Source organism: Dendropsophus ebraccatus, chromosome 9, assembly GCF_027789765.1.
Source record: "Dendropsophus ebraccatus isolate aDenEbr1 chromosome 9, aDenEbr1.pat, whole genome shotgun sequence".
Taxonomy (NCBI): Eukaryota; Metazoa; Chordata; class Amphibia; order Anura; family Hylidae; genus Dendropsophus; species Dendropsophus ebraccatus.
In genome coordinates, this window is record NC_091462.1 from 45,428,200 (window position 1) to 45,483,299 (window position 55,100).

A 55,100-nucleotide genomic window follows, 5' to 3' on the forward strand; every position below is an offset into this window, starting at 1 on the left:
CCCCTCCACACACACACACACACACCCCGGCGTACTTGGTGGAAAGTGCCAATATGCGAATATTTTATTCGCAAATCGGCCATTTGCGAATAAAATAATACGCAAATCGTCACTTTCCGCCGATACGCACCTTAATACATGTCTCCCCAAGTTTTACTAGTTGAAGTAATAAAAGTCTATGGGGGAAAATGTATCATCTGCACAATTTTTTTCAGCAGGAGGAGCTTTTTATGGGCTGCTCATAATTATATGTTTGTTGCACAAAGATAAACATTAGAAGCAAGTGCCTTGATAAATCTTGCACAATTTATTGTACAATTTATGCCTAAAACAGCTTGGCTAAAAAACTATGCTAGGGTAGGATTTTGTGCAAAGACTGAAAATTCGCACATAATAAATCTAATTTAAAAAAGTAGCTAATAGAAAACCATGCTCTCTCCCAGCGCAAAAATTTAAAAAAGGCGCAGGCAGTTGAAATTGAGGGAAAATAGTGCAAAACCCTTAATAAATCTTGCTCAGATTTTTATGAAGTGCAAAAAATCTCCTTATTAACCAAAAAGAAAAAAAGTGCAAATGCAATGATAAATGTCTTCTATGTATTTAGACATTTAAGATTTATGTCAGTTAGGTTGCCTTTACACAGAGAGTTATCTGACAGATTTTGGAAGCCAAAGCTAGGAATGGATTTGAAAAGAGGATACATCTAAATCTTCCTTTATGACCTCTTCCCTGTTTATAGTCTGTTCCTGGCTTTGGCTTCAAAAATCTGCCAGATAAATCTCTCTGTGTAAATGCACCATTAGGATTGTCACTTAACTGAGCAGGCAGAGCTGAATCCCTAATAAAATGTTGAAAAATTAAGTAGTTTTTGTGTATGTGTCAGCAGTGGCGTAGCTATGGGGGTCGCAACAGTCGCCTTGGCGACCGCCCCCCCCCCCCAACGTGCCCCGCAGCGGTGTCCTAACCATGCACAGCCCCCTCCCCAGCTCCTCTTACCTACTGTTAGGGTACAAACACACACACCGTATATGCAGCGTATTTACTGCTGCGATAAGCAGCAGATACGCAGCAGATTAGATCTAAATAACTGAACACAGCATCAAATCTGCACCATCAGATCTGCTACAGATCTGCTGCGTTTCTGCTGCGTATACGGTGTGTGTGTTTGCACCCAAACTGTGCAGAGGGTAAGCACAGGCGTCCCCCTCCCCATCCCCAGCCTCGGACTGCTCCCCATGTGTTCCCTGCTCTGCTGGGATCAGCTCTCCCTCCCGCCCTGGTCCCTTGGCTGTTTGTAGTGTGCTCGGTGCTCTGCTGCTGTGCTTACAACATGCAGCCCGGTTCATTGATCACAGGTCAGGCTGCTGAGCTGTTAACTGTGCCTCTTCTTCCCTGCGGCCCTGATAGCGGTTACCAGGACTCAACAGGCAATCATTACACACTACCCAGCAAGAGACAGAGGAGGACTATGGAAGTGCCTCAGTGAACAGTATACAGCGTGTATGTGTGTGTATGTGTCTCTGCAGGGCCGGCCTTTGGGGTGTGCAACCTATGCGTTTGCACAGGGCGCCTCACTTCCATCCAGCTTGGGGAGCTCCGGCAGGCAGAGAGCTGCACTGCACATCTAACTACAAATAGAAGTAAGATGTGCAGTGTGTCTGTTGGAGCGCCCCCCCCCCCCCCTCCTCCCAGGCTCCGGCAGAAACACAGCACATCTAACTTCTATTTGTAGTTAGATGTGCAGTGCAGCTCATCACCCGGCCCGCACGTCCAGCCGATTAGAAAGGGGACGTTCGGTCTGAATGAAGTCATGCCACGCCGGCGCTAAGAGAACTCTCAGTGACGGTGATGGCTGTGTGGGGAGAGGGCTGGGGGTGATGGCTCTGTGGGGGGGGGGGGTTGGGGGTGATGGTTGTGTGTGGGGAGGGCTGGGCGTGATGGTTGTGTTGGGGGGGGTTGGGGGTGATAGTTGTGGGGGGGGGGGGGCTCGCCTGGGGATGGTTACTGTTTTGTGGTGGGCTGGGTGTGACAGTTGTGGGGGGGCTGGGGGTGATAATTGTGTGTGGGGGGCTGGGGGTGATAGTTGCGTGTGGGGGAAGGCTGGGGGTGATAGTTGTGTGTGCGGGGAGGGCTGTGGGTGGTAGTTGTGTGGGGGAGGGCTGGGGGTTGTAGTTGTGTGGGGGCTGAGGGTGGTAGTTGGGTGGGGGCTGTAGTTATGTGGGGGGCTGTAGTTGGTGGGGAGCTGGGGGTGGTAATTGTTTGGGGGGCTGGGGTGGTAGTTGGCTGGGGGCTGTAGTTGTGCGGGGAGCTGGGGATGGTAGTTGTGTGGGGGGCTGGGGGTGGTAGTTTGGGGAGCTGTAGTTGGGTGGGGGCTGTAGTTTGGTGGGGCTGGAAGTGGTAGTTGTGTGAGTGGCTGGGGGGTAGTTGTGTTTATGGCGGGGGGGGGTCTGGTGATCGGTGTTGTCTGGAGGCATGGGAGCCTGAAGGAGCTCTATGTTACCCGCCAAAAAAAGGTTTTGCACAGGGCGCCATTTACCCTAAGGCTGGCCCTGTGTCTCTGTATAAGTATATATGTGCCAGACTGTATGTAAGTGCCTCAGTGTACAGCATTGTGTGTGTGTGTGTGTGTGTGTGTGTGTATGTGTGTGTGTCCCTATATGAGTATATATGTGCCACACTGTATGTAAGTGCCTCAGTGTACAGCATTGTGTGTGTCCCTGTATGGCTATATATGTGCCTGACTATATGGGCCTGAAAGTTGTAGCCATAATAAATTCATAGTAGTCATATTAAATTCCCCCTATATTCTTCCTTTTATCAAAAGCTAGAAGCCCACATGTAAAAATAAGAGGTGACACTCTATTCTAAATTGCATTAGTTCCGTTTTAATATTATAGCTAATAGACATGTTCAGTACAATAAGAAAAAAAGAAGATTTAATAGTTCAGTGTTTACAAGCAAAGACACAATAGTAGTTCATGCGGACGTTCAGCCGGACGGAATCAGCCTTTTCTCCAAGGATCATTCGTAATCTGCAACAATAAGGTTAATGCTTTAAAATCACTCAAATAAAGTTGAATACAAGACAGGAAGACATTTTTTTAAACTGTTTACACTCTTTCAGGGCAGAATACAGATGTTCATAATCCATGGTGGACTCAGATGATGACAAGTTGATACCTTGCATTCTAAAGTAGTTTATTGGTTAATGGCAATTTTTTTTTACATGTAATCTGTAGTGGCATTTTGTTTGGACATATATAGGACAATTTATCAAGCATGGTGTAAAGTGAAACTGGTTCAGTTGCCCCTAGCAACCAGTCAGATTCCACTTTTCCTTTCTCACAGACTCTTTAGAAAATGAAAGGTGGAATCTGATTGGTTGCTAGGGGCAACTGAGCCAGTTTCACTTTACACCATGTTTGATAAGGCTAGGTCTGGGTGCTGAGACCTCCAGTGACTGCTAAAACTAGTGCAGGAGGAAGGCCCTATTGACATGTCACACTGACAGCTGCTGTATGTTTCTACGGTCAGAGCACAGGAGACCAATGTTGGGCAGCTAAGCTGCCACTATAGAAAGACAGGGGCCTATCCCAATGCCCCTTATTGCTTTACAAAAAAAAACTCGTAAGGATGGTCACTAAAGAGCCAAAATTTCTAGACCCTGAGAAATATCATGTGTATTTATATATAATAAATATGTGTGCCAGCAAATTAAAGGACAACTCCAGCCAAAACATATTTTTTAAGTTAGACAAATTCCTAATGTACATTAATTATGGGAAATGCACATATAATGCTATTTGTCTAAATTTATTAGATCAGGGAGGCTTCAAATTCTCTCAAAAACTGTGACGTCACAAATCGGGTGTCCAGCAGTACTATATGTAGAAGTCTATGGCACTGTATTGAAGTCTATGTAATGTAATTTGGTGTAATGCTTTATTGATGCAGTACGTTTATGGTATAATTTGGGGAGCAAGGACACTTGCTCCCCAAATGGAGGGCACCGAGCAGGGAGGGAGAGAGGTGCCAATGCATCTACCTCCCCCCTCTCTCTCTGCTTGGTGCAGTGGGAGAGATACACACTACTACTTCTCTGAGAGGATTTGAAGCCTCCCTGATCTACTAAATTAAGGGAATTGGCCCTATATGTGCATTTCCCATAATTAATGTACATTAGGGATTTATCTAATGAGTAATAACATAAAAAAATATTTTTGTCCAGGCTTCTCCTTTAATGTTTAATGAAAATGAAAGTATATATATATATATATATATATATATATATATATATATATATATATATATATATATATATATATACTGCACCTTTTTTCAGCCTGCATAAGAAGTTGTTCTGCTTTGTTTGCATCCCTCTCTTTCATTAACTGAAATGGATAAGCTATCCGGTGCCATTCAATAAGTTCACGAATAGACTTCTTAATTGTTATCGGTATATCTGGGATCCTGTAAGAGAAGCTCATGTGCTTGTTATCTGATCTAATGAAGTGTCCAAAATAGGATATTTATTCAACAAGTAATAGGGATGAGTGAATAGCTCATGGTCACAGTTTTTCTCTTTGTGTTCCAAAAGATGGAGTATGGAGATGTTGGAGAGAAGTGATGATGCTGTTAACATCTCCAGTTACGCTTCTTGTAATCTCTGTACTGGACACATACTCTAACTGCCCCATGCAGTCCGCCAGATTTACTAATAGAAACATGCCTGCCGCACAATGGTCTCAGAAATCTATACCTGTCTCTGGTGCAGGTGTAGTTTTCTGCCATGGTTTACACCTGTTTGCTTTTTCCAAGGCGTATGCATATGAAAAATGTGCCCCAATGTGTTTTTCTCCTGCTTAGTACTTAGCTTTCATGGCACCCTTTCTCCAAGTAAGTAACACCACAGGAGTCACAGTTCCTGTACGGTAAAAGTAAATGCAGCTATGTATCACTGCTTACCGTGTGGACAAGACAATAAGTGGAGATGCTTTGCACCACTACTTAACTCTAAACTTTCAAGGGCCAAGGGCTCTGCACCTATCCCAGCAGACATTGGGCCAAATGTGAAACTGCCATAGAATTAGAATTTTATTTAATGGCCAATTTAAGTGAAACCTACCAAAAACTAATTTTAGTGACAAGCATCATACTGAGGCCTTCTTATGATGGTATTCTTCTTAATGTTCTCCATGTTTTGATACCCTTTATCTATAGCTATCTACTAAAATTTTTTACAGTCTTCATCTACCTCTAAGCAAGTGTTGACACATTTCATTGATGTTAAAAGGGTATTCTGCTCAAACATAACTTTTCATATGTTGCTGACCATGATGAGACTTATAAGTCATTCCATACTTATTATCTTCCCCTAGTTATGAGCTGCTTTATGCTGAGAACACACAAAAAAAAATATGTGTGAGCTTTTCTCTCCGTCTCCCCCTTCTCCTCCCTCCCTTCTGAGAGGGCTGAAGTAAACAAGTCCCTGGTAGGCTTTATCTGCAACTTTGTAGCTTCTGTAATGCCTTGAGGTATAATTTGACGTAAAGTTGCTAATTAATTCACTTTAATTATCTCTCTGGTATTACAAAGTTGCAAATTGGGACTTGTTTACATCAGCAGTCTCAGAAGGGAGGGAGGAGGAGGAGATGGAGAGAAAAGCTCACATATTTTTCGTGTTCTTAGCAGAAAGCAGCAGCTCAAGACTGGGAGAAGGAAACTGAATAGATAATAACAAGAATGGAATGAATGGTTAGTTTCTAGTGATGAGCGAGTACTAAAATGCTCGAGTGCTCGTTACTCGAGACGAGTATTTCCCGATACTCGAGTGCTTGTTTCGAGTAACGAACCCCATTGAAGTCATTGGGAGACTCAAGCATTTTTGCAAGGGACTCAAGTTCGGTAGAGGAAAGGTCGTGTGAAAACCTGTCAACCTCAGAAAATGATGGAAACACCACGGAAATGGACAGGAAACAGCAGTAATACAGGGGAGGTTAGCGATCCTCTGCAATAATGCCGATTACTGTATTGGTTAATATATTTAATTAATAAAACACATTTTCGTTCTAATAAAGTTATTTCCCTTGTTCAATAATTTAATTCTAACGAATCCATACTTGTGCAATTAAATATACTGTTAAAATAAATATATATATAAATAAATGTATATATATATATATATATATATTTACAGTTAATTTAATTGCACAAGTATGGATTTGTTAGAATTAAATTATTGAACAAGGGAAATAACTTTATTAGAACGAAAATGTGTTTTATTAATTAAATATTAATTATTACAGGAAGCTCTATTAAAGTCGGCAAATTCCTATTGCCGACAATAGAGCTCATTGTAATAATTAATACTTAACTTTAATTAAAACATCAAATGTTTCTTCTAATTATGCTATCACAATAGCATTATTAGAAGAAACATTTTGCTTTATATGTGCGCTCAGCCGATTGGCTGAGCGCACATTTAAAGAGCCGGTCCGCAGCACAGTGACTTCATTGTTCCGCGGACCGGCGAAGAGGACGCATCGGGACATTGGAGGGTGAGTATAAAGCTCTCCTCAAAACCCCCTCCCCTGTACTGCACCTATCCCAGCAAGGAAGGGGGGTCACTTAACCCCTTCCTTGCTGGTATGGGTGCAGTCTGACATCAGACTGGCCCCCAAGGGGTTAAGGGGGATGCAAGGCATCCTCCCTTAACCCCTTGGGGGCCAGACTGTAAGCAGCGATCTGTAAAGATGCTGCATACTGTAAGGAGCACAACACCGCTCACAATGATGGGTGTTGTGCTCCTGTTTGTGTGTTTCTCCCTTTTTGTTTTTCAGATATCGGTATTCTGTGGATTACGTCAGATTCGATGGACTACGTCGATGACCAGCGGTTGTTTGGATTCTTTTTTAAAATAAAATGGTCAATGAGGGGTGGGGGGATGTTCTTATTTGAATAAAAAATGTTTTTCACTTGTGTCTTGTCTTTATTTCTTTACTTTATAGACTTAGTAGTGGAAGCCGTCTAATAGACGGAATTTATTACTAAGTCAGGGCCTAGTGTTAGCCGGTATAAAATGGCTAACACTAACCCCCCATTATTACCCCAGTACCCAATGCCACCAGGGGTACTGGGAAGAGCCGGGTGCCAGTGGTCCCGGAGCGTCAAAATTGGCGCTCCTGGACTGGGGCAGCAGCAGGCTGGTAATATTTAAGCTGGGGAGGGCCTAAACCAATAGCTCTTCCCACCCTGATGTTACTAGGCTGCTGTTGCTTGGTTTTTAACCTGGAGGGTATGAAAATAGGAGGAACCCTATGAGTTTTTTTTTTTCAAATAAATAAAAAAAAATGCATAGGGTTACCCCTATTTTCATAACCAGCTGGGTTAAAATCCAAGCAACAGCAGCCTAGTAACATCAGGGTGGGAAGAGCCATTGGTTTAGGCCCTCCCCAGCCTAAATATTACAAGCCTGCTGCCGCCCCAGTCCAGGAGCGCCAATTTTGACGCTCCGGGACCACTGGCACCCGACTTTTCCCAGTACCCCTGGTGGCATTGGGTACTGGGGTAATAATGGGGGGGAAGGTTAGCGTTAGCCTCTTTATACTGTCTATATCTCCTACAACAAAAATTATGCTAGACAGTACACCCAAATCAATAAATCAAATCCATACTTTATTGTCACATATAGAAAAAAGAATATATATTTAAAAACATATTAAAATCAAGGAGGCATGAAAATAATACAGTACATGCATCGGATGGCTTACAAGGCAGATGGGATAATATATACTCTGTATAGCAATTAAATTGATGATATGTCACTCAATCCCAGGGGGTACCAAGGCGCATGAATCCAGGAAAACAATATACTGCTAAAGTGCTTAAATCTTTAGTACATATGTATATGCACAAAGGAGTGAGCTGCAAGTGCAGCTAAAAAAAGTACAAAATAATAAATACCAGTGCAAAAATTTACAAAGGAATACGAACAAAAAGAGAAACAAGTATAAGAAAGTGATGCAAAAAAGTATACTTAGACCTCTGGTACCAAAAATATGTTCTGCCCAGTAAGACCACTCACCCAACGCTGCGTTTCACTAAACAAGCTTTGTCAAGGGTAGTAGTGGTCAGGTTGCTTGCCTATTTTATATGTCCACACACCAATCACATACATACTGCACAGCTGATGATCATCACTACGTTCAGTTCCACACCAATCCTATTCCCCTATTAGATTGTGTGCTCCGCCCCCATTAGACAGGTGTATCTATTCACACGAGTCCACCCACTTACCCCAATGACCGGCGCCATTACTCTATGTAATGGATGGTAGCAGGAAGTAAATAGCCGGTCATGTGACATTAAGCACATGACTAGTCCTTCTGACATCACTTCCGGACTGGGATCCGGGTCACGTGACTGTAAAACGGGCACATGACCGCAGCACCAGCACGTGATTGTATAGAGATGACGTATATGGGATCCCGGTCACATGACCGAGATCACATGATATATTGGAGGATTCGTATTACGGCGCATGCGCAGTAGGGACAAAACGGGACTTAGTGAAACTGGTGAATAGACAATTGTAGAAAATGACAAAACACATAGACACAGACATAGAACATAAGAACCATGAAAGGTAGTGCAGTGCATGCCACCAGGGGTACTGGGAAGAGCCGGGTGCCTGTGGTCCCGGAGCGTCAAAATTGGCGCTCCTGGACTGGGGCAGCAGCAGGCTGGTAATATTTAGGCTGGGGAGGGCCTAAACCAATAGCTCTTCCCACCCTGGTGTTACCAGGCTGCTGTCGTTTGGTTTTTAACCCGGCGGGTATGAAAATAGGGGGAACCCTATGAGGGTTTTTTTTTAAATAAATAAATAATAAAAAAAAAATGCATAGGGTTCCCCCTATTTTCATAACCAGCTGGGTTAAAAACCAAGCAACAGCAGCCTAGTAACATCAGGGTGGGAAGAGCCATTGCCTTAGGCCCTCCCCAGCCTAAATATTACAAGCCTACTGCCGCCCCAGTCCAGGAGCGCCAATTTTGACGCTCCGGGACCACTGGCACCCGACTTTTCCCAGTACCCCTGGTGGCATTGGGTACTGGGGTAATAATGGGGGGGGGGTTAGTGTTAGCCATTTTATACCGTCTATTAGACGGCTTCCACTACTAAGTCTATAAAGCAAAGAAATAAAGACAAGACACAAGTGAAAAACATTTTTTATTCAAATAAAAACATCCCCACACCCCTCATTGACCATTTTATTTAAAAAAAAAATCCAAACAACCGCTGGTCATCAACAAAGTCCATCGAATCTGACGTAATCCACAGGATACCGATATCTGAAAAACAAAAAGGGAGAAACACACAAAAAAAACAAATAGGAGCACAACACCCATCATTGTGAGCGGTATTGTGCTCCTTACAGTATGCAGCATCTTTACAGATCGCTGCTTACAGTCGAACATTGAGCATCTTTGTTGAACAGTCGAGCATCTTTGCGAGATACTTGTCCGAGTAACGAGTACCATTGAGTACTTAAATGCTCGAACGAGTACCAAGCTCGGACGAGCATGCTCGCTCATCACTATGTTTCACCATGGACATATGAAAAGTTATGTTTGAGTGGAATACCCCTTAAACCCTGTATACCAAAATTATGTTCAGTATGTTATCTTTGAGGGCATAGTTACAGCAGAATGCACACATCCACAGACATAGGAGTTCACTGACAGCTGAGTTTCTACTGTAAAAAAACAGAATTGCAGTGGGAGCTCAGTCGCAGCCAATTAGCCTCACAGGTGCCATAGTCAATAGTGATTGCAGTGGTTGAATAGACTGATGCTGCGTTTACACGTAACGATTTCTGGCCCGAACGTACGATTAGCGATGTCGGATTTACGATTTTTTTTTATAACGATCAGCGTTTAGACGGTACGATATATCGTACGAAAATTCGTACGAAAATTCGCACTGCGATCGTTTTGCGATCGTTTAAGCCTATCTCACACATTGGTTAAATCGGCGAACGACTGTTCATACGGAACGATTTGCTAATTTTTTGCGTACGATGAACGACGATTTGCTGACCTGATGAAAGATCACGATGTACGATTTATCGTGCGCCGTTCAATCGTTCGCTGCGTTTACACGTACGATTATCGTTCCAATTCGACCGTTATCGCGCAAATTCGCACGATAATCGTTACGTGTAAACGCAGCATGACTTCCATCAATTTGCCACAATTGTAGGCGCCCCATGGGTTCTAATACCCTGGCTGAATGAAGTGCTGCCATTTATCCTTCCCTTCTGCTCTGACACCTTGTATTAAATAATTACTCGGGAATCAGTGAGTGCTGCTACTATTTTTCTACTTAGGTAAAAAATTATTAGGTTAGGTTCACACTATGTAAAAATAAAGGACGTCTTTCATAACAAAGCTCATCATTGTGCAAGTAACGTCCATTATTTTAAAAAAATAATGACGAACGTTGTTATTTTAACATAGAGTGAACCTAGCTATAGACTGTACTCATTTGTCTACCATGGAAAGAAGTCAACTACTGATCCACATACATTCATAATGGAACTTTTCAATAACAATAATTACATGAAATACTTGGTCTCTTAAGAAATTTTTGGCTTAGCTTTTTGTTCCTTTGCTAAAACGAATTTTGTATTACATGATATTTTCTTTTCCATGTATGACTAAGGTTAATTTCAGAATTCTTCTGCTTTTCTCCTTCCAGAGAGCACTTGCTGAAGCTTGGATGGCATTTCCATGAAGAAGTGGATAAACAGGATAAACAGACAATAAAAAAAACTTACCACCTTTTGTCTTTTAGCGGAACAGCTTCATATATATTACGGTACTGACAGTGCATGGGCTCTATGCTGTAATCAAAATTATGGGAGAAAGCATCCCACACCTGCAAAAATATCATTAAAATTATCATTAATTTAATAAACATATATATGTATATTTTTATTATCTTTTCAACCTTACTAATACCATGTCTTGCCCATGTTAATTCAAAGTTGAAGTGCAAATGTTCTACATAAATGGAGGAAAGCGACCATGTCTCCACAGCTCTATTAAACTCTGTACACAAATTCATTAACTTTATGGCAATAGAATAGTTTAGTTGTCGAAATACAGTCATATTTTGGCACGTATTTTAGGATGTAAACAACCCAAAATAAATCAGAGGAAAATTGATGGTTTGGGAACTAAATGTACAGACCCAAAATGGCTACAAATACTGCATAAAAAAAGAAAGAAAGGAAAAAAAAGGCTTAAAAAAGTCATTGTGGGAACAAAAGATAAAAATAATAATAATGATGATAATGACATTTGGTATATATTTTCTATAGATTTTTTACTTTATCTTAAAATATTTTTAAAGATATTTTTATAATTTGTTTTATTTTCTGTTCTTTTTGAGATGGAGAAAACAAGCTAGAACATGCTAGAACAGTGATTTATAACAATTGTAGTATAATAGTATACAAACTTGATGAAGAACATTAAAATATAGTTTTCCCTCACTCCTAAATCAATAGCTCACACATGCGTGAAGAATTTTGGGCACCTGTATACAGTATAAGAAGGAGGTGTATGAGGGCAGGTTATCCAACTTGGGGTTATATACTGTATGTTGGAGTAAGTTGACTTTAGGAGGTGATGCAATAATAGTATGCAAATATATGAATGGACAGTACAGAGATCTTTCTAGTGATTTTTTTTTTTATACCTAGACCTGTACCCATGAAAAAGGGACATCCTCTACATCTAGAGGAAAGAAGGTGTTTTCTTCCTCACAGACAGGGATTTTTTTTTACTGTAACAGCAGTGATACTATGGAACTTTTATGGGACTCTGATGATACATCCAAAGGGCCTGGATGCATTCCTTAAAACATTTAATATTACAAACTATGGTTACTAGATTTCTGGAAGGATGTGATTTTATCTCCAGCCGGAGCTGGAGCTGCTCGCTTCACTGTGTGAACTGACAGGTCTTTCTGCGGCTGGAATTCACTGAATTCCGGCCGCAGAAAACTGACCTGTCATTTTTTTCCAGCGCTGCACAGATCCCGGCCGGAGCGTATACGATGTGTGTACGCTCCGGCAGGGATCCCATTGCACATAGGCTATGTCTCACCCTGGAAAACTACGACCGTAGTTCTGGGGCGAAAACTACGGCCGTAGTTTTATGCAGTGTGAACATAGCCTTAGACAGTAAGTAGCTACGTTACTAGATGTGAAAACATTTTCAGTCACTTCTACATATCACTCTCACAGAGCCTGTAAGGATCAGTTAAAATGTAACTTTTAACCATAACTTAGTTTAAAAATTTTTATATTATATATATATATCATGTTTCCACGAAAATAAGATTTATATAAATTTTTACTCAAAAACAGGCACTATGGAGGCAATTTGTCAAGGGCTTTGCGCCTATTTTTAGGTGAATACCGTATTTTTCGGACTATAAGGCGCACTTGAAATACTATGATTTTCTAAGAAATTGTAAGTGCGCCTTATAGTCCAGTGCGCCTTATATATGGGCCGGGATAGCCCCGGCCTCCATGGCGCAGATAGGCTGCCGAGCTCATATCTCCCCGCCACACAGCACAGCGCAGCGCTCCCTCACCTGGACTCCCGGCCCATGGCTCCGCAGGCCTGTCCTGCTGTCCCGCTCTGAAGGTGTCCCGCTCTCTCCAGCTGTAGTAAGCTGAGTGTCAGGGATGCACAGATTGTCAGGCAAGAACTTAACAGGAGCGGAGGCAGGCAGAAATGCTGGAGCAGATTCACTTAGGCACTGTTGTGATGGATGCAGAAGAGGGGCTGAGCGCTGCTGTGCTGAGGAGCTGTCTGCATTCCGAAGGGGAGGGGAGCCCGAGTGGAGGCAGAGGGGAACTGATGCTGCGGCTCTGCGGCTAAGCCCAGCAAGGGTCCGGGGGAGCCGGTATTTGCAGGCAGGCTGTTATGATTGTTACCTCTGTCAGATGAGGTAAGAGTACGGGCTGCCATGGGCTCCCTGTGTGTCCCCGCTGATGCTGTGTGTGACGGAGCAGTCTGCCACACCGCTCCGCCGCCGGCATATGAGCAGGAGGGAGGGGGAGCCGCAGGGACTCCGGCGCCATGTTGCTTTGACCGGGCAGAGGGGAGAGAGGCTTCCAGCTTCCTCCGTGCTTCCTTATACACTATAATGCGGTGCGCCTTATAGTCCGGTGCGCCTTATAATCCGGTGCGCCTTATATATGAACCTAGATGGCTTAGCAGGCCAAATTTGGAGGTGCGCCTTATAGTCCGGTGCGCCTTATAGTCCGAAAAATACGGTAATTGGATTTTTCACCCAGTTTTGGTCAAAGTTCGCATAATCTGGGATTAGTGCCCAAGTTATCATTTGCAACTTTTTACAAAGTCGCACAAACAGGTGCAGGCTTAGGTCTGGTCAGTACCAGGTGAATATAATTGTGCAATTTTAGCATTTTTTTTTTTTGCGACTTTTTACTTAGATACATTTACTATGGCAGTGCTACATGTTAACAAATCAGTCACTAGTTATTGGAACAAAATACACACCAATCCCCATAAAAATAGTTGCACACATTAGACTCCTTAGTAAATGCCCCTCTATGTCTCATTTTCGGGGTATATCTTAGAGAAGTAAGACATCCCCCCGAACCTCCCTGGAATACTCACAGCCTTGCAGGACAAGCAGCGGATGTGTGTCGGCTTTTTTTTTATGTGTGCGACAGTGTGGGCTTGTTCCATGGCAGGATGTGCAGAGGACATGGGCGCCATGGAACAAGATGCCTGCGGCGCTGGCAGTGAAGATCCACAAAGGGATTAGGTGAGTCCGGGTGTCCTTACTTTTTCGGGGTGCCCTAGTTTAGGGTAGGATTTGCCTTATTTTCGAGGAAACACAGTATATTATACACACATATACATAAACTAATCCTACTGTCAGGGGTGGAATTTATAATTAAAATAATGTAAAAAAATTACAATGTGCACAGGTCTGCCCGGTAGTCATAAATAATAAAACTACAGATACACGTCACTAAGTTCAGACATTCCCACAAGCAGATAAAACAAATGTTTTTTTTTATGCCTCTATGACATAACGTTTGTTTTATTCTAGTGTCCCAAATGATAAACTATTGCTGGAATCTGATTGGTTGCTAGGGGCAACTAAGACAATTCTACTTTACACCAGTTTGATAAATCTCCCCCTATGTTTTTAGCTTTTGCTACAGCCAATCCATATCAGCCAAAGGACAGACCCAAGCAAAAAAAAAATAAAAAAATAAAAATCTTAAGTGTTAAATGCTAGTTGAGCATTAAAGGGGTTGTTCGCCCATTTTTTTTTTCTTTAATATCAGCTTGTGCCAGAAAGTGCCAGAGTTTGTAATTTAGGATTACAAAATATTGACTGTTCCGGTACTCGTCAGCTGCTGTATGTCCTGCAGAAAGTGGTGTATTCTCTCCAGTCTGACATAGTACTCTCTGCTGCCTTCTCTGTCCATTTCAGGAACTGTCCAGAGCAGTAGCAAATCCCAATAGAAAACCTTTCCTGCTCTCCAGACTGGAAAGAATACACCACTTCCTACAGGACAAACTGCAGCTGATAACAGCTGATAAATACTGGAAGACAAGATTTTTTTTTTTTTAAATAAAAGTAAATTACAAATCTCTGGCACCAGCTGATTTGAAAGAAAACATTTTTGGTAAAAAAACGTTTTAACATATGTGGTGTTCACATAACTTAACCCCTTCCCACAGAAGGACACACAGGCACATCCTGGTTTGGGTGGAGAGGTTCAGAGAGGGGTCGTGACGCAACTCCAACCCTAAACCACTGCAATCCTAGCTGTTTTCTGCCGATCACCGCACCCACTAATTAGGAAAGTTAAATGCAGCTGTCAAACATGATAGCTGCATTTAAATATCCTGTATAGCCCCTATCCCTGGTGTCTAGTGGCTGGCTTAATCCCCCCCCCCCAGCAATGCAATTGCTGGCCGAGCCAGGACTCAGCGTCCGCATGAGGCTGATCCCGGATCAGCAATGTATGTATCTGGTCTGCAGAAGAACAGAGTAATAGACCACTGATCTAATGGATCAGTGCTCTATTAAGTATATTACACTGATCTCTAGTTCAGAAGGAATTCTAATGAATGTGTATGTAAAAAATATATATTATATATATTAATAAAAAATTTCCTCCCCTAATAAAAGTTTGAATCACCCTCCCCCGCTGCCCGTTTTATAAAGAAAAATAAATAAATAAACATGTTTGGTATTGCCTCATGCGTTATCGTCCAAACTATTAAATTATCACCTTCCTGATCAAGCACAGTAAATGGCGTAAGTGGGGAAAAAAATCCAAATTGATAATTTGTGGTCCCTTCAAATCCACAAAAATTTTATAAAAAGGGATCCAAAAGTCTCATAAACGCAAGTAAGGTACCGATAGAAAGTATAAAAAATTGCACCTCATACAGCCCCATAGACCAACAAATAGAAGCGTTGTACAGACTTGAGGAACATAGATAACATGTCTGTTTTACCATAGGGTGAATGTTGGAAGCACAAAACCACTCCAAATAAAAAAAAAACTGCATTTTTCCCAGTTTATTTCACTGCGCAAATAATTTTTCCATAAAATATGCTGCGAAACTGAAAAAAAAATAAGTCTGTAATTGCAAAGTAAAATTAGTGGCACAAAAATAAGGGCTCATGTGGGGCTGTAGGTAAAAAATACAAACGCTATAGTCTTTTAAAAACGAAAAGTGAAAATTGGCTCTGTTGTAAAAGGTATAACATATGTGGTCTGCACATAACTTACTATATAATTAAAAAAAAAAATCTCTTATATCCGCTTTGCATAATTATTTAAATTAGAGGTACACTTTAGAAATAATAGTTATAGAAATATTTTACTTACCAGTCTCACTACACTGAAACATAAACTACAAAGGTCACAAATGGAAAAGTTCACAATTGAAAGATCTAAGTATCTCTTACCTTGGAACCTGCCAGGAAGACTGTCGTGAACATCTCTGGCATCCTTATTCAACTGTTCTATATATACACTTTCACCCCTACAGTTTAGCATTTAAGGGACCAATCCTGAGAAATGTTGGTTGGTAAAACTTGTATAACAACATTCCTCAAGTCAATGAGATGCATTAGGGACCAGTTGCCATAGAATATTCAATCAGATAATTCTATGAGACATCTTTTGGTTTAAAAATGTGTTAAAGAAGTTCACAAAAAAAAATATTTCAAATGAACTAGTGCCAGAGATTTGTAATTTACTTCAGATGCTGCATGTACTGCAGAAAGTGATGTATTATTTCTAGAGATGAGCGAACCGAGTTCGGGTTCGAGTCCATCCGAACCCGAGCGTTCGGTATTAGATTAGCTGGGGCTGCTGAAGTTGGATAAACCTCTAAGGTTGTCTGGAAAACATGGATACAGCCAATGACTATATCCATGTTTTCCACATAGTCTTAGGGCTTTATCCAACTTCAGCAGCCACCGCTAATCAAATGCCGAAAGTTCGGGTTTGGATGGACTCGAGCATGGTCGAGGTTCGCTCATCTCTAATTATTTCCAGTCTCACAGACTAATGTGCCAAAAAAGGGAACCAGTCTAGGTGGAATTTAAACCATCAAAGGACAAAAGGGCCAGAAGCCGAAAAAATACCTAAGTGGATCCCATTAGATATATAAAATGTAACTTTTATTTGACTCTTGCAAATAAAAAATGACATGTATATGTTGCTGAACTTTAAACCGCGCACCACTACTGTTCATACTGTGTCACATGTTTGCCCTGTTTGGGTAAAGTATAGTCAAAGGTAGTTGGAGACTACTGACTAACTAAATAAATGACTCAACTAACTGTCTCAGGACAATAAAGTGGGGTGATATTTAAAATAGCTGCATAGCCCCTCAACTAGTTTCACCCAGTCATGGACACCATCAGGAGGAGGGCTTATCCCTCATGTTCTGTTTAAGAATTGGGGATAAAATAACAGTAAAATACATAAAAATAATATACAAAATAAACATCTCTCAAGACTTCTTCTATAGTAAATTACCAAATGTATTTGTAACAAAAGAATGTATAGATGTTAATCTTTGATATATGTTTGGTATAGAACCAGAAAGAACCAGTCTTCAGGTAAATAGACAATAAGCTGAATCTGCTCACAGTAACAGTAGGTCACAGGAACCTTGTGATGTAAACCTTATAAGCATAATTTTATATCTTTTTTTTTTTTTTTTAGCAAAAATGCTTTGGCCAGAAGAAAGGTAAGTACTGTATATGTATTTTTGTATTTTTTTCCCATCAGTGCAAGCATCTTTTTTACAACTTGGAATACTCCTTTAACTAGTGCAGGCTGGGGCCTTGTACACCCTTAATGGATTTTTTAACTGTTGCAGTGTTTGTCTGTGCATTTTTTTAACTGTTGCAAGATCTGTCGATTATAGAATTTGGGGTGTTAATATTATTATTTATTTATATTATAGTCCTCGTCTCTAAGAAGTCTTTTTTAATCTGGCATTCATCTGGCACAACTGGTATCCATCCAGCAGCACTATCTATTTAATGTTTGTTTCTGTATCTATTTAACCATTCTTTTTGTATAACATTATTTTAATTTTTGAAGAACGTGTTTTGCACAGGCTAAAAACACTGGAAATACTAGTAAAACTGAAAATTGCAATATAGCTGTAATTGTAATGGACTATTTTACTGTGTTTTTATTGTGTGCTATTGTGTAGATCCAGACCAGTGCATTTCATTGTTAAGATTTTTAAAGAAATTTACACAACTTATTAAAGGGGTATTCCCATCTGAACTAAAAATTACTTATACAATAGGACTCGTCAAGATAAATATTTTTGCAAATACAATCATATAGCAACTAAAGGCCCTATTCCACTGAACGATTATCGTCCGTATTCGGCCGATATCGGCCACTACGGACGATAATCGTCCCATGGAATAGAGTGCAACGATCAGCCGACATCGTTCAGACGCTGCTATATCCTATGGGCTGCCTGGACTATCAGCGATCACCTGGGCAGCCCCCCCGCAGCTCCCCGCCGCCCCCTCCCGCACTCACCCGCTCGCTGCAGCCGCGTTGAATAGTGGCGGCAGCGAGCGGGGAACAAGGAGCAAACGAGCGCTGAGAGCACTCGTTTGCTCCTCTAAACGACCCGTGTAATAGGCCCTTTACCACCTTCTCCTGATATGCTGTTCTTTCCCTTCCATTGTTGACAGCTTGTTGTCTAAGTTATCGGCCACCATTAACCCCCTATTAAAGTCTATAGTGGAAAAATGCCAATGTTTCTTGGGAAAAAACAAAACAAAACACCAAGCCTACTACTTTTCAACAAAACTACAAAAGAGCTGAAATACCAAAAAGCCCTATAAAAATACACCAAACACACAAACGTGGATTGCTTTTCATATATCCCCATTAACTCGTTAACATTTGGCTGCAGCATTTTTATGTCAAAAAGTATAATAACCATCTATTAACACTTCTAAAGTAAATCTCCATATTTGTTTGTATCAAAAGAATGTAAAGATGCTAATCTTTGTTGGTGCAAGAAAATATATTCTGAGATATCAACTACCAAAAGTTTAGACACGAAAACTAGTCTTCAAGTGAATAGACGGATCATGTAATGGCAAAAATCTGCCCTATAAGGGTATGTTCACACGTACAGGATCTGCAGCAGATTTAATGGCACAGATTTGAAGTTGCAGATTCAATGCAAAGGGCCTGCTTTATCCATCTAACCGAGGACTTTGAAGCTGCTTTCCCTCTGTTTTTCCCTGTGAGGTGGACTAAAAAGTTCTCTGAAGCACAAAAGTCTTTTAATAAGCAAGTTGGCCGCTAAGTTATTGTCCAAGAAGGAGCTGAGAGCCAAGATCTGCACCTTTTATGTGCTGGGTCTCAGCTGCTTATCCAAGCCGGCCTGAAGGAAGCTTAATATTAGGGGAATATTTTGGTTCATCTAATGCAAGGATGTCAAACTCAGGCCCTCAAGCTGTCGCAAAACTACAATTCCCATCATGCCTGGACAGCCAAAGCCAAAGCTTTCGCTGTCCAAGCATGATGGGAATTGTAGTTTTGTAACAGCTTGATGGCCTGAGTTTGACATCTGTGATCTAATGGGTCCTGTCTACCCCCAGCAAATCTTAGGAAAGCCTTCCAGGTCCGGGGGGTAAAAGAGACTCTGTATACACAATCTGAGCCCCCAAAACTGCTTGTACCTTCAGATAGCAGCTTTTAATCCAAGATCTGTCCTATGGTCCGTTCGGCAGGTGTTGCACTTATTGTGCTAAAAAACAACTTTTAAACTGGCAGCCCTGTGCCAAACGGCCATGGCCTAGATTGTGTATGCATTAGGCTGGCACAACCCCTCCATCTCTCCTCCCCACCCTCCTCATCATTAGGAATGCTCCAGGCAGATTTTCTACTATTCATCACCTGTGTCAGCACGGCACATGGGCTGGATCGTTAAGGAACCTGTGCAATGTTCAGATAGGTGGATTGGGGGGGGGGGAGATTGTGGGTCCAGAGTCGCTTTAAGGGGGCTGTCACTCACATACTTACAGCAGGATGTCTTCCCATAGAAACTAACAGGCAAGGGATCTGCAGCAGATTTCGCTGTGAATTTGCAGCGTAAAGTAAGCTGCGGATCCCTTACGTGTGAAACTGGCCTTAAGTTGGGTCAATGTGTGTCTCGCTGGTGACTACAGATTGAACATGTAGCAACATAAATTAAAGGGGTAATGCGGCGCTAAACAATTATTCACTAAATAACACACATTACAAAGTTATACAACTTTGGGCTATGTTCACACTACGTATATTTCAGGCAGTATTTGGTCCTCATGTCAGGTCCTCATAGCAACTAAAACGAGGAGTGTATTGAAAACACAGAAAGGCTCTGTTCACATAATGTTGTAATTGAGTGGATGGCCGTCATTAAATGGCAAATATTTGCTGTTATTTTAAAACAACGGCTGTTATGTTGAAATAATGGAAGTTATTTACTGTTATATGGCGGCCATCCACTCAATTTCAACAGTGTGTGAACAGAGCCTTTCTGTGTTTTCAATCCACTCCTGGTTTTGGTTGCTATGAGGACCTCACATGAGGACCAAATACTGCCTGAAATATACGTAGTGTGAACCCAGCCTTGTAATGTATGTTATGTTAGTGAATGGCCTCCTTCCCCGTGTTCCCCCCCATGACATCATTGACACAAGATGGCGGACAGGGGTCGACACGAATCAGGTGAGTATAGAGCACTACACTTCCGGGTCTAGCGTGGGTGAGGGGGCACACGGGGAAGAGGGCCATTCACTAACATAACATACATTGCAAACTTGTAATGTGTGTTATTTAGTAAATAATTGTTTAACGACGCACTACCCCTTTAATTTGGAGATATTTATACTGTACAAAGAACCAGTAACAGTTGAAATAAAAGTGTTAGAAACATTCTTAAAAGAAAAAGGTGATACATTGTGAGTGTAAACATCAGAATTATCCTGGAATCTAACCTATGTGTCTGCTTGTGAATGGTCCAGTAATCTAATTAACTTGGTGACAAAATTGTACCTAAGGTAGGGGCTCCCCTCAAAACAATCCTAGTTCCAGACTGTAATGCTTGCACTGTGGGCTCTGTGGATATAAGGATAGGAAAGTTTTAACAAACTATTTGTTCAATGTCCCTATATTGTTTACTATAGGTGGTATCTAATGTAACTGGTTTATTACTATCCCGACGAGCGATTGACACTTTTGGACAAAAAAAGGTAGGAGTGTGATACATCTCTAGTTCATGTCTGGGCAGGTTCCAATAAATGGTTGGGATACATTTTCTAATGAAAGCTGTCAGGACCGTAGGAAGGGCCGTATTTACCACACGGTACCTGTGGTCCGATGCCTAGGGCAACACCTTGTAGGGGGGCAGCGCCAGGGAGCAGGTGGAAGGAAACAACTTTTTTTTGTTTTTATTTTTTCCCACTCCCACCTCCCATTCAGACTTGCCAGTAAATCTGGTGTCTTTTCCGAGGGGGAGGGGGTATGGCTGTATTGGTCAGGTCTGGTATGGCTGTGTTATCCAGTCACAGTATGGTGGTATTGATCAGGTCTGGTATGGCAGTGTTATCCAGTCACAGTATGGCGGTATTTTTCAGGTCTGGTATGGTGGTGTTAAATGTGACGCCTGGAGCTATTACCTACCAATCTACCAATCCTGTGGTGATAATTTATTCAAACAATATGCAGACCGCTTTAATCATTGATTTAATATGGAAATCTGATTATGTTTTAAGCAGTTAAAAACCATGAAAAACACAATTCAGACAATGTTTCTACATGTAGAGAAATGCATGTGGCTGAAACCACGCTCCCAAAGATGGGGTGTCCTCTGGTTTAGTGCCCATGGCAGCAGCTGTTAATAGGGCCCTGACCGTAGGTGGAGTATGATAGAGAAGGCATGGGAAGAACACAGACCGTGAACTCTAGCCTGGTCCCACCCAGCTGACCCTGCCTACTTGCCTCACACAGCAGTAGGTGACTGCGGACAACCACAGGGGATAGTCCCTTACCTGAGGCTATGGTGGAAACGCAGAACAGAGACAAGACAAACACCAAAGGATAGTCATACAGGCTTCAGGGACACTGCTGGCATTACTAGCATTCAGCAATGTCCCAGATCATCAATCAACTCCACTCCAAATAAATCCGCCCTCCTTCCTTGAGCAGCGCAATAGTCACTAAGTTTCGAAGCGATCTGAAACAGGTCATTTACTTGGAAATCTTCGCCCAGCCCCGTAAACCACACAGAACCTTTTGGATCAAAAAATCAAGTTCAATTTGGCTGAAATAAGTACTCCGTATGGGACCGCATGGAAATCCACGGCTGTGAGTTTCAACATTTCCGTCCTCAAACAGTGGTCATGTTCATTTTTCACGGCGCCGTATACGATCCGGCCATAAGCTCATACGTAGTGTGCATTGTGTGGGCGTATATCGTATACTTTCAAGCGAGCGCATCAACCTCAAAATTACGTGGGTATATTCGCGGTTCGCATTAGGGCCGGAAACATACGCAGTGTGAACATAGCCTAAAGTTGGATCAGCCTGTACTGTGTTTTTCTACTTTAATTTTGTGTGTGACAAATCCAGGCCTCCATTGGTTAATAAATTTGATTTCCATTGATTATTTTTGTGTGATTTTGTTGTCAGCACATTCAACTTTGTACAGAACAAAGTATTCAATGAGAATATTTTTTTTTTTAATTTAGATCTAGGATGTGTTATTTGAGTGTTCTGTTTATTTTTTTGAGCAGTATATCATTGCAACTACATTCATTTAGGCTGCGTTTACAAACACAGATAATAGACCAATTTATCTGAAAGGTTTTTGAAGCCAAAAGAGAAGAAATCTCAGTCTTTCCTTTGACCTCCTTTGTTCTCTATTTATAGTCTGTTTCTGGTTTTGGCATCAAAAATCTGTCAGATGAATTGGTTTATAATGTGTGTGTCCGTGTGTGAACTTGTCTCCTTCTCCTGATAAGCCTACTCTTCTCCTCCATTTTTATAGCATGTTGTCTAGGTTACCGGCCATCACTCTGCTTTAAAATCAGGCAACATTGGAAGAGAGAGAGAGAGAGAGAAAGGACATATGAGGAAAAGGAGTTAAGTCCGCTATATAAAATGAAGTTGCAAAAATATTTAGTTGGATATGCCCTACAAGCATATCTATATAAGATGAAATATTATACCCTTTATAGTGTACCTGTTGTTATAACTTTCAAAATTTAAATCAACAGTACATGTGAAATAAAGGAAGTTTGCATTCATTATTTTTTGGTTGTTATCATGCTGTAAAACAAAGCTGTACTTACTTACTGTACTAAACACAGGAATTCTAGCCAGTACAGAGTGTCACGGCTTAAAGTGTCACTGTCATATTTTTTTTTTTTTTTTTCAGAGATCAATAGTCCAGGCGATTTTAAGAAACTTTGTAATTGGGTTTATTAGCCAAATATGCCATTATCTGCATGTAAAAAGCTTTTTCCCAGGTCCCTCCCCCCCCTCTCTCCTTTCTGCTGTCCACTCCTCAGAATCAGAAAATCTTGACTGTTTTTTCATCAGTCGGATTTGTCTGGTCTATGAAGAGGGGAGGGGGGAGGAGGGAGCAGGGAGGAGCGAGATTAGAGGGCAGCTGAGAGCCAAGAACAAAGGATTGCTCAGTGGGGGAGCTATTAGGAGCCCTAATTAGAGATCAGATAGCTCAGTGGTAATGTCAGAGGAGAGAGCCCGGGATGTCAGTGTAAATTAACTCTTTGTTGTCCTGTTTTGCTGCTTTTACTTTCTCTCTCCATAGGAGAACCATGAAGACAGGGGGGAGAGCTTCAAACTGCTTTTTCATGATAAAAATTCATTTTTCGGCTAATAAACCCAATTACAAAGTTTCTTAAAATCGCCTGGACTATTGATTTCTGCAATTAAAATTTTACCGACAGTGACACTTTAACCTCTTAAGGACATAGGACGTACCGGTACGTCCTATGTCCTCACTTGCACTTCAAAGCGGGGCCGCGCGGCGGCCCCGCTTTGAAGTGCCGCGATCCCGGGTGCCGCGTGTAGCCCGGGACCGCCGCTATTAGCGGGCACGGTCTGATCGCCGTGCCCGCTAATTAGCTAATCGGAGGCAGCTGTCAAAGTTGACAGCTGCCTCCGATTACCGGAGGCAACGTTTCCCTGGTGTCTAGTGGGGGAGATCGCTCCTCCGGGACCTTGTCCCGGAGGAGCGATCTCCGTTACTGATGCCGGCCGGGGACGCGTCCAAGATGGCGCCGTCCTCGGCTCGGCACTCGTTTACTTCCGGCTGCAGCAGCCAAAAGCAAACGAGTGCCGATCTCATGGATCTCTGCAGCATATCTATGCTGCAGAGATCTCAATGAGAGATCAGAGTGTATATACTAGAAGTCCCCCAGGGGGGCTTCTAGTATATGTGTAAAAAAAAAAAAAAAGTGTTGTTAATAGTAAAAAGCCCCCTCCCCTAATAAAAGTCTGAATCACCCCCCTTTTCCCAGGTTTTAAATAAAAGTAAACAAATAAATAAATAAATAAACATGTTTGCTATCGCCGCGTGCGTAATCGCCCGAACTATTAATTAATCACATTCCTGATCTCGTACGGTAAACGGCGTCAGCGCAAAAAAATCCCAAAGTGCAAAATTGCGCATTTTTGGTCGCATCAAATCCAGAAAAAATGTAATAAAAAGCGATCAAAAAGACGTATATGGGCAATCAAGGTACCGATAGAAAGATCACATCATGGCGCAAAAAATGACACCTCGCACAGCCCCATAGACCAAAGGATAAAAGCGCTATAAGCCTGGGAATGGAGCGATTTTAAGGAACGTATATTGGTTAACAACGGTTTGAATTTTTTACAGGCCATCAGATACAATATAAGTTATACATGTTATATATCGTTTTAATCGTAACGACTTGAGGAACATGCATAACAAGTCAGTTTTACCCCAGGGTGAATGGCGTAAAAACACATTTCCCCCAAATAAAAGAAATGCGTTTTTTTTTTCAATTTCACCACACTTCGAATTTTTTTCTGGTTTCGCAGTGTACTTTATGCAAAAATTCAGCCTGTAATTGCAAAGTACAATTAGTGACGCAAAAAATAAGGGGTCATGGGGGTTTCTAGGTGGAAAAATACAAGTGCTATGACCTTTTAAACACAAGGAGGAAAAACCGAAAACGTAAAAACGAAAATGGGCCATGTCCTTAAAGGGTTAATATGTCCATCTGCGCTCAGATGACCTGGAAAACAATAGACTTCCTGTTTTCTGAGAGGAAGAGTCAAAGAACAGGAAGTGCTGTGTTTTCTATGATAAAAAAAATGAATGTGTATTGTATTGAACTTGTAAAATCTAAACCAAAAGTAGATGTGATATAAAGCAAGTTATAACAATGGGTACACTTTAAGGGCCCAAAGACATCTGTGACTGGAAAAAATGTTCCTGGTGGTCTTGGCCAGATGAAGTAGAAAACCAAAATGATTAACGATGATCAATTTAAAAAAGAAACACCAATGGCCTCCGGCAATCAATTCAAAAAAGAAACACCAATGGCGTCTGAGGCACCAAATGTAATATACCAATCACTTAACATTTATTTGATGCTCGTATGTAGTGCCTAACTTAACATACATATAAAAAAACTACAGTAATATAAGAAAAAAAATAAAACTTCATGTATACAGTATATGGATTTTGCAGGTCTGCATGTTAATGTTTGCAAGCAAGGACACAGTAGTATTTCAAATAAAGGTCCAGCTGCGCAGAATCAGTCTCTTCTCCAAGGATCTTTTGGAATCTGTTAAGATAAAAGGTTAATTTGTCAAATCATAGAAAACAAAAAAATTCATTGTATTCATTCTGCCTGTAATTATACTCTGACAGCTTTCTACATGTACATAATAGTAGTAGTTTATGAGTCAGTGGTTCCTACTCCATATTTTATAATATCCCTGGTAGTCTAGAATGGTTTAGCAGTTAACCTATTACTCTTTCTGGTGGCAAGAGGTTTACACAGATCTAGGCTATTGTAACACAAAGTTTGTTTTCAACTTTATTTTTGGACGATTGTAATTATGAGACAAAATACAACTAAACTATCAAAATACAACTGTATTTTTTCCTCAAAATGACAGCTGTCCATAAATAAATAAAAGCACCTACAGGACAAAATGTGAGCAGCTGTCTTCAGCAGTAGACTGCAACATAACATCTCTACACTCACCTGCTCTGAGCTGGCCTCCAGGAGGATTATGCTCCCTCTAGTGGCAGGTGTGCACCTCTTCACCTGTAATTATAGTTCAGCCCACAGGTTCTGGAGAATTCTAGCCTGTTCACCTGAGGGTATATAGCCACCACCTACACATCTATGCTCAGTTGTTGTGTTTTAGTCAACAAACCACGTCTGTGCTCCCTTGCTATCTGCCAGTTCCTAGCATTCTTCTAGCCATGTGGATCTTGTTCCATTTCTGATTTTCAGCTCCAGTCTATACAGTGCCTTGTCATCATACTGTACTTCGAAGTATGAACGGAGAGAGCATCTTCTAGCTCCAGGCTCCTGTGCTCCTTCACTATGATCAGTCAGTGGTCACAGGGGACCTTCTCTGAGGGTAGTGACCTGGGAGTTTCCCACAGCGAAGCCCATCCTGCCTTGCGGCAGGCTCTGGTGGATGCCAGGGGCTTCTTAGACTCCGCTCCTCGTAGAAGGTTTGTCAGCAGTCCTTGGTGATCCAGGGGATTCACCTCCTAGTGTGAGGTCCACCCATTACAATTATGTCATACTAATTTGCCATTATAATTTCTAATTTTTATTTGTAAAATGGGAAGGGGGGGAGGGGACAGGTGATTTAAACTTTTATTATTGTATTGATGATTTTTTTCCCCACACACAACACTAATAGAATGCTAGAAGTCTCCCTGGGGGACTTTAAATATAACTGCACTGATCTCTCGTTGAGAACTATGCAGTACATATATACTACATAGGTCCATGAGATCAGTGATGCAATGCTCTGGGCTGCTGGAGCCCATAGCAATGAAGTGCTGAGGGGGGGGGGGTCAGTGCCATTACAGCACAGAGTCCCAGCCAGGCAACAAGCAGGGATCCCCTCCGCAATTGCATCACAATCCTGTTAATAGATCGCCACCTGCTAAAAGCTGCGGTTCCCAGTTGCTGACAGCAGCCAGGAACAGTGCAGTTCAGAGCGGGGTCCCCCCCCCTCTGAACTCCTCTACCCGACCCAGGACGTACGAGGATGGAAGGAAATTTACTGAACTATTCAAAACAACTTTCTGTCAAAAAAAAGAAAACACCATTTTGTGTAAACATTTTGCAACTTTCTTTTAGCACTTCTCTTGCTTTCATTCATTATCAGTGGGAGGGGTGTGACCATCACATATTCACTTTTACAACACAAATTGATATAAAAATTTCAACTAGTCTTGACCAGATCATAGCTGGCATACATTTCAAGTCTAGCAGCCAGCCATCTTATTTCTATACATTTCTAGCAATCTTTCTTCAGTTGGGGTTAGATTGTAACTTTTCTATGGTTACCGTCCAGACATGTAACCTGTTTTTATACTGCACCTTTTTTTAGTCTGTATAAAAAATTCTTCTGCTCCTTTCAAATCTTTTTCCAAGAATGCCTGATACATATACATTGATCTGATCAATCCAACAATTTCAGGAACGGAGATCTGAATTTTCACCGGTATATCTGTGATCCTGTAAGAAAAGCATAAACTGCAAGCACACATATGGCAAAATGCACAAAATGGGATATTTCAATAATAGTTTATTCACACTAATCAGAACAACATGTTTTGAACCATTATTGATGGGAAAGCACTATGTTTATACACAGGGAGAGGGCTTAGGCTGTATTCCCACATCCTGTAAATTACGGAACCCTACCGATGGTGAAGCTGTGGGCCGGCATCAGGAATTTACGGCATTTATGTATCATTTTGATCCTGGGAGTTCGAAACATGTTCAAAACTTCCGGCTACTGTACTGACACTACCAAGCGGCACATTAGTGGGAACATTTGAACAGGTGATGTGGGAATGCAGCCTTACTCTTTGACCCCCTTACAGAGTCAGATTATAGGGAGGGCACCTGGAGCACATACTCCAGGGCCTCCACCAGCAGCATTTGCGGTGATAGGGGAGACTGGGGAGAATCATGGGCACTATAATACCAACCCTCAACCCCCACCCCACACACACACTCCTTTTCCCCTGGGCACAAGAAGAAAACAAAGCTCCTTCAAAGACATACAAACAAACACCTCCCGACCCCACCAATAAGCTATCCATCTGCCCAGTATCGGCTTATTCAGATGTATGTAAATCTATGAGATGGTCGAAATTAGTGGCCAGCTGGAGAATGGATTGGGCTGCTGCTGTGTCCTATGCCCAGCTATATCTCCTGATCAATGACACTGAGATCAATAATAATAATGCAACAAAGAAGCAAAAAAAACACACAACTTACCACTTCTTGTCTTCTAGTGGAACAGCTTCATATATATTACGGTACTGAGAAAGCACATTTTCTATGCTGTAATCATAATACTGGGACAAAGTATCGAACGCCTGAAGAAAAAAGAAGATACTAATTACACATACACACACATATATATATATATATATATATATATATATATATATATATATACAGTATATATATATATATATATATATATATATATATATATATATTTAATTAGGATTTTATTAGTGCCAGACTGACCCACACTGCTATGATTCGTAAAGGCCCCACATAGTTATGAACCTCTAATATAACAGACCCCCTAAACAGCACAAAACAGCCCCATTTGGAAAAGATTCTGGAGCCGTTCACATGAGACTAGACTATTCATTATTATTATTATTATTATTATTATTATTATTATTATTATTATTATTATTATTAATTATTAGTGACTTAGCTCCAAGTGTCTTGCCTTTGCTGTGATAACAATTGCAACTGAAAGTGGATGTTGCACATATTCTCTATAGATGGAGGGTATGTAAATTCTGTTTTCTAACTCATCTTCAGTAAAATCAATATGTTACCTTTGCCATTACTTCGGTTAGGTCATGTGACATGTCCTTATATTTAATGTCCAATCTTGGATAGGCAGCATGCACAGCCAGGCATCCTTTTGTCTTCATTACTCGAACTGCTTCACTGACAAATTCATCTGCTTTAAACCAATGAGCAGCAAGAGCAGAATTCACCAGGTCCACAGAAGCATTCTTCATAGGTAACTTCTCAGCTGGGGCCACCCTATAGACAGGAGAAAAATCATTGCCAGTGTCATGAATGCATCTAATCCTCTCATTATGTCATATTGGATAAAATATCAGAATTGGTAATTCCAGTGTACTACTCACATGTACGACACATTGTTTGCTAATGTATGTTGTTTAGCCACATTTATTTGGGCCTCACTGATATCTACTCCCAGGACCTTCTTAAAGTGAGGAGCTAGAGGAACAGTGTAATGTCCAGTCCCACAGCCAACATCCACCGCCATTTCAAGAGGTCTCCCATCTGTCTATAGAAAAGGGCAGAGGACAGTAAGTACAACTGAAAATCTTTCTGTGTACCTTTATTATGCTGGCAGCTGTAAATGGTAGGTGCATACAATCACTTGGAATGTGTTTTTTCTGTTCTCCATGTACATTCTCTTGAAACACTAGGGCGCACCACTAAAGAACTGTCTGTACACTTGAGCCTCCAGAACAGATGAATCAACCAAACCCACTGTGTCTTAGTGTTGCAACTGACAAGGAAGGCCTGTGCTGTTTATCTTGCAGGCGCTTGGTCTTCTGGTTGTGCGACAAACGTGAATGTGGGTCTGATTTGGGGCTTAAAGTTGGGAAAAACAGGGTTTTATGGGGGGGGGGGAGGAATTCCGGTGTCAAGGTAAATTTTTTTTTACCATTTTGGTATGGAAAGAAGTTTCATTTATTTACTTTTGTTCTGTTAAGCATTGTTTTTATGCTGTTCACTGTAAGGTTTTGATAACAGGAGACGACCCAGGAAATACCCGTACGTCCTGGGGTCGCTAGGGGAGTTCAGAGGGGGGGCGCGCAGCAACCCTGCTCTGAACCACAGCGATCCCAAGTGCTTTATGCAGCCCAGGACCACGGCAATTAGCGGCCACAGTCCGATCGCCATGCCCACTAATTAGCTTTCTAAATGCAGCTGTCAAAGTTGCCATCTGCATTTAAAGGGCAGCTTTTCCCCTTCCCTGGTGTCTAGTGTGGGGGAAGCGCGATCCCCGCATTTGTTACCTGCCAGGGTCTGTGCCGTAATGGCGCTGATCCTGGCTTGGCATTCTATTGTTTTCGGCTGCAAAGTTTGAATCACCCACCTTTTCCCATTTTCTAAATAAAAATGAATAAAAAATAAACATGTTTTGTATCAATTTCACCACACTTTTAATTTTTTTCTGGTTTCGCAGTGTACTTTATGCAAAAATTCAGCCTGTCATTGCAAAGTACAATTAGTGATGCAAAAAATAAGGGCTCATGTGGGTTCCTAGGTGAAATAATGCAACTGCTATGGCATTTTAACCCCTTAAGGACAGAGCCTGAAATGGCCTTAATGACAGAGACAAATTTTATGAATATGACCAGTGTCACTTTATTCATTAATAACTTCGGGATGCTTTTACCTATCCGGCTGATTCTGAGATTGTTTTCTCGTGACATATTGTTTTTTACATTTCTGGTAAATTGGAGTCGATACTTATAACAAATCTTTATGGAAAAAACCCAAATAACGTGAAAAATTTTAAAAAAATTCATTTTTCCAACTTTGAAACTTTTTTGCGTATACAGAAAGTGGTTATACCACATAAATTATATATTAAATAGCATTAGCAACATGTCTACTTTATGTTGGCGGCATTTATTAAACGATCTTTCATTTTTTTTAGACAATAGAAAGCTTAAAACATAAGCAGCAAATTTCCAAATTTTCAGTAAAATTTCAAAATCAGATATTTTTAGGGACCTGTTCAGGTTTAAAGTGTATTTGAGGGGCCTGTATGTTAGAAAGCCCCACAAAGCACCCCATTTCAGAAACTGCACCCCCCACACTCTGCAAAAGCATATCTAGAAAGTGTTTTAACCCTTTAGGGGAGTCACAGAAATAAAAGCTAAGTGTGTAAGAAATTTGAAAATTTTAATTTTCCGTGCAGAGATTTTATTGTAATCCAATATTTTTCATATTTATAAACCTATTACCAGAGAAATGCACCCCAATATTGATTGCCACGTTTCTGCAGTTTATAGAAATACCCGATATGTGGCCCTATTGCGCTATTTGACGCAACCACAAGCCTCAGATATAAGGGAGCGCCTAGTGCATTTCAATGGCTCCGTTATATTTGGTCATTTCTGACTGTACCACTTCAGGTTGGCAGAGGCTCTGGGGTGCCAAAACCTAAAAAACACCCCTAAAGGGACACCATTTAGAAAACTACACCCCTCAAGGAATGTAACAAGGGGTGCGGTGAGCATTTGGACCCCACAGGTGCTTCACAGATTTTCCGAACAATATGGCGTGAAAAAAGAAAAATTTATTTTTTACACTAAAACGTTGTTCTAGCCTTCAATTTTTCATTTTCACAAAGGGATAAGAGGAAAAAAAAGACACAAAACATGTAGTGCAGTTTCTCCCGAGTACGGAAATACCCCACATGTGGCGATAAAGTGCCAAGGGGGCGCAGGACGAGCCTCCAAAGGGAAGGAGCGCCAATTGGCTTTTGGAAGCTAGATTTCACTGGAATGGATTTCAAGGGCCATGTCGCATTTACAGAGCCCTCGTGCTGCCAAAACACTGGAAACCCCCCACAAGTGACCCCATTCTGGAAACTACACCCCTCAAGGAATCTAACAAGGGGGGCAGTGAGCATATGGACCCCACTGGTGACGGGCACAAATGTAGAAAAATGTGACGTGAAATTAAAAATTTTCATTTTTTCACTTTCACGGCACATATGTGCCCGTCATCCAGGGGTACATATCCTCACTGCACCCCTTGTTAGATTCCTTGAGGGGTGTAGTTTCCAGAATGGGGTCATTTGTGGGGGGTTTCCAGTGTTTTGGCAGCACGACGGCTCTGTAAATGCGACATGGCATTCATCATCTGTTCTAGCCAAATCCAACCTCCAAAATCCAAATGGCGCTCCTTCCCTTCGGAGGCTTGCCCTGCACCCACATGGTGCTTTATGTCCACATGTGGGGTATTTACGGACTCAGGGGAAATTGCTCTACACATTTTGTGGCTTTTTTTCTCTTTTAACCCCTTGTGAAAATGAAAAATTCAAGGCTAGACCAACATTATAGTGTAAAAAATGTATATTTCATTTTCAAGCCACATTGTTCCACATTTGTACCCGTCACCAGTGGGGTCCATATGCTCACTACACCCCTTGTTACATTCCCTGAGGGGTGTAGTTTCCATAATGGGGGTCACTTGTGGGGGGTTTTCACTGGCTTGGCAGAACAGGGACTTTTTAAATGCAACATGGCCTTTGAAATCCATTCTACCGAAATCCAGCCCCAAAAAGCTAAATGGCGCTCCTTCCCTTTGAAGGCCTGTCTTGCGGCTGCATAGTGCCTTAAGTCCACATGTGGGGTATTTCCGTACACGGGGGAAATTTCTCTACGCGTTTTGTTTTGTTTCTTCTCTTTCAACCCCTTGTGAAAATGAAAAAACCAAGTCTAGGTCAATGATTTAGTGTAAAAATGAAAACATTTTTACACTACATGTTGGTCTATACTTGATTTTTTCCCTTTTCACAAGGGTTTAAAAGAGAAAAAAAGCTCAAAGCCTGTAGAGCAGTTTGTTTCGAGTACGGAAACACCCAACATGTGGACATAAAGCGCATTGCGGCCGCAAGACGGGCCTCCAAAGGGAAGGAGCGCCATTTGGCTTTTGGAGGCTGGATTTGGCTGGAATGGATTTCAAGGGCCATGTTTCATTTACAAAGACCCTATGCTGCCAAGACAGTGGTAAACCCCCACAAGTGACCCCATTCTGCAAACTACACCCCTCAAGGAATCTAACAAGGGGTGTAGTGAGCATATGGACCCCACTGGTGACGGGCACAAATGTGGAACAATGTGACGTGAAAGTAAAAAATTTCATTTTTTCACTTTCACGGCTCAAATGTGCCCGTAATCAAGGGGTCAATATCCTCACTGCACCCCTTGTTAGATTCCTTGAGGGGTGTAGTTTCCAGAATGGGGTCAATTTTGGGGGTTTTCCACTATCTTGGCAACACAGGGCCTTTGTAAATGCGAGATGGCACTTACCATCCATTCTAGCCAAATGGCGCTCCTTCCCTTTGGAGGCTTACCCTGCACCCGCATGATGCTTTATGTCCACATGTGGGGTATTTCCATACTTGGGGTAAATTGCGCTACACATTTAGTGTTTATTTTATCTTTTAACCCTTTGTGAAAATGAAAAAATAAAGACTAGATCAATGATTTAGTGTAAAAATATATATTTTTTTTACACTAAATGTTGGTCCAGCCTTGATATTTTTCATTTCCAAAAGGGGTTAAAAGAGAAAATAAATGCAAAACGTGTAGGGTAATTTCCCCTGAGTACGAAAATACCCCACATGTGGACATAATGTGCCATATGGGCACAGGGCAAGCCACCAAAGGGACAGAGCGCCATTTAGAGGCTGGAATGGAGGACGGAGGCCATGTTGCATTTACAAAGCTCCTGTGCTGCCAAGACAGTAGAAACCCTCCACAAGTGACCCCATTCTGGAAACTACACTCCATAAGGAATCTAACAAGGGGTGCAGTGAGCATATGGACCCCACTGGTGACGAGCACATATGTAGAACATGTGCTGTGAAGATGAAAAATACTATTTTTTTCACTTTCACAGCACAAATGTGCCCGTCACCAGGGGGGCATATCCCCGCTGCCCCCCTTGTTAGATTCCTTATGGGGTGTAGTTTCCAGAATGGGGTCACTTGTGGGGGGTTTGTACTGTCCTGGCCGCACAGGGGCTTTCTAATTGCATCATGGCATCCTCTAATGGGAATGGGGGCCATGCCTATTTAGTTGGGGAAAAGGAACAATTTTAATTAATTTGGGGGTATTGGGCCAATTAGAAGTTTATAAGGTTGAAAAGGACAGGAGTCCATCAAATTCAACCTGTGTTGATCCAGAGGAAGGCAAAAAACCCTAGTGAGGCAGAAAACAGTAGCCTCATCACAGGGGAAAAATTCCTTCCCGACTCCATAATGGCAATCAGACTAATCCCTGGATCAACGTGACCCCTGAAATAAGAATAAGGGACAGAATATTGAAAATTTAGAACTCCAATGACGTGTGGTACGCCTTGAAGCAATCCTTTATGCAGAGGCCAGGGTGATCAGGACAGGTGTCACACTGGTAAATGCTGTCCTTCCTGATCCCCCTTTTGTGGCACACTCTGCACTTCTTTTGGGATCTCCCCTTTTTTCCAGTGTGGGGGACTTCACCTGGAAAATGTTGTCCCTCTACGATACGGGGTCCTTCATATCCAGAAGCGCTGGGGCCCGCTCCGTGGCTGCAGAATATCAGGGCTTTGATTACTGCTTCCTGGAAATCAAGGAATTTCCCCTGGTGGCCGGCTCATCAGTACAACACAAAAGCGTTGTACATCGCTGTTTGTACCAGATGTACGGCCACCTTCTTGTACCACGTTCTGGTTTTTCGCGTGGCGTTATATGGCTTGAGGACTTGATCTGAGAGATCAACTCCTCCCATATACTGATTGTACTCTAGAATACAATCAGGTTTGTTCACCACGTTTGTGGTACCACGTACAGGGACAGGGGTGGTGCTATTCCTGTGAATTGTGGTCAGAATAAGGACATCGCGCTTGTCCTTATAACTGACCAACAACATGTTTTCACAGGAATAGGCCTTGCACGCACCCCTTCTCATTGTTTCTCTAACAGGGTGACTTGGGAGGCCTCTTTGGTTTTTTCGGATCGTGCCGCAAGCTACTGTAGCTCGGGCAGCGAGTGACCGAAACAGGGGGATGGTGGTATAAAAGTTATCAACATACAGGTGATAACCTTTATCCAGCAGTGGGAAGATCAGCTCCCAAACGATCTTCCCACTAACTCCGAGGATGGGGGGGCATTCTGGGGGCTGGATTTGGGTGTCCCTACCCTCATACGCTCTAAATCTGTAAGTGTACCCTGAGGTACTCTCACAAGAGTTTGTAGAATTTCACGCCATACCGCGATCTTTTATTGGGAAGGTACTGGCGGAAATGGAGTCTTCCTTTGAAGCTCAGGAGGGACTCATCTACTGAGATGTATTTCTCTGGGATATACATCTCAGTAAATTTGGATGAGAAGTGCTCTATGACCGGCCGTACTTTGTACAGTCGGTCATATGAGGGGTCATCTCGTGGGGGGCACCTTGCATTGTCATTATAATGCAGGAATTTTAGGAGGGTTTCGAATCGTACCCGTCCCATGGCCATTCTGTAAAGTGGGGTATTATATATAATATCCCCACTCCAGTATTGCCGCATTGTGTTTTTTTTCACTAGGCCCATGTGCAGCAGGAGCCCCCAAAATTTAGTCATTTCGGCTACATCAGTAGGGGTCCACGCCATGGGCCTAGCAAAAGAAGAGGAGGAGTTCTGGGCTATAAATTGGTGCGCGTACAGGTTTGTTTGCACCACCATCAAATTTACAAGGTCACCAGAGAAATAGAGTTTGAAAAAGTCTATTTCTCTGAGACCTGTGGGGTTAACCTGGATTCCCGCCGTTGCCGTAAAGCCAGGAATCCAGGGCTGATGGTTTTGGGGGTCTGGGGTCCAGATGGGGTCACCTGTCTGGGGGACGGTGGGCGGGATGGGGTCACCTGTCTGGGGGACGGGGGGTGGGATAGGATGACGTGTCTGGGGGGCAGGGGGCGAGATGGGATGACTTGTCTGGGGGGCAGCCCGAGGCGTTCTCCTTGGACGCCGTGGTGGATAATCATCATCACTGGATGATGATGATGAGGATGAATGGAGGAATGAAGGATCCCCCCATTCATCCTCACTGGCTGTTTCGGTGTCAGAGGCGATAAGTGCGTACGCCTCTTCCACCGAAAATCGTTTCTGTGACATTTTTATACGGGGATTGGGGTAGGGGGGTATGTAAATGTAATGTGGTGTAGTGGTGTAGTGTAAAGCTTTATTAGATGTATTGTAATGTAATGTGTGGTAGTGTAGTGTAGTGTTTTGTGTTTTACGTGTTTTTCACAGTAAGGGGGGGGGGAACCTACGCCAAAAAAAGAGTTGCTGATAAATGCCGCACTTATGTGCGGTACTTTTCAGCAAACAGTGGCGGTAGGATATAGAAAAAAAAGGGGGAAAAGGGGGGAAAAAAACCCCTACGCCAAAAAAGCGGAGTTGCTGATCAGCGGCGCACTTACGTGCGATGCTGATCGGCACTCAGCGGCGAAAGGACGCAAAAAAAAAAAAAAAATTGAGGGGAAAAAAAAAAAAATGCTATTTCTTCACCCCAAAGCCACTGATTAGTGTATGATATACACTAACCAGCCGCTAGGGGGCAGTACTACGTACCTGACGGAAATAGCCGAAGATCTCCGGAAAAAACGCGACAAGACCCGAACGAAGAAGCCGAACGATGACGTGGAAAGAAGCCGACGCCGAACGAAGACGCGGACGCCACGGAATCGCCGATTCGCCGCACCGGACGCTACGATCAGGTGAGTATGGTGCACTACACACCACACACACCTGCTCTGCTCACCTCAGGTAACCGACTGAGGCGTGCAGATCAAAGTAAAAATATTTATTTTTACTTTGATCGCCGCTATTGGCCGGCCGGGCTTGGCCGGCCAATAGCAGCGATCTGGGGGGTGGCACCATGGCCCCCTCTAGTATACACACTAATGATGATTGGTGCTGTCTCGGACAGCACCAATCATCATTAAATTCCGGGTCCCCGGGTCACCGATGACCCGGGAACCGGAAAATCACTGTAGTTGGCTGATTTGGATAAATCAGCCAATTACAGCGATCGTCGGCACGGAGGGGTTAATCACCCCCCCGTGCCGGCAAGCTACGGTGGTCTGCTGTTAGTAACAGCAGCCATCATTACCCGATCGTCGCGTGTTTACACGCAGCGGTCGGGTAAACATCGGGCGTAAATTTACGCCCTGGTGCGTTAAGTACCAGGCTGCGAGGGCGTAAGTTTACGCCCGATGTCGTTAAGGGGTTAAGCACAAGGAGGAAAAAGTTAAAACGCAAAAATTTTAATTGGCCGGTCCTCTAAGGGTTGATAGTTCAAACATTTCTGCAGGATAACCAAATGTGTTTCTTTTTTTTTTCTCTCTTTTTTTTAAATTGAAAAAAAAAAAAAAAAACTGCTCCTAGCCCCAGATTCAAACTTTGACATCATTCAATTGGGTTGACCTGTCTGCCAGAACTGCTCTTGTAAAGATGGTGATTCTCCCCAATACAATTTTTGTTTGCAGCTCTAGTGTAGATTTGCGATAAATGATTAAAAAAAAATTGAACACATTCTGAATAGACTTATGTGGGGGAGGAATCGAATCAGGCTAAGTATAGTAATTTTTGTCAAACTATTGTGAGTGGGGGGTTTTGCCCTTCCACATTTCTGCTTGTATTTTGTAGTGCATAGGTGTCAAACTCAGGCCCTCCAGCTGTTGCAAACCTACAATCCCTATCATGTCTGGACAGCCAAAGCCTTAAAGAATCACTGTCGTATTTTTTTTTATTTTTTTTTTGCAGAAATCAATAGTCCAGGCGATTTTAAGAAACTTTGTACTTGGGTTTATTAGCCAAATATGCCATTATCTGCATGTAAAAAGCCTTTTCCCAGGTCCCCCCCCCCCCTCCTTCCTCTCTTCCATCCACTGCAAAAAAATCTGAAAATTGTGACTTGTTGCATGAGTTGTACCCTGTCTGCTCTAGGGAGAGGGGAGGGGGGAGGAGGAAGGAGGGAGTTAGCCGACAGCAGAAAGCAGATAACAGAGGATTACAGGCACGGAGCTGGGTGACAGCTGTAATCCGAGCTCAGACAGGTCACTGGAAACTGTCCCAGGAGATAACAGGTGAGGTATTTGTAGATTAACTCTTTGTTGTCCTGTTTTGTCTTTTCTTCAGCTCTCTCAATAGGAGAACAATGAAGACAGGGGGAGAGCTTCAAACTGCTTTTTCATGACAAAAATGCATTTTTTGGCTAATAAACCTAGTTACAAAGTTTCTTAAAATCGCCTGGACTATTGATTTCTGCAAAAAAAAAATTCACGACAGTGACACTTTAACCCTTTAACCCTTTAAGGACGTGGCCCATTTTCGTTTTTACGTTTTCGGTTTTTCCTCCTTGTGTTTAAAAGGTCATAGCACTTGCATTTTTCCACCTAGAAACCCACATGACCCCTTATTTTTTGCGTCACTAATTGTACTTTGCAATTACAGGCTGAATTTTTGCATAAAGTACACTGCGAAACCAGAAAAAAATTCAAAGTGTGGGGAAATTGAAAAAAAAACGCATTTCTTTTATTTGGGGGAAATGTGTTTTTACGCCATTCGCCCTGGGGTAAAACTGACTTGTTATGCATGTTCCTCAAGTCGTTACGATTAAAACAATATATAACATATATAACTTATATTGTATCTGATGGCCTGTAAAAAATTCAAACCGTTGTTAACCAATATACGTTCCTTAAAATCGCTCCATTCCCAGGCTTATAGCGCTTTTATCCTTTGGTCTATGGGGCTGTGCGAGGTGTAATTTTTTGCGCCATGATGTGATCTTTCTATCGGTACCTTGATTGCGCATATATGACTTTTTGATCGCTTTTTATTACATTTTTTCTGGATTTGATGCGACCAAAAATGCGCAATTTTGCACTTTGGGATTTTTTTGCGCTGACGCCGTTTACCGTACGAGATCAGGAATGTGATTAATTAATAGTTCGGGCGATTACGCACGCGGCGATACCAAACATGTTTATTTATTTATTTGTTTACTTTTATTTAAAACCTGGGAAAAGGGGGGTGATTCAGACTTTTATTAGGGGAGGGGGCTTTTTACTATTAACAACACTTTTTTTTTTTTTTTACACATATACTAGAAGCCCCCCTGGGGGACTTCTAGTATATACACTGTGATCTCTCATTGAGATCTCTGCAGCATAGATATGCTGCAGAGATCCATGAGATCGGCACTCGTTTGCTTTCGGCTGCTGCAGCCGAAAACGAACGAGTGCCGAGCCGAGGACGGCGCCATCTTGGACGCGTCCCCGGCCGGCATCAGTAACGGAGATCGCTCCTCCGGGACAAGGTCCCGGAGGAGCGATCTCCCCCACTAGACCCCAGGGAAACGTTGCCTCCGGTAATCGGAGGCAGCTGTCAACTTTGACAGCTGCCTCCGATTAGCTAATTAGCGGGCACGGCGATCAGACCGCGCCTGCTAATAGCAGCGGTCCCGGGCTACTCGCGGCACCCGGGATCGCGGCCCCGCTTTGAAGTGCAAGTGCGGACATATGACGTACCGGTACGTCATATGTCCTTAAGAGGTTAAGGCCCTATTACACTAAACGATTATTGGCCGTATTTGGCCGACATCAGCCATTATGGCCAATAATCATCTAGTGTAATAGACAACTATCAGCCGACATGAACGTTTCAACATGTTGAAAGACAAACGACCAGGATAGCAGCAGTCTCTCCGTGGAATATGAGCGCTGGAAGCAGACTGCTGCTACCTGCTATGGGCTGCCGGACGATCTAGCAATCACCCGGGCAGCCCCCCCACAGCTCCACGCAGACTACCCCCCCGCACCTCTACGCACCCTGCCAGCTCTCACCTGCTCGCTGCCGATGCTTGTAATAGCGACGGCAGCAAGCGGGGAATGAGGAGCAAACGAGCACTGACAGTGCTTGTTTGCTCCTTAATATCTCCCTGTGTAATAGGAACTTGAGTTGTAGTTTTGTAACAGCTTGAGGGCCGGAGTTTGATACCTGTGTATCTAGTGTGTCAAGTAACCTACTTTATCACCAACAAAGATTCTGAATGAATGAAGAAGGAGAAAAAAGATGTATTTGGTAAATTAGAATCAGACTGAATAAGTTCTAAGGGGAAGGATTGGTTATGTCTGTTTACTTATAAACTCAGGCAGGAGAATTTGTAGAGCTGGAATCCTTACTAGACTGTCACTGTCATTATAACTTTCAAAATCTAAATCAACAGTAGATAGGATAAAAAGCAAGTTTGCAATTTAGTCAGTGTTTTTTGTTGTTGTTATCATAAAAAAAACACAGCATTTCCTATGTTTAGACTTTTTTTTTTTTTTAGTCTAAACGCAGGAAGTCCCAAGTTTCTCAGGTCATATGCCCGCCACAGAGAAGGCAGTCATGTGATTAATGGACACATTGAGCCTTCAGGCGACTGGGCCTGGTATAGCTTTGTTTTAAAGCATATATATATATATATATATATATATATATATATATATATATATATATATATATATATATATATTTAAAATTTGCTTTATTTTACATCTACTGTTGATTTAGAATTTGAGAATTATAATGACAGTGACAATTTCCCATAAGGGATACTGGAAGGAGAAAGTATGTAAAAAAGTAATGGACTTTCTTTCTTTTAATAAAAAAAACAAAACAACACAGACTTTTTGAGATAGTACAGAGTGATGGTAATTATAAACGTAAAATGGGGAGATGCAGAATGGAAAGGGCAGACCTGATATATCTCTTCTGGATATGTCCACAATTGGGAAGAAATCAAGACTATTTTGGTGAAAAAATAAAAACATTCAGAGGAGCCCTGACTTGAGAGGGTAATACTAGGGGAACAAATGGTCCAGGGGAGGAGATGCACCATGGTGAATAAAGTGTTTTTTTGTGTCAGATTGGAAAGTCTTGGAGCTCTATAACACTGGGGGATTATTGCGCAAAAAATTGATACATAATTCAAATCTAAATGATAATCTTTCTGCGTGTATGCAGGCAGCAATTGAAAAATAGTTTGTGCGTCTTTGATTGAATTTTTTAAGCTGACCATAAAGTCACCTTTTATTATTTGTTAATCTTTTGGTGTATGCACTCATCGTTAGTTTATTATTATGGTCTTTCGTATACTAGAGTATATAAACCATTGTAATTACGATTGCAATTGTGATCGTAACTAATGACTATCATTCTGTGTGTTAAGTTGAACGATTTCAGGTAATTTCCAAAAACTCGTTTATTGTTAATCGGCTTTGTCTAAAAAATAGATGGGCACCTCAGCTTTTGTAACAGAGGAGTGGGGGAATCAGGTTAACCTGATTAGAAGTTATGAATGGATCTCAGTTAGGGTGCGTTCATACTACAGAATCCGCGTGAAAACTTCAGTTCTTTGGGCGGACGGTGAAATCTGCCTGAGCACAGAAGGAAGCCTGATGAGCGGATCTTCAGGCGGGAGCACGCAAAAAATCCACTGGAGGTTATCTGCACAAATTCTGTGAACGCACCCTTAGGCTGGGTTCACACTATGTATATTTGAGGCTGTATATTTGAGGCTGTATAGCAACCAAAACCAGGAGTGGATTGAAAACACAGAAAGGCTCTGTTCACATAATGTTGTAATTGAGTGGATGGCCATCATTTAATGGCAAATATTTGCTGTTATTTTAAAACAACGGCTGTGGTATTGAAATAATGGCCGTTATTTACTGTTATATGGCGGCCATCCACTCAATTTCAACATTGTGTGAACAGAGCCTTTCTGTGTTTTCAATCCACTCCTGGTTTTGGTTGCTATGAGGACCTGACATGAGGACCAAATACTGCCTGAAATATACATAGTGTGAACCCAGCCTTAGGCTGCGTTCACACTATGTATATTTCAGTCAGTATTGCAACCAAAACCAGGAGTGGATTAAAAACACAGAAAGGATCTGTTCACACAATGGTGAAATTGAGTGGATGGCCGCCATATAACAGTAAATAACGGCCATTATTTCAGTATAACAGCCGTTGTTCTAAAATAACAGCAAATATTTGCCATTAAATGGCGGCCATCCACTCAATTTCAACATTGTGTGAACAAATCCTTTCTATGTTTTTAATCCACTCCTGGTTTTGGTTGCAATACTGACTGAAATATACTGACTGAAATATACGTAGTGTGAACGCAGCCTAAAGAGGGGAAAGGAAGGAGGAGGAAACATTTAGAAAAAAAAAAAAATAATAATTGGCTGGGTTTTTTTTGTTTGTTTGTTTGTTTTTGCCTGGCTGGAAAAGGGGGAAAAACAGATGGTAAATTGTCAGTTAATGTCAAAAATTATATACATACACATAAATTTTTATTTATATATATATATATATATATATATATATATATATATATATATATATATATATATATATATAAAACAATATAAACACCACAATAGCCCCCAATGCAGATAAAGAAGGGCACCTATCTGGTATGCATGGTGACGCTGACAATAAAATTATCCTAATATAACCCGCACAGGGAGCATTTTTCACAAGAAAATCCTAAGGATATCGGACAAAATTTAACAATAACCTAAAGTACAATGAGTCACAAAAAGTCTCAGAATTGCATGGATAAGTTAATGCGTCACAGAGGTATAACCGAATAAAGTCAGAAAGGTCATACTTTGAAAATGGGCTCTGGTCCCTAAAGAGACTCTGTACCCACAATCTGCCCCCCACTGACTGCTTGTATCTTTGGACAGCTGCTTTTAATTCAGTTTTAATGAAGTTATTGTCCAAAAAAAGAACTTTTAAACTTGCAGCCCTGTGTCAAATTGGCATAGCCTAGAGTGTCTATGCAGTAGGTTTGCACCGCTTATCCATCGCTCCACCCCTGGGCAGGATCAGTGATAATCATCACTTGTCTGAACACTGCACATGGGCCTTAACGATCCAGCACATGTGCAGTGTTATGACAAATGATTAATAGGAAAAAATCCTGCCTGGGGACATTCCTCATGATGAAGAGGTCAGGGAGGAGGGATGAAAAGGCAGTGCAGGCCTAGGGCACTGACACTTTAGGCCATGGCAATTTGACACAGGGCTGCAAGTTTAAAAGTTGTTTTTTAAACTTCATCACCTGCCAATCGGACCCCAGGACAGATCTTGGATTAAAAGCAGCTATCCGACAGTTCAAGGGGTTTGGGGGGCACATTGTGGGTAAAGATTCGCTTTAAGGTAAAAATTAGACTAAAATAGCAGTTTTACAGCCCAAAAATGTACGGAAAAAAAACTGTATGGGAACAAGGCCTATTTTTTTCAATAAGACGTATATATCCAGCAATAATAATAATTTTTTTTTATATGAACCTTACAGTGTTATGGGCATTTGTAATAAGTTTTGAAATGTCAGAAGTTACTGATCACAGCAGGTCTCATTGCTGCCATCCTGAGATATAGCCTGGTAGAGGGTCGGCAGTATGCATTTTTACTCAACTGAAATGAAGTGAAAGTCATATTTAAATGACAGTCTATGAGTTGGATCTTCAGCCACCAAGGATTGGTACACACTGCAACTAACTATTTCTCAGGATCACTGCATGGTTTAGCAGTGAGACCCATTGTGATCAGAAAAACAGACAGGTCTTCTTTTAACATTACATATAAACAGGATTTGATTAATTCATTCACAACCATATCTTCTTATTATACTTACTTTTTCTTTTACATAGGACAAAACCATATTGAGGATATCACTGGGGGCTGGAATCATATACTTATGATATACTGAAGAAAATCCAATCTTCTTGAACAGATGGACTGCCATGGATTTGCTTTGGTTGTTGACAGTTATGTAAAAATCTGTAAAACAAATAGAAACATTTATGTTCTTCTTTTTAAAGTAGGCAAGTTACCAAAGCCACAATTTTCAATCACATAAAACCCCATTACTTTAAAGGGAACCTGTAAGCTCCAATTCCCGGCCCAGATTAGATAGCTGTAAGGTCAAGGAGACACAGGGGGACATTTATCAGTATGCATCCTGGCATACACCAGGAAAAAAGGCACAGATTTGTGTGCAAACCAATCGGTTTACACAAAAATATGCCCCTACCCCCCCCTCCCCTCGAAATGCGGCCCGCGGCAAAATTGCAAACATTGCTGAAATTTTTGAACCTGCATAAGTCTGTTAGTAAATAAGGTGAGGTGAAGGGTCGGGGCTTCATTTAAAAAAGGCTTCAAGAGCTAACAAAACACAGCATTTACTGAGCTCAGGGAGATCAGTAATAAAATTTTAATTAAGTACTCAATCAAGAGTCTCCCCCTGCCCCCTAAAAATTTCAGGGTGGTTTGGTGATATCCCCATCTGGAGGCATCCCTTGGCAACAAGTTAGGGATATCTGTCTATTCCCGTGTTTTGAAACTCACAACCAAGGCTCCAAAGATTCCTTTTAAATTTTTAGGGGGCACCAATGGTGACTCTTGATTGAGTACTTCATTGAAATTTTTTCACTGATCTCCCTGAGCTCAGCAATTGCTGTGTTTTGTTGATCTGTTTTTTTTTTTATTGCCCCCGCTAGCCAGAATCCTGCTCCACACTGATGAGGGACAAATACCCCAAAACAGCTGTCTTTGGATCAATGCCTGCCTTGGTAATACCTTATCATGTTGCAATGCTGGCAACAGAGTTAGACTTTCATGAAAAAGGGGCCACCCTGGTGTTTCCCTATATATGTTCCAATACTTACAACTGAGTGGGACTTAAGGGGCTATCTATCAGGTTGGTTTGGTGATCTCCCCATCTGGAGGCACCTATGGGCAACAGGCTAGGGATATCTGGCTATTCCCATGTTGTGAGAGTCACAACTGAGGCTCCACGGACTACATTTTTGCAGCTCCAAAAGTTAGGCTGGGGGCACTGGCGGAACTACCGCCGTAGCAGCCGTAGCGGCCGCTACGGGGCCCCGCCGTATCGGGGGCCCGTAGCGCGGGCCCCCGGAGCTCACATAGCCTGTAGCACCCGGCGGCCGAGCAGGCCTCCCGGGTGCTACAGCTGTTTGGGGTCCAGGCAGTGGCCACAAGGGGGGCCCGCGGGGCCCTCCCGATCAAGGCTCCGTCTTCCCCCGGCTGCTGCGCGGCTGCCGGGGGTGTCGCGTCTTATCCCCGGCAGCCGCGCATCCCAGAACTCCCTGCGCGCCTTGGGCCCTGACTTCCGGTTCCGGCGCGCAGGGAGCTCTGGGATGCGAGCACTGCCGGGGATAAGACGCGACACCCCCGGCAGCCGCGCAGCAGCCGAGGACAGACCAGGAGGAGTGAGGATCAACGTGGGAGCGTGTTGTCAGGTGAGTTAAGTTTTGTTTTTTATCAGCCTGCAGGGTGGGGGGGAAGGATGGGGGCATCTATGAGGGTGGGGGGAAAGAGGGGGGCAATCTATAAAAGTGGGGGGGGAAAGAGGGGGGCAATCTATGAGGGTGGGGGGGGAAAGAGGGGGGCAATCTATGAGGGTGGGGGGAAAGAGGGGGGCAATCTATGAGGGTGGGGGGAAAGAGGGGGGCAATCTATGAGGGTGGGGGGGAAAGAGGGGGCATCTATGAGGGTGGGGGGGGAAGAGGGGGGCATCTATGAGGGTGGGGGGGGGGAAAGAGGGGGGCATCTATGAGGGTGGGGGGGGGGGAAAGAGGGGGGCATCTATGAGGGTGGGGGGGGGAAGAGGGGGGCATCTATGAGGGTGGGGGGGGGAAAGAGGGGGGCATCTATGAGGGTGGGGGGGGGGGAAAGGGGGCCATCTATGAGGGTGGGGGAAAGAGGGGGGCATCTATGAGGGTGGGGGGGAAAGAGGGGGGCATCTATGAGGGTGGGGGGAAAGAGGGGGCATCTATGAGGGTGGGGGAAGGAGGGGGGCATCTATGAGGGTAGGGGGAAAGAGGGGGCATCTATGAGGGTAGAGGGGAAGGGGACCATCTATAAGGGAGGGGGAAGGGGACCATCTATAAGGGAGGGTGGGGGGAGAGGGGGCCATCTATAAGGGAGGGTGGGGGGAGAGGGGACCATCCATAAGGGAGGGTGGGGGGAAAGGGGGCCATCTATAAGGAGGGGGGAGAGGAGGCCATCTATAAGGGAGGGGGTAGAGGAGGCCATCTATATGGAGGGGGAGAGGAGGCCATCTATAAGGGAGGGTGGGGGGAGAGGGGGCCATCTATAAGGAGGGCAACATGGGGGGAGAGGGGCCATCTATTTGGGGGGGCAAATTAGGGGGAGAGGGAATACACAGAGGGGGGCATATATTATTAGGGGGTCACATAGAGTCAGGCTACCCACTAAATGAGGGTGTAAAGGGGACAGTACAGATGTGCAGTGTGTATAGAGATGAGGTTGGTGCCAGAGTGAGGAGTCTAATATGTCTGTCTGGCAGATTCTGTGGATTCGTGGCTCGGAGAAGTTCTCATAATGGCCCAGGACGGATGGAGAAGATGAAAAGGAAAGAACTCAGATCAGAGAAGACGTCCCCTGTGAGTCACCTAATATAACTGTACTGTAATTTATATGGTGTACAGAACCTGTGTAGAGCTGAGTGTGTTTATGGCGTAGTGGTCGATTGAGGGGGTTGGGGCCCCAATCAAAAGTTTGCTATGGGGCCCAGCCATTTCTAGTTACGCCCCTGGCTGGGGGTGTGAGGAAGATGAAGAGGCCTTACAGACACGTATACAGAAAAGCACAGACATACATTTAGGCGCATATACACATACATACATACATACATACCCTTATACACTCTGTATATACAGCCTACACAGACCTACAGTCACATATACACATACAGACACACTCTATATACTGCTTACACAGACAGGCACACAGTATATATACTGGAGACAAGAGTCGTATTATCCTTTAAATCACTGCTATCTCGTAAGGGTTCTGTGACATTTTTAAGAGACATAAAGGCATCACAGTATCTTTCAGTTCATTGGGATGTTTAGGTCAATACTGCTAAGTATGAACAGGCTCATTAGATATCCGGATGGTCTCAGGACGTTAAATATTCTTTTCCTTGCATGGTAGCATCTCTGGACATTGTTTGGACTCATTTTGGTTACAGATCATACAGTTAGGTTAAGTTCACACACAGTATTTTTGCTTAGTATTTTGGTCCTCATATTGCAACCAAAACCAGGAGTGGATTGAAAACACAGAAAGGCTATGTTCACACACTGTTGTAATTTAGTGGATGGCCATCATTTTATGACAAATAATGGCTGTTATTTCATAACAACGGCCGATGTTTTAAAATAATGCCAATTATTTGCCATTAAATGACGGCCATCCAGTAAATTTCAACAATGTGTGAGCATAGCCTATCTGTGTTTTCAATCCACTCCTAGTTTTGGTTGCACTATGAGGGGCAAAATTCTGAGCAAAAAAACTGGGTGTGAACATAGCCTTAGACAGTAAGGGTCCTATTCCACGGGCCGAGCAGAGCCCGATCAACGATGTAAATGAGTGCCGATTTCCCAGATCGGCGCCCGTTTACTGGGCCTATTCCACGGCCCGACAATCGTTACCGAGGGCTGCATGGACATCATTACCGATGTCCTTGCAGCCCTTGTTTCATACATTACTTGTCCAGGCGCAGGTCTTCTCCTTCTCCTGGTCCTGCGCAGCAGCATCAGCTTCGGAGCGGCCTGTCTGAACTGTCAGACTGCTCAGCCAATCACGGGCCGCGGCGGTCTTGGCCAGTGATTGGCTGAGTGGTTTGTCAGGTCGGACCGGGAGAAGAAGACCTGCGCCTGGACAGGTAATGTATGATGTTTGTGAAATCGTTGGTCATCCGCTGCACCCGCTATTCCACTTAGCGATGCGCAGGTGGCGACCGATGATTTTAGGTTTGAACCTAAATGAATGATCAGCCAATGACACGATCATCGGCTGATCGTTCTCTCTATTCCACGGAGCGGTAATCAGCCGAATTTGGCCGATTCGGCCAATTATCGCTCCGTGGAATAGGCCCCTAAGACTCTGCCCATCATCAACCCAGGGACTTTTGAATGTGAATGGCCAAGCTTCTCCCCTTTAGGACGCTGTACAGCACACATTGAAGGGAATTCTTCAAAAATACAGGAAGTCTCTGCCAATTATAAACTACCTCAAATCCAGCACATGTTCTACAGTCCCAAAGCGAGTTTAAGGCCATTTTCACACACAGGGGGAGATTTATCAAACATGGTGTAAAGTGAAAGTGGCTCAGGTGCCCCTAGAAACCAATCAGATTGCACTCTACATTTTTCACTGACTCTTTGGAAAATGAAAGGTGGAATCTGATTGGTTGCTAGGGGAAACTGAGCCAGTTTCACTTTACACCATGTTTGATAAATCTCCCCTACAGTGTTTTGGTCAATATCTTTAGCCAAAGCCAATAGTGGAACCAACAGAGAAAACTTATAATGGAAAGATTTGCGCAATTTCTGTGTTTTTGACCCACTCCTGGTCACCGGTCCATAGTCACTGGTACCTCAGTTTATAGATGTTTGTATTCATATGCTGATGCACATGGATACCCACAACTATGGGTCCATTTACACAGAAAGATTATCTGCCAACAATTTGAAGCCAAAGCATGGAATGGATTTGAAAAGAGGAGCAATCTCAGTCTTTCCTTTATGACCTGTTCTTTTTTTATAGTCTGTTTCTGGTTTTGGCTTAAAATCTTTGTCTGATAATGTTTCTATGTAAATGGACCCTATATCGCAAAAATTAGCTTCAATTAACATCTTTAATAATCATGTCGCCCAAAAGCTTTACATCACACAGTACATAAGTCTATGCCTCCTTATAAGGTTCCTACTCTTCAGCATGCATTTAAAGGGGTCGTCCAGCGAAAATCTTTTTCTTTCAAATTAACTGGTGTCAGAAAGTTATATAGAATTTGTAATTTACTTTTATAAAAAAAAAAACTCAAGTCTTCCCATACTTATTAGCTACTAAATGTGATGCAGGAAATGTTGTAGCATTTAGTAGCTAATAAGTATAGGAAGACTTGAGATTTTTTAATTGAAGTAAATTACAAATCTATACTGTATAACTTTCTGATACCAGTTGATTTGAAAGAAATTTTTTCGCTGGACAACCCCTTTGAAAGTAACATACAATAATCCACCAACATACAATAGACTAAACTGACAACAATACACATATATAAACATGTGCACAACATGTGCACAAACATGTGCACAATAATTGCACAATAATAATAATAATAATAATAATAATAATAATAATAATAAGGATATGATCTACCAGCTAGCGGTCTGTCAGTCTAAACAGCTGTGTGGTTCCTCTTCTTAATGGTTCCCTGGTGCATAACATCATCTCTCTGGACCCTCTTTTTATACACCTTACAGCCATTTACTACATTGTGGCAGGTCCTGATTGGTCATATCCTATAATGATTGTGTTTCCTTGGGAATGTGTTTGTGCATGTCCAAATGAGGAAATTTGCACAGGACATCCACCATTCTGGTATTTATGGTTGTCCCCAAGCTATTACCAACAATCATGATATGGGTTCTTGGGCATGTGGAGCTGGTCTGGTGGGTGATAGTGATCAGCCCCAGGGCCGGACTGGGACTAAAAAGCAGCCCTGACATACAAAGCACCCTTCTAAAATACCAAATCCCCCACCCACTCCAGTAAATAAAAAAAAAAAGAAAAATTGTGGTGCAATGTGCACTGCATGGACAAGTTTTCTCTAAACGTATGACATGCCGACCATACACAGTCTCATATATGCAGTCACATTCACATAGAGACACAAGTATAAATTCAGGCATATATATACACATGCTGTATATACACCCAGGCACATACATACATACATACATACATAGAGACACATACAGTTACATACGGTCAGGAACATATATAGCCATTCAGAGACATACACACATGCTGTACACAATAGCACATACATACGGTCACATATACACAGTCAGGCACATACATACATAGAGATACACACAGTCACATATCACACACAGTCAGCCACATATAAAATCAGAGATATATTGTACACACACATGCTTTACACACAGGCACATGCAAACTGTTTCATATACGCATACTGTCAGTCACATATATAACCATACAGAGACATACACACAAATGCTGTACACACAGGCACATGCATGTAGTCTCATATACACATACAAACCAATGCTGTGCACATATACAAATACAGTCAGGCACATATATACTAATACAGGAAGAGACACACACATAGAGGAAATTACAAAGTTCTCCTTTACCTTCTTTTGCAGGCAGTCTGTAGGTGGAGCTTGCTCCTCCAGGGGGACTGCCCAGGAACCCTCTGTATACTGTTTTCTCATCCTCTCTTGGCTGATCAGCATCCTAGGACCGGAAGCCTCGGCAAAAAGACTTTGTGCAGCCGATCTCCTCCTCCTCCTCCTCCTGGGGTTGGTCCGTCAGCACTCTCAGCACAGCGTTACCTGTGTGTGGTGTCCCACCACGGTGTTGCTATTGGTTACAGACTTCACAAAAGTCTGTACTTAAAATTTAAAGTAGTAATGTAGCAGTACCAAAGTTTTACCACTTGAGGTCATTGTTACAAGTATTTGTGTCCAAATATTGCACACCTGTAGAAACTAAAGGGTTATTGTTTTCTTATATACCACAAGGATCTGTACACCAATGAGAGTTCTTTCTTCTTCTAACCTATCACGGCTCCTCCCACTTTCTTGCAAGTTCTAGAGGCTTCTTAAACTAGCTACAGTACAGTTCCCAATAGGGACAGTAGGTCTCACTATTTTGTGTGGTGTGCTGTGTAATGCATGTAACCCATTCTCTGCCTGCCAGGTACACTGGTACAGAGAAATACATATAACAGTTTACATAAGAACAAAATACCTCATAAAACATATAAAATACCACATTTGCCATCCTAAACCCAGCCGCATAGATTGCGCTCTGGTATACTACATATTAACTACCCACTATGAAAAAAAATCACATATACATACTAGATTTGCATTTCCAGGGAAATACATAGTGCTTGAAAAGAGCACCCCTTTTACAGTGACTTTCCTTTAAGAGAAACTTTAACCCTTGATACCATCCCTACTTGGGTACTGTCCCTTTAAGAGCGACTTGGGTACCGTCCCTTTGAGAGCGACTTGGGTACCGTCCCTTTAAGAGCAGGTTGAGTACTGCCCCTTTAAGAGCGACTTGGTTACTGTCCCTTTAAGAGAGATTTGCTACACAGCTTTAGCTCTGCTACGTAGTGCGGGTGTCGGCTCTGCTACACGGCTGGCTCAGCTCTGCTACGTAGTGTGGGTATAGGTTCTGCTACATGGCTGGCTCAGCTCTGCTACTTTACTGACTGAACTCTACTACTTATAATAGTAAAGATCATTGCTTGGTTACCATGACAATCTTACTCATGTCAGTGAGACAAAATCGTTAAAGACCTTTCATTTTCTACATCTTCTATTGGCCAATAGTGGACATGTGACTGTGTGGATGTTGTGAGGCATTAACTGACAGGACCTTAGAATTTCTATTGGCTGCTATATTTTAGCTATTTGCATATGTGCTGTTATTGGCTGTTAGCATTTACAGTGTGGCCATTATTTTTAATGGGCCATTATTTCCTATGGGAAATTAGGGGTCTTGAAACGTAGATTTCTTAAAAACGACAAATCCGATCAAAACAAAAAATAGATAGCACACCTGTCACCGCGGAGAACTTCGAAACGCAGTTTGAATGGGGTCTGTGTGCAAAGCAGTTCGGGCTGTATTAATCGCAGAAGAATGACTGGAAGAAGCGGAAGCAGAAGAAGAAGAGCACTATAATTACCATATAATCCCATATTTCCCTTATTATTAGTTACTGTTTCTGTATCCTTATACCATATATCTATATACATAATATGCACAATCAGGGCTGTCTCTAGGTCTTTGTGGGCTGTTGGGCAACAAAGCCTCAGCAGGCCCCTTTGTGGACCAAATCACTTAGCCCTTTTGAACTATAACAATGCCCCCCTAATAAAGTGTGCCACTGTCCCCGAATAAACTGCTGTGTCATTGCCCCCCCCCCCCCCCCCCCAGATAAATTTTGCCATTGTCCATCTAAATCTTTGTTTCTCAACCCATGGCTTTTCAGGTGTTTCCAAAATAAAACGCCCATCATGTCCTGTCACTGGTGCATTGTGGGAGTGGTAGTTTTGCAGCAATTGGAAAGTCACATGTTAGTGATTTAGGGGACAGTTTATTTAGTGAAATGTTCTCTAACAAGTGACTTTCCAATTGCTGCAAAACTACAACTCCAATCATGCACTAGTGACAGGACATGATGGGAGTTCTAGATTAATAACAGCTGAAGAGACACTTGTTGGGAAACACTGATTTGGGGGACAGTATATTTAGTGCAGTGTTCTCTGTTTCCCAAGTGACTCTTCAGCTGTTATTAAATTACAACTCCCATCATGTCCTGCTGGCAGTGCATGATTGAAGTTGTAGTTTTGCAGCAATTGGAAAGTCACTTGTTAGAGAACACCACACTAAATATATTGTCCCACAAGTCACTGTTTCCTAGGAAGTGACTCTTAGGCTATTGCCAAAATACAACTCCCATCATGTTTTGCTAACAGGACATTATGAGGTTGTAGTTTTGCAGCAATTGAAGTTTCACATGTTCTATAAACACTTCACAAAACACTGCCCCCCTTCATCTTTCTACACTCACCAATCTTCTGGCCCGGGAGCTTAGCTGCTGCTCTGGACTCGTTTAGTCAGGTCTGGGCCAGAGCAGCAGGATGCAGGGAGTGCAGATCACGCTGTCTGCACCGGAGGAGACAGCAGGCTGGCCGGTCAAGAGGCTGGATTTTCACAACTCCAGACAGTTCTCCAATATGGCAGCGGTGGGATCTGAGCGGACTTGAAACGGATCCCGCCTCTGTCACTGACGTCACGTCTCAAGCCCACGTCAGACACCAGGATTTCTCCTGGTGCTGAGTGAGTAATAAAAACGGACCTGGCGGGACTGGGCCCTGGCACCTGCCCTGGTAAGCCGGATTCTGATGCACAATGTTTAGTATCCCCAATAATTTATACAACTCTTTCATATCAACACCCCATACCAGTATTTCCTGCACTATTCCTCCTGGGCCATACACAGGAATGTTGCAGGAATTTACTGAGGTGAGGTGGACACGCAAGAGCCAAACCAGTACTTTCCAGGTTAGACTGGGTTCACATTGCAATCCGTTTTTTTGCGAAAAACTGATGAAAAAAACTGATGCATTTGTGTGCATACGTTTGGATCCATTTTTCCATTGACTTCCATTATTTAAAGAAAAAAAAAAAAACAGATCAAAACGGATTTTTTTTTTTTTTTTTTTTTAAAACAGACACAAAAATGAGATTGACTACGTTTTTATAATCAAAGTCAATGGAAAAACTGATCAAAACGGATGCACACAAATGCATCTGTCTTTTCATTATTTTTTTGCAAAAAACGGAGCACAAAAACATAGTGTGAACCCAGCCTTAGGGTGAATAGATGACTATTTATTTCTGCACCTTGCGATAAAGGTATATATACAAATTTTATTGACCCGGAAAAAATGTGTTTATCCAAAGAGGAAAGAAATAAGCAATTATCCATATCGTAAGTCACTTTGGACATGACTTTTCTGTTTGGCTATATCTTCACAATGCTGCAGGTCTTGTATGCATCTGACAAAGTCCCATACAGACCCACAGAAAACATGGCCACTTTCCCCCCTCTCTTGTCTCCAGTTCAGGTGTGGTTTGCAATTGAGCTCCATTTACTTCAATGGAACCAAACCCCACCCAATGGAGTCCCAAACCCCATCCAATCTAGAGACAAGAGAGGGGGAAAAGTGACCATGTTTTTGTAGCGCTGGATAACCCCTTTAAATTATTCCTCCACCATATGTGACAACCTCTCAGGGATCACGATTTGTCATGCCCAAAAACAAACAAAGGCAACACTGTGCACAGTATACAAAAAAAAGCTGCTCCACTTGGACAATATCACCAATTTCATTACCAGCCTCAACCCCAACTTGATAGTTCTGTGTCCTCTCACACTGGGAAGCTCTGAAGTCTTTAAATGGGTAGTGCAGCATTTAACTTTTATTCATAAAATAACACACATTACAAAGTTATACAACTTTGTAATGTGTGTTATTTAAGTGAATGGCCCTCTTTCCCGTGTTCCCCCCACCCCGGAAGTGTGGTGCATTATACTTACGTTTTCGCTGTCGACCCCGGCCGACATCTTTGGTCGATGACGTCACCTTAGGGAGGCCGGCCGGATCGCTCCAGCTGTCCCTCATGACGCCCCCCCTCTGCCGCGTTGACAGCGAATACGTAATACGTATAATGCACCAAACTTCCAAGGTGGGGGGGGGGGACGGGAAAGGGGGCCATTCACTTAAATAACAAACATTACAAAGTTGTATAACTTTGTAATGTGTGTTATTTAGTGAATAAAAGTTAAACACCACACTACCTCTTTAGTAGAGCTCCACTAGGTGGACCCTGAGGCTCATCACTAATATAGAGCATACCTGTCAAACTGTTCAGCCATAGGCTTTGTTCACACACTGTAATGAATTTGGGAAACTATGGCTGTAGTGGTCATTGAAAACAAAGGCCATAGGTTTCTGAATTCATTTAGTTCTATTGATTTCAATAGAATAACGTCCATTGTTGTGCGCATAGTGCATTAACTACGGCCGTTGTTTACTGTGGCCGTACAAAACAATGATAATGTCTATTTTCTACGGCTGCAGTTTGCGAACAATGGCCACAGGAAATATACAGTTCACACACTGTGTGGTCACACACCCATACGGTCAGCAGACTTCTATGGGTAAAAAAGAATGCAATTCCAGCTGGAGGAACACTTAATAGAGCGGCTGTTGTTTGACACTGAGACCAATGGCTGTGTCAAACAACAGTAATTGTATTATGTTGTGTGAACATAGCCATAGACTGTATCCACATTTTCCTGCCAGCCCTAGGTCTGCATCCAACTTCTACAGCCATGAGGAATTGAAAAACAAGCATTTGGGTTCGGAGAATGTTGCTAAACCCAAACAGTTTGACAGGTCCGCTCAAGACTACTCATCATTTTTTAAACTTGGACCAGGAACCGCTCACATAGGACATGCCCCCTGATTCCGAACATCTAAAGTTTCACTGGTGTGTCTAAGGCTAGATTCACAATGCGTTTTTCCATCTGTCTGACTGTTTCCATCTACATTTAATATTAACATACACAAAAACGTAGTCAACCACTTGCTCAAAAAAATTGCGATGATTTTTTACCAAAACTTAC

General features: G+C 42.5%; 1 protein-coding gene across 3 annotated transcripts; it reads right to left on the reverse strand.

The window, feature by feature from the left end:
* Nucleotides 1–25,276: 25,276 nt before the first annotated feature.
* Nucleotides 25,277–50,172, reverse strand: LOC138802071 (putative methyltransferase DDB_G0268948). 3 transcript variants are annotated; one of them, XM_069985212.1, is made up of 7 exons: nt 50,020–50,172; nt 43,434–43,579; nt 29,074–29,237; nt 28,753–28,966; nt 28,169–28,269; nt 27,260–27,397; nt 25,277–25,468 (listed from the first exon to the last, which is right to left on the reverse strand). In XM_069985212.1, exons 2-7 carry the CDS (start codon nt 43,542–43,544, stop codon nt 25,381–25,383), a joined length of 816 nt encoding a protein of 271 aa, XP_069841313.1. In that variant the 5' UTR covers nt 43,545–43,579; nt 50,020–50,172; the 3' UTR covers nt 25,277–25,380. The 3 variants fall into 3 exon arrangements, with proteins under 3 accessions (XP_069841313.1, XP_069841314.1, XP_069841312.1); XM_069985213.1 differs by lacking the exon at nt 50,020–50,172 and adding an exon at nt 49,013–49,061; XM_069985211.1 differs by lacking the exon at nt 50,020–50,172 and adding an exon at nt 47,862–47,949.
* Nucleotides 50,173–55,100: the final 4,928 nt, after the last annotated feature.

What these genes read in the sequence shown, in the direction of transcription:
- LOC138802071 (XM_069985212.1), bottom strand. Translation starts at nt 43,544, where the DNA reads ATGGCAGTCCATCTGTTCAAGAAGATTGGATTTTCTTCAGTATATCAT. An exon ending in GCAAACAATGTGTCGTACAT is followed by an intron (nt 28,967 to 29,073) that starts GTGAGTAGTACA and finishes TCCTGTCTATAG; the next exon opens with GGTGGCCCCAGCTGAGAAGT. An exon ending in TAACCGAAGTAATGGCAAAG is followed by an intron (nt 28,270 to 28,752) that starts GTAACATATTGA and finishes TTTTTTCTTCAG; the next exon opens with GCGTTCGATACTTTGTCCCA.